Source organism: Falco rusticolus, chromosome 6 (assembly GCF_015220075.1).
Source record: "Falco rusticolus isolate bFalRus1 chromosome 6, bFalRus1.pri, whole genome shotgun sequence".
Taxonomy (NCBI): domain Eukaryota; kingdom Metazoa; phylum Chordata; class Aves; order Falconiformes; family Falconidae; genus Falco; species Falco rusticolus.
Window position 1 is genome coordinate 38,889,829 of NC_051192.1, and position 71,905 is coordinate 38,961,733.

Here is a 71,905-nt window from a genome sequence, read left to right on the forward strand (position 1 = left end):
CTGCAGAGCTTAACATAAAAAGCCACACTATGATGGAAGTAGAGTGATTTTTCCTCAGAATCTCAGGTAAAGAACCAAAGAGCATCTTCCAGAAAACAATGCAGAGATGACACAGACAAAAGGGGTACTTTTGCATATTTTGACAGGACACTTTGCAAGAACACCAGGAGAAAAGCCCACACATTTAAAAAGAAATCAGACAGGATTGCTTTGCAGCTGTCTCCCTCCTTGCTTACACTTGCCTTAGGGCCAGCCCTGCTGCGTTTCAAAGACATCCTGCGTCTCCACAAGCTTTGTGTGTTTGTTTCATCTCAGCATCTCTGCCCTCCAACTCTTCACTGGGGCCTTCAGAGATTGCTCCCTTGTTTCATGCTGGGTTTTTGCAATGACAAGGGTGGGGACCAGTTCCCCATGCCTGTTTCCACCCCCACTTAATATGCACTCCCTCAATCCTTTGCATTGCGTATCAGCTCTCTGCTGCTCCAGGCTCATCTGCCCAACCTCAGTGCCGGAGTCCTGTGACCGCCCTGTAGCTAGACTGCCTTAGCTGTTTCTTTCTGCAGGCTGAGGAGACTGAGGACATCCTTCCTGGTCTGGGCAGGGAGAGATGGTTTGGGTAGTGAAGTGCATTTATTTGCCTTCTTGGGAAGTTGGGCAGCAGAGATTTCCAAAATTGTTGGTGGGCTATAAAGAGGGATTAAAGAGGATAGGGAAGTACCTTGGCCAGGGCAGGCGAAAGCTGTGACCAAAGCAATCACCACTGTATGAAAAAAGTGGATGACAAGATTGTGGCTGGATGACCGTTGGGACAGGTGTCAATCACACCATCTGTACCCTGGTACTGTGCTGACAGCCAAAGAAGAAGGTGCAATTGGTGCTTTCCTCGGGTGTTTTCCATCAGTTGGTAGAAAGGTATTCTTTTTCTATCAGGAATAAAATGTAAAAGTATGCACAAAGTAGAAATCTTTGTGTAAGTATGTTTTGCCCTGGTTTATGATGCAGTGGGTTCAGTTTAGGTAAGCTCCTCTTGTGACATTAGATTTGAAGTCCTAAAGAGCAGCTGCGGTCAGTACCCAGACACAGCTGGAGCCAGAGGTGTTGGTCCGCGGCCTGAGGTCCAATTCTGAAATCTAATTCTTTAAATCACTTTTTTTTGGGCCTTTTTTCTGTTACAGGCCAGGTAACAGGTTCTTAGTGACAAGCTTATTGTGTGGTGAATCCTGATGGACACTATTATTCCTGACTCACCCCAGGAATAATGAAACACAAGTGTCTGTCAGTCCTTACCAAGGCTGGGAGCCTTAAGCTGTGTTTCTTAAACTTATTTCTGAGTATCTACTAGCATCTGAAAGTGCCTGTGCAGGCAAGTGACTGCCATTTGGTGCTTTCTCACTTGAATTTGGCTGTTCCTGTTGGTTTGTTCAGATTTCTTTGTCAAAGAGCATGTTACCAAAATTCCCCTCTCAGCCAGTAGCCCAAGGCATGGCTTGTTAAGTAAAGATTGTGACCCATGCAGATGAAGGGCCATTGGCCTTATTTACACTAACACTAACTAAGCTTCTTGCCTTCCATCTGGAAATCACTGAAGATTCATCTAATCAGAGCTAGCCTGACTCTTAAGAAAGTTAAAACAACTCTGCTAAAGGTGTGAACTCCATTTCTACAAGTAAAAGCATGCTTTGTGTCTTCTGAAGGGGTGGAGTGCAGCTAAGTTGCTTGCATTTCTGTGGACTGAGTTTGCAGTTTTAGTTGAGTCATCCCAGTTTTCCCACTTGTCCCTGGGAGGTGGGCCAGCAATGGCCAAACTCCCCAGTCCTCCCCATTGCATCCTGACGCTTCCCTGTGCCTGACGGCTACAAGACACCTACCACATACTACACTGCCATGAGCTGAGAGGAGGGGAAATTCCAGGAGCAATGTGGGAGAGAGCAGGATGAGGCATGCAGCTGGGTCCCAGGACAACCCTGCTGGCTTATTTCCTCCTGTGACTGAAGACTGGGGGTTGCTCTTCAAAGGGGTAGCTTGGCTCTTGCCGACCTGGCAGTCTGTAGTTATTGTATTCTCTTTCTGGCAGATCTGAAGGTGGCTTCAGCTCTGTGTCTCGTCACCTGGTCACTAGGTGACCCTGGGAAAGCAGCAGGAAGGTCAGCCAGGGATGAGGAAGAATGAGACCTCCCCTTTCAACAACATCCCGTGCAGTTAGGATGCACTTGGAGTAACGTACAATCATTTCTGGGCCTCAGCAAAATGACAGTGTCTCTTGCATCCCCAAGTCGATGAGAATTGGGGTCACGGTGCCATTTCCAGGAAATCTTCTAGATCTTGCCCTTTGACATTGAGATAAGATCACTGGCATATATGACAAAATGGGTGAGAGAGGATGCTGTTCTGGCTATGCTGTCATCTAGCCTGCAAGCTAACTCAGTCCCCCCATGACACCCAGCCCCCTGCTCATACACCCTGGAGAAGCACCAGTTCATTTTGAAGTCCTTTTAGGATAGGGGAGCTGGTTCACTCTGAAACAAACGCAGGTGCAGCAGGGAGAACAGTTCACCCCAGGATGGCCTGAGGAGGTGGTATGGGCAATCTGCACCATGTTTGCCTTCCTTTATTCCATATCATCCTTCAGCACTGTCCCACACAGGTACCCCCCAGGCACCAGCTTCCCCATGACCTCACCTCACATGGTGTGGCATGCAGCAGCTTGGAGGCGTCTTCAGTTTCATGCTATAAAAGTACCTCTAAAGTGGCCTGCAACACAATCTCATTCCTTCAGACACTTTGAACTGAGGAAATACAGAAGAAACATCCACTGTGTCCTAAAGCCCCAGCTGTACTGCATGGAGCCAGAAGAGGGCTGGGGCAAGGCCCACTGTGACCTGGATGCGGTCACTGTGCTCTAGCCCTGAGCAGTACGAGCACAGACACTGGCAGGGGCTGGCTGGGGCAGAAATAGTTCATGTGTTGGGGAAAATATGTTTGGCAGAGCATCACAGCTCATGAGGTCTCCAGTGCATGTCACTTCTTTTTAAGAGACAGAGAGAGCAAGAGTTGTCAATATTTCATGACATCACCAGCTACCGCGCTTTTGCCTTCCAAATGTAATTGCTTGTTATATGTTTATTACCTGTAGGAACATTAACTTGCAATTACTGGCATAACTTAGCTACTGATGAAAGGTCCTTTTTATTTGGTTTGCTTTCACAAGCATTTGCTTGCTGTAATTAAGTAACCACAGTTCTACCTTCATTAACAGGGAGAACTTTCTCTTTCAAGATGACTGCCTGGAAGGTAAAACAGCACTCGTGCCAAGGAAAATTGTCAGGGGGCACACCTTCCCTTTTTTCAGTGCTTACCACATGGAAAAGGGCAGAGCTAGCAATGGAAATATGGTTTAGATGCTTTCTTTTTAAGAAGATGTTCTGCCTTGCGAATAATATTTAATGGTCCTTATTTTAAAGTGCAGCACAGAACTCCTCTTTGCGTGGATAGAACTTCTTCATGAAGAACAAGAGGTATCTGCATATACACATGCAAGTCAAGAGAAGGTATTGCGAAAAAAAAGAAAAAAAAGAGGATAATAAATGCCAGCCTTATCCTGCTGATCCCTTTGCTTCTTCCTATACCCATCTCTTTTTCCATAACCTCTTCATGACTAGGAATGTTCCCATAAAGTGCCATGGCCAATGACACACCCGTGATTATAATTAGAGAGGAGCCCTTGCCGCTGGCCAAGTGAAATGCTGTTACCAGCTGGGATTTGTTTGACTGCTACAGTGCAGCAGAACCAGTGGGTGTAGGTCACTCGCAGGGCAGGGGGGATGATCTGGTCCAGCTTTTTGTTTGCAGAAGCACCCAGGGGTTTAGGAGGCACCTGTGCTGCAGCCCAGCTTGTCCGATACAGAGCTGTCAACTTCTGTTGAGGCACTGGCCAGACCCTGGCAGTGAATCACCCAGAGGACAAACCAACAGCTGCCTTACATCGGGGAGTCCTAAAGCACTGCTTCTATGTGCCCTTTTCTATACATGCACCCTATTTATCTGAGGTGAAGGCGCTATAGCTCTTATCCCGAGTATACATTTGTGTGGGGGAGAGTATGTAAATGCATGGAGCAACTAACCCAGAGGGAGGTATAAACTATAGGTAAAGCCCAGGACTCCTGAAGGCCATTGCAGATAGCTCAGAGTGAGTGGTAAAAGAAATGCTATGGATCATACAGTCAAAATATCATGACTACCAAACTAAACCACAGCCCTGACAGCTGTGTACCTGGGAGGGACATATGGATTTCCTTTCTACAAAACCACAGCAAGCTCTGCTGTAGCACAGGGAAAATTCCCACCAGAAAGAAGGAAAGATTCCTGCTGTAGGGCCAGAAAAGCATCTGAGGAATTATCTAGGATGACTCACAGAAATGCTGCTTTTAACAGACAGAAAGATCAGCTCAGCATCACCTCAGGAAGTTCTGGTCTGTTGTAATATGGCACTGCAAACGCAACTCTTGCTCTGTCATACAATCAAATTCTTCTGCCTGATTTAGGCAGCACTTCATTTCAGTTAACGGAAGACTTTTGTAATTTTTGTCAGTAAGATTACAAGATTCTTCTCCTTGATGTTCCTGATGTTAAGGCCTTTAGTCTCCAAATTAACCCATTGTCTCCCTGGAGTTAAACTGAAAAGCTGGAACATAAGCTGCACTCCATGTCACACCACAAGAATTGTGCTTGTTTAGAGTTTTTATAGGCCCTTAAAAATAAAACTTTTATTTTCCTGGGGGGTCGGGGGTGGGGGGAAGCCTCTGTTTATCCAGAATATCAATCAGAAGAGTACAGTCTAATTCTCCAAGCTCATTTGAATGTTTTCAGAGGAGATATGCTTACTCACGTTCTTAGTACTTTGTACATCCTACTGCTTCGTCACTGCTATAATTGGTAAAAAAGTGTACAGTCTGGGGAGAAAGTCTGTGTGAGCATGTGTGTGTGCCTCTGTCTTAATAAATACCTCTCACAGAAACTGAAGCAAAACTGGAAAATGCATTTGTTCACAGCAGTCTTTTTGCAGCCCTCAGTTAATTTGGAGATTTGCTGCTTACATGCAACATCAAATTCAGAGCAGTCGTGCAGAAGCAGGAGGCTTGCTGCCCTTCTGCAAATGCAGTACAACACGGCAGAGTCCCACTAGACCAGATGGATGCTGGGCAGAGGGAAGGGTGTTGTGCTATTTTTAGCCAGGAAAGAGTTAATTTTCTTCATAGTATCTGGTATGGGACTCTGTTTGGGATTTGTGCTGGAAACAGTGTTGATAGCACAGGGATATTTTCATTGCTGCTCTCAGCACTGCTCCTCACCCCACCCACCAGCGAGCAGGCTGGAGGGATGCAAGAAGCTGGGAGGAGACACATCCAGGACATCTGACCCCAATTGACCAAAGGGATATCCCATACCGTATGACGTCATGCTCAGCATATAAAGCTGGGAGAAGAAAAAGGAGGGGGGGAGGGGGGATATGTTTGGAATGACAGCATTTGACTTCCCAAGTAACCGTTACACTGATGGAGCCCTGTTTCCTGGAGATTGCCGAACACCTGCCTGCTGGTGGGAAGTGGTGAGTGAATTCCTTGTTTTGCTTTGCTTGTGTGTATGGCTTTTGCTTTACCTCTTAAACTGTCTTTATCTCAACCCATGAGTTTTCTCACTTCTACTCTTCTGATTCTCTCCCCCATCCCAGCAGGGGAGAGTGAGTGAGCGGCTGGGGTTAAACCACAACAATGAAGGTGTCATACCTGTGACAGAAAGATTAGTGAGATGAAAAGGCAATCACAAGAAAGAAGTGGGAAAGGACAGAAAGGAGTTGGAAGGAGAGAAAGGGCAGGAGTGTGCAAAGTGAGCCCAAAGGGAAGGGTGAGAAGGAAACTAAGGGACTGAGGCTTTGGGCTGTTCATCCCAAAAAAGCCCAGTCAGAACTGCCGGGTCCTTTCTGCATCCCCTGCGGTGGCCTCTGATGCTGCCTCCTCTCTGCAGGCTTCCTCCAGGGCTTCACTCAGAGGCTGTGGATCAGTGCCAATGATGGAGGCAAAGTGACTCTGGCCAGACCCATCTCATCAGACTTCCACAGCCAGTCCCCACATTCCACAAACACATCATGCACTTGCATAATATGGCATCAATGTACCCTCCTCTTAGAGACAACATGATGTAGATGCCTCCTTATGATACCTGGATCTAGTCTGCAACTTGGAGCTCCATGTGACAGTGGGTGCTCTCACAGGACCGTTTTTAAGTGACAGAGGCTCGGTGGTTTGCTGGTGCCTGGCACCCCTCTGCTGTGATCTCCCACAGCAGAGGGGTGCCCTGGTATGCGACCCAGAGCTCCCCTGGGCACAGTGACCCAGGAGGAAGCACAAGATGGGTGTCCTGCTCCTGCTCTGGCCACTCCTTTGCAGGGAGCAGGATAAATGTGACAGCACCTCTTCCCCAGCAAGAGGTATCTGACAACACGTCCCAGTACTGCTGTTATCAGGAAATATGGTGGTGACTGCAACACCCTCTGTTTCATAATCAGAGGAAGAAACATCTCTGACCCCATCTCTGACTAAAGGACAGCATATTTCCCACTCGTGAGTGTAGGGTTAAACTGACAGTGACATTTTTAAGCCCTTTTTCTTCTGATTTGCTAAGGTGTCCACATGAGAGCGGGCAGCCTGCTGTCTGTCCCCCATGTGCTCACCTCTGACCAAGCTCCCCTGAGAATGCCACCTGAAAAACAGGAAGGAAACACAATCAAAGAGAAAGCCTGTCATGCACTCCCAACCTGAATTTTTGGCACTGGCAATGCGTGGTGCTGCAGAAGTGCAGAGGCTTATTCTCGAGCAGAGTTGAAGCAAACAGAAGTTGTTTCAGGTTACATGTGCTGCTCAGGGGATGCTAGCCTTCCTACAGCCAGTCCTGCTGGCAGCCACTCTTACCAGAGACCTGGCAAGCCACGATCTTCAAAAGTGGACACTGATCCAAGGGAGAGCTCTGGCAATGCTGACACTGCAGCAGTCACCAGGTCTTGTCTTAAAAGGACAATATGAAATGGTAAAAAGCCATGCTGTCACCAGAGAGCAAAGGGACTGGGTGGTGAAGATGCTGGCATGCCTGCTATGTGACACAAGGCATATTAGGCAACTGGTTCACTAATTTCCTACTAACTTCTGTCTCTTTTCTACATTTACGCCACAATCTTGCAAGCTGGGAACTTCCAGGCAAACAAGAAAGGACAGGAGAGGCAGCCCCATAGGTTAGAGTGAGACTGGTCTGACAGTAACATCTCCAATAACGACTCCAAGTTTTAGCTACTGTACAAGAATGAAAAAGATGGGTAAAATCCTAAATATCATCAACCCACTGGGGTTGGGCTTTACCTGGAAGGTCTAAAAATAAAGTTTCCCAGTGTAAGTGATTTCAGTTTCACTATTCTTTCTCTTTTTATTCTCTATTTTAAGAATCAATTCCAGTTACACAGTGTCTGGTTACAGGAGTTTAGAATGGAGAATTTCTTACTCAGAAAGGGGAATTAATTTTTAAATGTACCCAGTTCTCATCATGGAGAAGTAGGTACCCTCCCAAAGAGAACTCAGGTTAGCATCCAGTCACTCCGATTTTCCTGCAAAAGCAGGAAAAAAGGAAATTTAAAGGAAGGAAACAGAAAGCGGAAGAAGTTGAAGGCAAGACAAAAGACTAAAAACTGCTTTTGCTGTGATAGTCTGCCAAGAAACGTTGAGGTAGCAGAGAATGAAAATGTCAGTTTGCTGCTTTTCACAACGAGGCTGTTTCCTCCATTGCAAATGTTGTCCTTGAAAACATTTATGAATCCCTAGTCCTGACTCTGCTGGTTTAAGCAACCAGTCCCCTGAGGTTTTCATGCTGCCCTAACTAGGACATTTTAATATAAATCCTCTCACCTATAATCCTCAGTCAGATATTCTAATATTCACAAAGCTTGGGTGTTTCTCATGCTGATGTGGACCCATTTCTACTTTCTGTAAAGTCTCTAAGAAATGCTGTAAATAAACAGAAAAATTAATAACATTTTTTCCTATGAAAATATGTGCTACTACTACACCTCAGCAGGTAAGCTGCCTTAAAATCAATTATAAATTTGAAACCTACCTGAGAGGGCAGGTCAGTACGTGGTCTAGCAGATAGCAAGGGACTGTGTTTTTTCGTGTAGTAACAACATGTGTGAGCCTATATATATTCTTCAAGCATTTAAAACTCCATTTTCAGTTGGTAATGGTAGCATCCATTTTTCCTCTTCTTTCTGCCAGTGAGAATGTGAAAAGGATTCACACGCAGGATTCCTTCAACAAGCCTTTTTTTTTTTTTTTTCTTTTTCCATCTTCTGACTTTTCATATTGTCTCCAGTTGGGGAAAATGTGTGGTGGTGAACTATTTAATCCTGCTAAATTTCAGCTTTTCACTTTTCCCTAAGGCTAGTGTTAAACTGATTTTTTTTGGTCTGGTCTGTTTTTTTACCTGCTCTGTAGCTTTGCTGAAGTTAAGAGGGATTTGAAAGCTGCAATAGGAAAAGGATAATGAAACATGACCTGATGGTGACCCCACAGAATGCAGTCAGAAAAGTCTGGGCAAACCGTTGAAGACCAATGAGCACAAATAAATGTGTGTGGAAGTTTTGCTTGGATCACTGTCGCAGCATATTGTTCTTCACAACCCCTTAAACTACCCTCATCTAGAATATGAGCATCTCTGTTTCCATTTCTAAGTCCTGAGTACACATTCTTCCTTGATTCATCATAGCTTTGAAGAAATATTTTCATAAACAGAAAGAAAAAGAAATTCACATGACAGTTCAAGTTTTACTTTGACATTTCCCATGTAAAAATAGACTTTTTCCTGGAAATGACAAATCCCCAAATGCAAGGCTGATTTTGGTAAAACATCATTTCTCAGCAAGGAAATATTTAAGTGGTAATATTTTGACCTTTTTCATGGTGATCTTGGAATTTTTCCATTCTGAGGAGCACAGTTAATTGAGTGTAATAAAACTTCCCTGAATACTTTCTGAGAGATGCACAGAAGGCGAGATGATCAGAGCTAGTGTTGTAACTGTAGTCCCAACAAAAGATGGATTACCCCATCACAAGTTCCTCTGAACCATAAGGTTAACCAGTTCAATTGGCTTCAAATAGATATAAATTGTTTTCTTTATTGTCAGCGCTTGTCCAAGCTCCATAACCAAGACTGATGGTTGTAGTGACTATCGCCAGCACCTGTAGGTACAGCTTTGTTGCCTAAGCAGCCAAAACAAATGCTCATCTTCCTCTTCTGCTGCTGCGCCTTTGCCATGCACTCCCCTCCAAATCCTCTGTGCAGCTCTTGTTCCATGTACAGTGCAAATCTCTCTGCTCGCTCTGTCTCTGTTTGCATTTCTGTTTCCCCTTCCCTGCGCTCTTCTCCTCCCAGATCCTTTCTGAGGTCTCAGACCTCACTGCTGCTGCTCTGGTCATGAACCACGTGCCATCCGTCAGACTCCCTTTCCTCTCACCCAGCCATCACCACCCCAGTCTCCCTGTCCCCCACCACACATCGGCAGGGATGCTCTGTTCATGCTCCAACAATTCCCAGTTTGAATTACCTTCCCTACTCCTGGAAGCGGGCTGTTAGCCTTTCACCTACCGTGTGTGTCTTTGGCAGCTTGGCTGGGAATGCACAGTAACACTGGTCAGCATCCCTTTCCACATGACTAGAAGTGAGAAGTAGCACTCTGCTATGAATCAAATAATTACTTAAACACTTGGAATAGGGTCTCTGCATTACTGTGTCATGGCACTCTTTTTGGCATCTTGGGATCATCTTGAAAATCTCAACACAGACCAGATTTATTACCAGGATCTGATGTGGTCTGATGGTGAGAATGCTGAAATAAAATCTAGATTTTTCACCCATCCTTTCTGCCTTGTGAAAGAAGGGATTGAACTCTCAGAAAGTGTGACTGTATGAAATCAGGGATGGGAAAATGTTTGAAATCCACACACAGGTTGTCCTTTTTAGAAGAAAACAGACATATTTTCCAGCTCTTCTTCAGGAAAAAGAGAATAGAGAGGCCAGGGTTTTGTGGGGACTGGGGGATCTCTAGACTTTTTTCCTGCTTCCTTTTTAGGTTAGTACTGTAATAAACTCTAGCCACATCTATGGAGGGAAGTTGTTCTGATTTAACTAAAGTCCATTTTGCATTTCCTTTTAAGCCTGACAAGCTCTGGAAAATCCAGTCAGGACAGATGAATATGCTACTGACCCTTCTGATCTATGAAGAACCAAAGCCAGAGGTTTCCATTCCTGTGAGGGAGCGGGCAGAATGACATTTGCCCACGCACCAAAATCTTAGCACAAAACTACTGTCTTCTACACTTCGGGTACCTTAATATGACAGACAGTGGCTCTCTGGGTACCCCAGAATATCAAACTGTGAACCAGGATGCCTAAGACACAACCAGGATGCAGATCCACCAGCTCTGCTGAGTGAGAGCAGGGTCTGTTGGAAAAGCAGTGCGGATAGCTGCTGGTGCTGGCTGTTGCCATGCTGATTGCTAAGACAAGCATCATCAAGGCTCAGCTCTGAGACTTCCCCTTAAGTGGACTCAAACTCCTTTCTTGGTTTCCTCTTACTGGGTTTAAACGTGACTTGTACCAGTTTGGCTTGTAATTATTTTACTGCATATGAAGCCCATGCAATTAATAGTGACAGCAATGTCAAATATCATGTAGCTGGTTTTGTCAGTAGATCTCCAGGAGCTTTGCCATGCAAATATCATTATCTCCATTCTTAACAGTGGGTAGTAAATTGGTCACAGAAAATCAAGTGTCTGCAAACAGCCCTACTCGAGACTGTTTTTTAAGTTCTGTTCTGTTTTTAAGTTTTATGGTTCTTTGTATATGACAGACCTTTGCATGAACTACATTTTGAATGCTCTCATATACTGCTAATGAAACTAGCCAAAGCAATGCCACTTGTGGTACAGGTCTCCAGAATGAGACGGAAATAAATTAAAGGGATTAAAAGATTTTCTTTATTGAACATCAAGGCAACAACACAGCTTTCCTAAAGGAGCAGCAACCAGAAACCTTGCTAGGTTTCCCTTCAGCATGAAACATTGCCAGGCGTTATCACACTGACATGCAGCCGGGAATCACCATCTCAGTTACAGTCTTGCTGGTGGTCTCAAGGAAGACAAACAGATCTGAGAAGAGGCCTTCGCTGCCCTCCTGCCTCCAGCTGGCCTCTGCTCCAGCACTAAAGCACACTACTAGCCCAGGAGGAGAGTATTTTTCTACCTTTCATACTTTTATGTTTGTTTAGATCTTTCACAAACTCTGAACATATTAACTATAAGCAGGATAATACTGATTTAAGCAAAACACTGACCTTCCCCTAAGACTTCTCCATAGCTAATGCGCCCACAATATTTTTCATATCTCTTTTCTTCTTAAAGAGAAACTGTATTTAGGTCACAGTAGCTTATCTGCTAGTACTGTACATTTCCTTAAGAGCAGCTGGAATTGCTGACTGTCTTTGCAACAAAGTAAGAAATAATATTTTAAGCTGATGGTTTACACTTGCTTCACCAGACAACTGACACAGGAGGAAATGGATCAGCAGATATAAGTGCAGTAATACAAGAGATTATTTAAGATGCCCCCTACAGTTCAGGCATCACTTGAAGGGGAACTGTGGAATCAGTGCAAGGGAGTTTCCTCTGTTCCTACCTTTGGCTTCTGTTCACTGCCTGCTTAGGGGTTTGCTTTTGATTAACACACCATCAGGCCCTTACAATCCATACGACTCAACGAAGATGAGGAACTCCAGTCCACATCCTGTATCAGAAGTGTTCTGGTTCCCCTTTAATCAGCTGCATACTTATTAAGGAGGAGTCTGAATTTTAATATTTTTTTTTAAACTTCATCTTACCTATTGATTCACCTAACAAGTATAAGTTAGTATCCTACATTTGAATTATGGAGATCTTCAGAACTTTTTTTCTTTCTTATCCTTCAGGCATCTACATCCTTTTCATTCATTGTGTCATAGGAAAACACATTACAAGGAAACTAAAAAGCTACATTTTGTAGTCTGTGTCCCAAAACCTCTGACATGCAAACCAGGAGATGATATAGCCCCAGCATTCAAAGCTTCTGCTGGGATAAACTGGCTGCTCATGGCTTGGATGGGCATACTCTTCACTGGGTGAAAAACTGGCTGGATGGCCAGGCCCAAAGCGTGGTGGTGAATGGAGTTACATCCAGCTGGTGGCCGGTCACAAATGGTGTTCCCCAGGGCTCAGCACTGGGGCCAGTCCTGTTTAATATCTTTATCAATGATCTGGACAAGGAGATTGAGTGCACCCTCAGTAAGTTTGCAGATGACACCAAGTTGGGTGGGAGTGTTGATCTGCTTGAGGCCAGGAAGGCTCTGCAGAGGGAGCTGGACAGGCTGGATTGATGGGTTGTAGCTGATTGTATGAGGTTCAACAAGAAGTGCCGGGTCCTGCACTTGGGTCACAACAACCCCACGCAATGCTACAGGCCTGGGGAAGAGCCACTGGAAAGCTGCCCAGTGGGAAAGGACCTGGGGCTGTTGGTCAACAGCTGGCTGAACATGAGCCAGCAGTGTGCCCAGGTGGCCAAGAAGGCCAACAGTGTCTGGGTTTGTATCAGAAACAGTGTGGCCAGCAGAACAAGGGAAGGGATTGTCCCCCTGCACTCGGCACTGGTGAGGTTACACCATGAAAGTTTTGGGCCCCTCACTACAAGACAGACACTGAGGTGCTGGAGTGTGTCCAGAGAAGGGCAATGAAGCTGGTGAAGGGTCTGCAGCACAAGTCCTCTGAGGAGCAACTAAGGAAACTAGAGTTGTTTCACCTGGAGAGGAGAAGGCTCAGGGGGCACTTTATTGCTCTCTACAACCACCTGAAAGGAGGTTGTAGCAAGGTGGATGTTGGTCTCTTCTCCCAAGTAACAAGTGATAGGACAAGAGGAAACATCCTCAAGTTGTGCCAGGGGACGTTTAGATTTGGTATTAGGAAAACTTCACCAGAAGAGTTGTCAAGCATTGGAACAGGCTGCCCAGGGAGGTGGTGGAGTGACCATCCCTGGAGGTATTTAAAAGATGTGTAGATGTGGCACTTAGGGACATGGATTAGTGCTGGATGTGGCAGTGCTAGGTTAACAGTTGGACTCGATGATCTCAAAGGTCTTTTCCAACCTAAATGATTCTGTTCTGTTCTATGACCCTCACCAGCCTTCTGTGGGTGCTGGTACAGTAGTACTGGTGCTCCTGGGATGGCTCTGTGCCCAAACTAATCCTCTGTGCCAAAATGCAGAGCCTATCATCCCTGGCACAGTGCCAGGCTAACAAAAGGATCCTGAGTTGTCCTGGAGATGCCCCGTGACATGGCACCATACCACACGTACCTCCATAGCCAAGCACTGCGGTGCTGTGGCTTTGTGCACTGCTGTCCCAGCGGTGCAGGTAGAGGTGCCCTAGAAGGTTTGTACCCGTCACTCTGGTAGGCTCAGGCTCTGTGTCTCCCCAGGACTTGTTTCTAGGGTCTCCTTCTGAACATTGCTGAGTTAACTGTTGCAGAACTGTCTGCTACTGAGTCCCCTCAGGCTTTGGTTTAGGCTAAAGGAATTACTGAATGTCACACCTTTTTCACGGATAAAGGGAAACTAAAAAATAAACAAAACAGAGAAAAAGAAAAAAGTTCCAGTTACTCCAAGGAAATGCAATCTAGTTGGTCCCTGCTCGATCCTTATGGGGTTCTGCTCCTACCACATACCTCACCTCCTCTCAGCCCTCACCTTTGGAAACCAGGAGCTTAGCAGAGGAGGCTGTACAGTGCCTACTGCACACTGACGTTATCTGCCTTTGGTTTTACAAAGTACTGAGCATTTGCAGAGGTCAGTTGTTTTTAGAGGGCTGCTTTTCAATTTTCTCTTGCATTCCTCACAGAAAAGACTTACTTGACAATTATGTAGCTTCAATGGTTGTCAGGTGGTACAAACCACAGAAAGAGTGCGCCTGCATTCTGAAAAATTCCCACTTTGCAGTTGGAGACCAGTCACTCTTACTGAAAAAAGGAAGGCTTCATTATTTTCATCCTTATACACTAGTGTCAGTTCCTTCTTTAACTCCAGAGTTTTAAGTCCTGCCCATATTAGGACAGCTACTTAAGTGGTGATTCAACCAGCATAGCCTGAACTGCTGGTATGTAAACCTCTCGTCATAGGCTTGTCCCTGGAGTAGTCCTTGTGGGGCTCTCAAGGTGTGTACCAACAAGGGCAGGTGTGGTGCTCCAGTGACCCTCTTTGCCTTCCCACCAGCAGTGGGAATACCTGCATGCCAGCCCCGAGAGAGCAGCCTGCACTGTTTCCCGTACAATCTGAGTCACGGTACACTAGCTGAACGGTACTTGTCCACTGGAGACAACAGAATAGGGTTTTGTGGGCTTTTGATGCAGTTCCCTTGCAAAGCCCTCCTGCTTTTGACTCTGCGGCAAAGGAGGAATACGTTCACATCTCCCCCAGGGTGTAATACTGGTGGAGAACTGCCCTTTCAAGGAAGAAAAGAGAGAAAGCCAGGCTGTCCATGCCCTTCACAAGGGGCTTTGAATCAAATCTGAATCACTGTTTGCTCCGTATTATATCATGCTGAGCCCATGCCTCAGCACTTCCGCAGAGGCTTGAAACCAGGAAGGCTTTTTTCCTGCCTTTGATGAATAACTTCGGTGTCAGTGGGAGCCAGGACTGTGGTATCGGTGCTCTCTGAACTACCATGGCTTGGCTGCAGATGGGGACAAGCCATGGCTCCTCAGCCTCAAGCACACCAGTGATCCTTCATCCCTGGTTAATGTGCCTTGGGCATCCAGGGCCTGGAAGGAACTGCCCAGGGTTCAGCACTGGGAAACTCCCCAGGGCTGGGGACGGGGTGTCAGCACACAGAAGAGGGTCAGGATCAGGCCTGGTGAGGGGAACCAATGTCAGACATGGCCCCAGGATGCCCAGGCAGGGCTGTGGTAAGGCCTGTTAGGGTAAGCCCCGGGCACATGCTGCTGGTCTGCTAACTCCAGCTCTATCTAGGCAGGGTCCTGGGGTCAGCAGCAAGCTCCTGCATGGGGTAACCCCCAGCATCCAGTCATCTCAGCTTCTTTAAAATGTGCCAAGAGTCATAGTGTATGTGTGTCTGTCCCTCCGGCCCTTTGGGCCTGCCTCCTCACCCAGGAGCACCCCGCCAGCTAGCCAACGCCAACCATGGCTCTCAGGGGCAGGAGTTCTGAAGAAAACTGAATTCTGCCAGATCTGTGAGAAGAGGCAGTTTGTGAGGGAAAGCAGCCCTGGGAGGTGGAGGGATGCTGTGGCAGGAGGCTAACCCTCCCTGGACACCGCAAGTCTGCAGAGAAGGGGCACCTTATAAACAAGCCCGTCATAGGAATATCTTAAGTCAGAGCTTGCCCATCGCAAGAGTTGAAGGCACAGCTCTGTAGGAAACGAGACTTTATGAGCTCCAAGGCTAACACACAGAACTGGATACCCTAACTTGCTCTTCAGAGTCCCCAGTGAAGGAGATGCCACCAAATTAGACCTGGGCTCTATTTACACCCCTACCCCTATATGACTGTATGCATTATCGCTTTGGGTCTCTATCACTTGCCTGCTGGAAAGCAGCAAGAGGAGCTTCACAGGGGAGTGAGTAGGTTTGATAGAGTAAACCTGACCCTAGTCCTCAGGGATCCTAAAATACACTGTACCTGTGAAAGGATTTAATATCATGTGTGTCTTAGAAAGTTTTGTTTGCCAAGCAGTCTGCAGAAAGCCTGCGATAGCTCCTCCCTTTGCTATGTAACATGCCCTCTTGCAAGAGCAAAGGTAGCTTCACTGTACCGAGCTCCTCACTGTCCTACAAGGAATACAGAGTGACCATTTTTTCTAGCTCTGGGACAGACAGACAAGACAAACAGACAGACACATCACTGCATGTCATCTTCTCCTTTTTCTGGTGCACACTGGGCTTGCTCTGTACTTTCCAGTTGTGCTGGGGCTGTTGGCCTCCTGCCTGCCTTCAGTCAGCTGCCAGTGAGTCACCCTGGCCGCCCGGCAGGACTTTCTGAGAACACGCACAAAAGCCAGCAGTGACAGCGGGTCAGAGCTCATCCCCAGAAGACATGCACCTCTCCTCCCCACCACTTGCAAACTTTCACTGAGCATGAACTCGCTGGTTCTCGGCGAAAGCCACTACCAGCCCCCACCACAGCACAGGCCAAAAAAACCCCAACACAACTGGGTTAACAATTTCCAAGAATAACAGAGGAGCACTTTTCTTTTTCATGCACCATTTTCATGAATGAATTATTCATTCAGTTGTGGTAATTCCTGCATTCATTAAAAATAACCAAAAACCAACGAACACAAACACAGCGACTTCTCTTGGCTGCCGGTGGCTGCTCAGCACTGGGATCTTGCAGAGAGAGGACAGACCCACACCAACCTTCTCAGCCACAAGGAAGGAAGGAAGAAGTATCATACAGTGGCACCGCTGAGCACAGCAACTGCCCCGCAGGCAACATGGGTGCCCTAGTCTCGGAGCTGAATTTGCACACAACTAATTTTAGGTTGGGAAGTGAAATACTCCAAATAACTGCAATTGGTTTAATGCTGTGGTATAATATTGATTTTGTATTCTGGGGAGATTAAAGCTGTCAGAATTAGTCAGTCTTGTATGTGTATCGGCAGCTCGCTTACCAGGGGTATACCACTGGGTACCTCTTGCTGGGCAGAGCTGGGTTTCTGTTCCTACCTCTGAGCCTACAAGGCATCCCATGAGGCTCAGGCACTCCTGCTTGACTGAGCCCCGCGTTAGCACTAGAGGGTCCTCGGGCAGTGGGTGCACCATTTCCTCTGACTAGCACCTGCCTCCTCTGAGCTCACCTTAAAATATCAGCTGTCAAGAAAACTCTTAAACAAGCCCACTGCCTGATCACAGTTAGAGAAATCAGAAAGAAATGCCATTGCTGCTGGACTGGAGGTAAACCAGTTGGTCAAAGGTGGAGAGAGGGGTCAAAATATATTCCTTTTACCTTTTCAACCCTTCACTCAGTTCTGAAACCTTTCACGACACTCAGAGTGTGGAATACCTAGACACAGGATCACAGGGCATCAGGCTGGAAGGAATGTCAAGAGGTGTCTACTGCAATGCCATGCTCAAAGCAGGCACAGCTGTATGCTCAGACCAGGATGCTCAGGGCTCTGTCCAGCCAGTCTTGAAAACGTCCAAGAGCAGAGACTACACAGCCTCACTGGGTGACCTGATCCAGTGCTTGATTCTCATCATGAGGAAGTGTCTCCTTGTATTCATCCTGAGCCTCTTGTTTTGACTTCAGCCCCTTGTCTTTTGTCCTGTCTTTTTGCTGACTTCTCCATACATGCTGAGAAGCTGATGTTAGGTCCTTCCAAAGATGCCTCTGCCCCAGGCTAAACCAACCCAGTCCCTCAGCCTTCATCCAATCACTCAGGACCTTCAAATGCACCCAGAAACTTCAGCATGGGCAGGACCTTTCCTTCATGTGGCTGTCCAAGACATCCAATACAGCACCACCACCAGGAACCCAAAGGGGAGGCAAAGCCTTGCAGCCTGGCAGTAGGAACAGTTGATTTTACTCTCAGTGTTTACCAGAAAGAGGAATGATCTGATTTAGCCATACTACTACCCCCTCACCAACAACCTATCCACCTCAGAGGTCTGTGTTTATTTTTATAACATGCCTACGGCCTGACAGGATTCAACCCACTTGTAACCTGAAGGTTTAATGGTGTTGAGGGGGAAACACCACCCACTACGTATCTTGCATGCTACCAGCAACTGCCTAAAACTTGCTCCCTCTCCTTCCCACACACACCTACCTCCCCCACGCTGCTGCCACCGAAAGGGCTGCAGCAGAGGAGACCTTCCCTCCCCGCAGCCACCCTGCGCTGCGATCATGACCAAATATTATTCACAGGCAGGGAAGGGCTGGTGAAACAAAGTAAGAGCCAAAGGGTGAGGTCTAAGAGGGTGCAGGTTGTGCCTAAAGCCGAGGACACTGAGCGCAGCCTCACCGAACAGGAAGCCAAAGGATGTCAGCAGAGTTGCACGCCTGTAAAAACAATATGCATGAGATCAGCCTCTGACCTCAGCCTCAGCAAGCTGAATGAGCCTGCTGGCACAGCTGGTAACCATCTAAATCACACCTATGTTTGCCAGGTCAAAAATGGGGTAATCAAGAAAAAAACCACTTTCCTCTTTAGAACTGACGTATGTCAGCAGGACTACATGCCCTTAAAGGTAAAACATTTTAAAGTGACTGTTAGAAGCAGAGCTGTGCTGAAAACAGTTGCATTTTGGAAATTGCAGAGCTTTTGTCAAAACGGTAGAAAAGCTAGAAAGTCAGTGTAGAGTAAAAATAAGCAGACCAAAACACTTGCAAAAACTGTTCATTAAAAATTAGTCATCACATGTCCAGCTGGAAACAGTAGACACTTACCACAGGGCTGATGACCTTTCTTAGTGGAAACAATCCATTTCCATCTGTCTGGTGTTGCTGGTCTTACACTAAAAAGTCACCAGGATGGTGTGGTAGAAAACTTTTTCATTTCAGCTATTACAAAGTATCAGCTTTGAACTAAGTTGGTTGTTGTTGTGAAATGAAAAATAACAGTGGCTTTCCCTGGTCATATAGCTAAAAATCACTTTCAGTAAAGTGGCAGTCAGTTCTTATGAAATTACCACATACTTGATACGAATGATTCAAGTGGTTTTCCTTTGTTTTTTTCCTCCATTATGTAATTACAAGGGTTTGGCTAATGCAAAAGTCTTGATAAATTAAGTTTGGACAGGAATTAATATATAAGTGAATATATGATATATGCATATATTTGAAGTTGATAATTGAGGACAGAATTTTGTTGGGTAAGGAGAAGGTAAGACTGCCACCTTTGAAAGAGAAAATTAATAAGGGAATTGCTATGCAAGCAGTGGCTGCTCATTATGACCCACAGCACCAAAAACTGTGGACACGTCTACACTGAACAATGCCAAACCAGCCTGGTGGCATCTTTAGCAGGATGGGACAGTATAGAAAAGTGAGGACCTATAACATGAATTTATATCCAGGCAGATAATAAATTAATTTTCAGTTTGGGATCTGTACCATACACTGGTACTAAAATAACATAGCTGTGCTATTGACTTCAATTGAGCCATTCTGATTGAGGATCCAGCTCTTTGCTTAACTATCTGGTCAATAAAAGTGAAATAAAAGATAACCCTATAGGACAGAAAGGGGTATAGAACCTGATTTGAAGTTCTCTGAAGGCTTCTAAAAGAGACGTTAACCTAATTTGTCTTTGTTTCTGTGGAAAGCCAAACCCTAAAAAGTTTTGCTGGCATCACCATGGCAGAAATGTGACTTTCCAGGTTGCCCACCACTCCCCATCTCACTGTGCTGCCTCGGCTGTGCCCCAAACCCTGTCTGGCATCAGCACCCCACCATGATCACCCAGCTGACGTGGTGGGGCACGCCGAATGCTGCGTCCAGCCCGGGTGAAACCCCTGATGTTCATTAAGAATTACTCATTTGGTGCATAATCAAAATAAGAAATATGCTAGATTTCTGCAGTGCTTATCAACCAGGGCATGGCAACAAGATGCTTGGGAACAGGAGGGTAAGGACAAGGTCTCCAAATGGGACTGTTGCCCTCCTGCCACCTGCAGAGTGATTGTCGCCTGTGTATGCTTTAAGCCACTCCATCACGATGGCCTCCAGCTTCACTGCAAATGTATGAGATGCTAAAGTGAAGCTGTGCCGGGGCCCGCAGCCCTGCTGATGGAACCGGCCCCTGCCAGGGCTGGGACCAGCAGCAGCAACATTGCATCGCAGTGATGTGAGGCTTGGTGCTGCCACCGCTTCTAACTGTGGACCAGGGGCACAGGGGCACCTGAGACATCCAGCCTGCAGTGGTGCATTGTCTAGGCTGGCTTTTCACTATAAAGACAGAAAGCAAAGTCTGGAACTAGGCATTGCACTACAAATATCCAATTTCCCCACATTTCTTTAATGGAAAAAAGAATCCTTCACTTCCTTCCTACAAAGCAGAAGTGTTTGGTGCCAGATAATGTTTATACTCATACTGTTTGGCTCCAACTGCAGCATGCACAAGTTAGGGAGCTGAAAGGTAAATGTGAGGAGACACCTGCAGTCAGTAAAGCTAAGGAGACAGTGGGCCAGACTGCCAAGAGCAAGTGTGAAACCCTTATTACTGCAGGTGTTTAAAAACAGGTAATAGGGGCATCTGATCAGCTGAGGTGTGTGGGGTCCTGCCCCACGGCAGGGTTAGGACAGATCGCCTCTGAGTGCCAGGCTTCTTACATTATCTCTCATGACCCAACAAAAACTCATCTCAATGTGCTACTGCAAGAAGTGCTGTAGCCTCTGCTGATGCTAAAAAGTGTCAAAACCTCAGTTTAAAATATCATGAGAAAGATAGTAATTATGCAGCAACACAGTTTCTCTAACATCAGGCAGAGGTGAAGGATCAGCAATGATTCAGAGAAAATAATGCTGCCTCCTGAATCATTGCTTCCACTGCTGCTACGTTATCATCTACAGCACCCAGGAATTTCCTTCACCATCTCCCACCCTCCAGCAGGGCCAAGAGCACTTTATCTGCTGATGTGTTGGCTATATGATGACTTAAGACTGTGGACAGCTAGAGACAGTCAATTTTGGCCAAGGTTATTTCTCAGTTACAAGTGCTGTCCTTATCTGTTAGGGAATAAATTTCTTGGGCGTGCCAAAAAGCACTTTCAGTTCTCTTGAGAATGGTCACTTCTCTCAGACATCAGCCACATGGATAAAAGTGGTTACTGCCTCAAGATGAGCAAAGTAGGGGTATCTAGGCAACTCAGACCATCTCTCTCCTTATCTGACAAGGATTACAGCTGCCACTACATACCCATAGCACAGTAGCACACCACAGCCTGTGGCAGGCCAGCGTTGTGTTCTGCCTTCTCACAATTCCTCTCCCTTGTGCACTGCTTCCATCCACATTGCTCAACAGACTTCACAAAGGAGAGCAGCATCCTTTTACATTCAATGGATGAGGGGATTGAGTCAGAGAGATACCTTAGCAGAAGCAAGAGTACAACCAAGTCATGTACACCAGGAACGGGCTAGTAAGCAGACAGTCACCATGATAAAACATGGTTCCTTCAGTTGGTGAAGGGGTTGAGCCAAGGAAACCGGGCCCAGAGGTCAAGGGACAGACTGCACTTCTTGCCCTGAAGCATTAGTTTATGCAGCAACACCCTCCTGGGGCTTTGTGTCTGCTTTGAGCAGGCAGATACCTCAGCTGCAGGGAACTCAAATGCAAAAGGCATCCTCTGGTGGTACAAGCTGCTGCCTGCTTTTGTGAGAGTAGGGGGGTGGGAGGTGAAGGGAGGGGACATGCCTCTGCTGTCCTAATACTCAGTTGTGGTATCCCCTCCTTAGGACCATTAGATGCTGGCCTGCATAAAAGCAGAGCCATGGGCTGGTCTCTCTGACACCCATTGTGGCAGGCACACAGTGATCTTCAGCTCTGGGATGTGTGTGCCAGGCAGTGCAGTTTTAAGGCAACCTCACACATACATCAACTAAGACACTTGTCCCTCTGCAGACTGTTCCACAAACTCCAATGGAAACCAACACAACCATTTTCTGTGCCTCTCAGCAAGGAACAGGCAAAGGTCCAGGGAAGAGACCTTGGTACTGATGCTTGTGTTTCTAGGAAGACCATTATGGCAGCTGCAGTGTCTTTTAATTCACCTGAACTGCTTCACATCTATAAGGCTCTTTTTTACCATGAGGCTGGAGAAGACAAGCTGTACACAGTGGCCCATCTCTCACTTATCACTCTTTCTGCTTTACCCTCTGATGGTGACTTGCCCCTGACTAAGGCCTCAGTCCCTGCACATGGATTTTATCTTTATGTGATGTGATTAACACCACTGAGGTCACAAAGAAAGTATGCATACAGGTCCCAAGTCCAGGGCAGAACAGTCTGGAGATAAAAATGATCTCCTTGATGTACGTGGGAAGACCAGCCAGAAAACATCCTTGATCTCTGACAGGACTCTGGGATATTTTCTAATAATGGCAAGTGTATATGCAGATGTTTCAAACAGCCACTCAAACACTAGTTTTCTGGCTACAACTGCAGTAAATGCCTTCATCTGAGAAACAGTCATGTTCCTCTAGGGGGACTGAATTACTCTGCCTTTCAATGCTCGGTTTTTGTTTCAAAGATCTTCTAATGCTCTTCTTAGAAAAGATGTTATCCTCAGCCAAAACCAGATCAGATGGAAACTGGAACAACACCCTGGGAGACCTGAAAGCCCCCTCACCTTTAGATTTCTGTCTGGTGCTGCATGCAGTTTTGTGTACTGTGCATTTATGATCGCTGAGAGACCACAATTGCCTTTTGGAAGGGACTCAGGGACTCAATTTTCAATTGAATAGGTTTTCCCTGGGACATTCTCCCAAAAGTTTAACTTGTGTGCAACTGAAATTTACATAAGAAAGTTTGAACAGTTTTAAAGGCTTTCCCTCCCCACTTGCTGAGCAGAGAGCTAGTGGCTTCCTGTCAAGGAAACATTTAGTCTGTTCTTGTCTTTGTTAGTCAAGTGTGGCATTCCCCTCTGAAAAAAAAAAAAAAAAAGAAGAAAGATATTTCTTAAAAGAAATCAGTCAAGCGATGCTAAATTAGCCTATACCTATATAAATCTCAACAGGCGTGGGTGCATCCTCCCACGCACGGTGCAGAGTGGGCTGAAATGACTGACCATACACTTACCACTTCCAGAGGCCATCCATTTCTAAGAATATAGTGGGTTTTTTTCATTCCTACAGGGTTTTTTCATTCCCACATATGTGTATCTTTAGCACACAGTTTTACTCCAGCCCAGCGCAGCAAGGATGGGCCTTCCCACTGAACACGTAGCAGAAGGCAGAAACACAACATGTTGATGACTTCAATCTGCCACACGTTAAAGCAACTATGCCAGCAAGTGAACCAGATAAATCCCTTTTGGATTGATACTGATCATGTAACTAAGGCGAGGAAAGTGGCTTGGATGTCAACAGCCATCCCAAAGCAACAACTGATCTGTGGTGGTCCCTGACAGGTATGAAAAGAGCTGATAAGGTTAAGAGAGATTTAAGGTCTGCCCAGCAGCAGATTTGTTATATGCAGAGAAAGTTATAAATGGTTTTTCATGCCAATATGCTGTGGAAACAGAGATAATGGGAAAGGATGAAAGTGGTTTGACCTTCTTTCTTAGATCAGCATCTCATACTTAACTCTTTTAACACTGTAAACATGCATCTGCTAGGAGAAAAGCACTGTTGCTTAGAGCCGTGATGACAGCAACTTTGCAACCTAGCATGTATTGCCATGATGCAGCATCACCGACCTGAGTTACTGTGCAACTTTTGAAGCCACTTCAGCAGCATGTCATAGCAGCAGACTCTCCCCCACTGATAAAATAATGGCAGGAGGATCGTGCATGGCCTTCCTCCAGCCATTGTACTGCTGGTCAGAGGCAACCCTCACAAGGTGAGACTACCCTCTGTCATGGCTGCAAGGAAGGGAAATGCCAAAGGCTTGCAGGAGCATTAAACCCTTGTGTTTGAAAACCACAGGGCTCAGTGCTTCAACGAGGCAGGAGTAATGCTTGCCAATGCACACCCAGAAGCACACTCCTGTTTTCGTCGGGAAAACCATTCAAAAGTGACTGGTCACCTCACTTGCCTTTGGTGGTGTCTTTCTGTGAGGTACTTAAACATACCAGATTTTCCTACAGTGCTGCATGGGTGCACTTCCTTGAGTTTCTTTTGGGTGCCCAGTAGACTGAAAACAAGACCCCTCAAAGTAAACAGTAGTCCTTGAATATCTGAGCAGCAATGGATGCTATTTAAAAAATAATTACTAGTTACATTATATTAAAAAAGATGCTTCTAACTAACTTTCTAAGGAGAATATTGCTATTCTTGTGTATTCAGTTAAAACATAGCTGCACAAAGACATTTATTACCCGATTTGGCCATTTTTGGTTTTTTTGAATGTGAGCACAGCTTTATGACCAATAACTGCTTTGTGGATACAGTCCCTACATGGAAGAGCTACATGTCCTCCTTTTTTGAATGGATTAATAGGAAGATGTTTCACTTTACATGCGTTCATAAGACTGTGTATGTTGATAAAGAGACTTTCTATCCAACATCTACACACAGGTCTATTCCATCTTAGCTAATCCAATTTCAGGATGTGTTTGAAATATCCACACTTCCACAGCCCACTCACTTGACAGAGTCAGCATCCAAACTTAAAAAAAAAAAAACACAAAACAAAACAGAGGAGGCATAAAGAGTCACTTTGCTCCTCAGACAAGCTCAGATTTTTTGGTAAGTAACTTTGTAAATGAAGGGTGCAACTTTTTTTACCAGAATTGTACAATTCTTTCTTCAGACACAGTCTATAAAGAAAGAGCTAACTTCCATCAATACGACTTTTGTCTTTTCCTGCAGTACAGAAGCATAGAACACCTTCACAGTGGTGGAAGCAGATGGCTGCTTGCTCTTAGCTGTACTCTACCTGCATATGAAGATGGAATGGTTCAAAAATACCTATATGATTTTGGACCTTATGCCAGATTTTCACATAATTATTTTGGACTTCAGTATACATGTTTCATTTTTTTAAAAAACAGCATAAACATGCTGATAAGAGACATTTCTGCCAGTGTAGTTGTGCTGATAACAGTTCTGATACATAACTGTAGCAAATACTATTTTTTAATTGCCAGATGTTGAATTGGAGTAAGTTACACTGGTATGAAACAATATTTTGTATATATTTATTTATAAATATTTTTGTCTATTTGTGTGTTAATACAAACATGCTGCCCAACGAATACCAATAGTATTCTACTATGAGACTATGTACTTATTTGACAGTGCCTGCATCCAGCAAGACCAGTATGGAGAGTGATTTTTGTGTGTGATTATTATAAACCAAGGCTCATCCAGACAAAGAAACCTGTCAGACTGTAATCTATTGGCTGAATTTGCCCCTTTACCATGTTCACAGAGTCCCAGTCACTGAGGTGGGAAGGCGACTCTGGAGATCATCTAGTGGAGGTCACCCAGTTCAGAGGAAGGTCAACTTGAGCAAGGTACTCAGCACTGTGTCCAGTTGGGTTTTGAGTATCTCCAAGGGTGGAGACTCCACAGCCTTTCTGAGCAACATATTTCAATGTCTGACCACTCTCACAGTAAAAAGTTTTTTTTTATGTTCATGTGGAATTTCCTGTGCTTCAGTTTGTACCCATTACTGCTCATCCTGTCACTGGGCACCACTGAGCAGAGCCTGGCTCCCTCTCCCTTACTTGTCCCCATCCAGGTATTTGTACACATTGATGAGATCCCTCTGAGCCTTCTCTTCTCCAGGCTGAGCAGTCCCAACTCTCCCAGCCTCTCCTCATATGACAGATGCTCCAGTCCCTGCTCATCTTTGTGGCTTTTCACTGGTCTCGCCCTAGCAAGTCCATGTCTTACTTGTACTGAGGAGCCCAGAGCCGGACCCACCACTCCAGGTGTCTCTCCAGTACTGAGCAGAGGGGAAGGATCACTTCCCTCTGCCTACTGGTGATAGTCCTCCTGATGCCGCCCAGGATGCTGCTGGCTGGCTTTGCCGTGAAGACGTTGCCAACCCATATTACCAATAACCCAGACTTGCAGTGCAGGTGAGACAAAGGACACTTCTGAAGTTGGAACCTGGACTTCCAAATCATTTAACAATTTCTGAGAACATCTTCCAGCCTTTTTTCCCCAAAGAAAATGGTATGTGGTTGGGTTTGTGACCCGTTTATCTAAGCAGTGGGAGGTTTATGTGTTCTTCAACAAAGTGGTCGCCTACAGCCTCAGAAAGTCATAGACTGAGAGGGGCAACCAGATTGTTTGCCGATCCCAGTGTTACACATCTCCTAGTCACCCCTGCACTGAGCAGTTAGTTGTATTCAGTGGTGTTTGGCTGATGCTTATCATCCAGAGAGCTGTTTTGATATGACATTCAAGAGATCTTGGTTCCATCTTGTATTTGTTCCAGTAATGATTAACCATAATTTAGCTGTAAGCATCTAACTTCTCATTTGAACCTGTCTGGCTTTGACTTCCAGCCACAGGGGTTTGTTTGCCTTTTTCTGCCATTAGCACCTAGTCATCTCCTTTAGGAAAACCAAGCCAATCTTTCAGCCCAAAGTTTTGTGCCCTTTAAATCTCCCAGTGAAAGATGCTTTGTCCAACCTACAAATATGCCTCTTCATTTTTGAAGACTGAAACTTCCAATTCAAACTGGAAGAAGGGCTTGTGCACCCAATTTTTTGTCTGCTTTTCCTAACTATATCAGCTGCTCAGATAAGAGATGAACTCCACCTACACTGAACCACCTCTCCATTTCTTCACTGTTCTTTAAAAAATACAGTAGAAACTTTGGGGCATAAGTTTGTGTGTTTGCATGCATCAGACCACTATGAAAAACAGATATGCTCTTCCAGATAATAATCCAGATTTTCAAATAGACTGGATTAGAGACAACACCATAAAGAATTAAAATCAGCAGTCTTGCTGCTGAATCCTTCTCCAAAAAAAATTATTGCAGGAAAAGAGGTATGCCAGAAAGATTATCTTCCAGAAGTCTAACCAGCTAAGCTAGAAGCTCCCTAACAGCATGCCTGCCATAAAACCTCATTAATAAAGTCCTTAATAGCTTAAAATGAATCTTAGAACTTAAGTCCTCCTTGAACTCTGTTATTGTTTTTGTGTTCTCTTCCAGATCTCAACATCCCTCTCAGGGGCTGCTCGTACCCATTGCCTCCACCATGCCACGAGTCCCAGTCCTGATTGACAGTGCTTGTTGTGAGCAAACCCTAGTACACCACAAATACAGCAGACAATCAGTTGTTTAAATGAGATACATGCTGTAATTGTGGTGAAGGAAAATGACAGGTCAAGACCTGAAGCATTTTGTGCTCACAGTTAATACTAAATGTTTTCCAGTCATTGATGTCAGTCCTGCAATTTCAGGTGTAGTTATTGCTGCAGCAGAGAAGGTAAGAATCAGCACAATCCCTTTGTTTAACAACTGCTTTATTGGATTTGACCTTGGAAAGCCTGGAGAAAGCCTATATTATCCTCTTACTTGTTACTTCCACAGTGTAATTAAAGAAAGCTCCATTCCTAGTCTGAAGCCACATTGTTGAATATTATAAAAAGTTTTTTAAGAAGGGACACAAGACTTTGCCCTTCCTCCTTTGAATACAGAGTATCATGTCTGAGACCGAGACAAGCCACTAGTGAAGACAGCCACCAGGAAAATTGTGTGTACTGAGTTTTAAAATGTTACTGAGAAATGTCCTACGTGGTGCCACATTCATTGCTCTGGATCTATAGACTGTAATGACATTTGGAATAAATTTCACTTTGATCATATTTTCATGGTGAGGAAGAAAACAAAGTTGTGGGTTCTTTTTGCTCAGAAAAAAATATTTCTTTACCCAAAATAGTGACTAGAGTAAGGACCTATACTTGGTTCGGGGCTTTTATTTTTTCTCCACTGACTTTTTGATAATTAGCAACCTATATTGTAGAGGGTTTCTTTTTCTCCCCCGGCTCCCAACTGGCCTCACAGATTCCTATGACTCACAGAAATTTTTAAAAAACAAACCACCAAACGCATGATCTTAGAAGTATCAGTTTCAGTTTCATTATCAGTTAGTTATTAGAGGGGATTCCACATACTCTCAGTGCAATGGAAAGGAGTACCCTTTTGCTTATTAAGGTACAGGTGAACATCAGTTCTAGGAAATTGCCTTTAATTCCAAAGCCAGACCCTTCATCCGTGTCCCTGGCTTTGAGCTGTTGATACCAGAAGTTGTTTTGATTCCCTCAAACGAGACCCATCCGGACCCCAGAAATTTTTGTAAAATCATGATTCATTGCTTCCCTTCACTGTCGGTCCTGGATTTCTCCTCTGATGTACTCAGTGTTCCCAAACCTAGACCAAAACTAGACCAGCAACTGTGGCAAGGGGGCTGAAACTAGATGATCTTTAAGGTCCTTTCCAACCCAAACCATTCCAGGATTCTATGATTCTATGAAATAATTATTCATCCCAGACCTGCCCCTAGTTATGTTAAATGGCAAGACAACCCTTGGATTCCAAGACAAACTGAAGACCTGTGTTTATTCATGCAGTGTTTCTAACCCAATGTGACCAGAACAAAAAGGCATGCCTTGTCTGATTTTCAGGGGCAAGAGCAAGATGCAGGGATCTGGGGTTTGATCTGAATTCCTCAATGCTCATTTCAAATTTTGATACGATAAGTCTGTGAAATGGCTGTGATACTTGCCCACTTTTCTAAAATCTTGCTACTATGAATGCCAACATATTAATTAAGATTACAGGAGTAACAACACTATTATTCATCAGCGCAGTATACTACACTATGACAAGACAAGCCTCACTCATCTTGCATTAGAGACAGAGGAATGTCCATTTCACCAAACAGCTTGCTAACACATTTACATTGTGCGCAGAAATGTTCATCAGACATTTATAAACCAAGCACGTATAGTAGAAAATCCCAGATTTTGTTACCTTTGCAGGTCTATTTTACGTGCTCTGTGCCTTAGGAGAGAGTCCTTCCATGATCTCACAATAACTTTTTCCACATCACTGCCATCTCTTTGCATGCACAGGCTGCAAAGCTAGTCATTTCGTGAGCAGCTCTTTGGGCTTTTCTGTCCTCCCCTTTGATCAGCACCTAGCCTCACACTTTACCTACTACTCAAAACCAGCTCTGAAAATAAAATTACTCAGAGGCTTTTGCTCTTGCCTCATCACTAAAGCATCTGAGTATCTTTGAACTAGCTAATCTTTGCAAGCCCTGCAACATGAGGGGGTGGTACAATCCACATTTTACACATAGGGAACTGAAGCACAAAGTGATTAAGGTCAAAAGTTTCCATTACTTCTGTGTACTCCCTAGGACCTGATTTCTCAGTTTATTTAATACTCTCCTTTCTGTCTCCAAAGCACAGTATGCATTACCTCAGCTACAGCTGTGAGAACTCAGCACTCCTTCATGTCAGACCCGAAATCTCCACCCACACATGTGTAATACGAGGAGCACCCAGTCAGTCACCACCTCTGACAAGGTACGTTTCAAAAATTTGCCCGGCACCACACAGAAATTTTGCGGCAAAGCAGAAGATAAAGCACAGTTTCCCAGGCCAGCGTGCAATCACCTTCATCATGTGGCTGTGCTTGCTCTCCGTGCACCCCTTTCCTTCAGCCTGCAGCTTCAGAACAAGGCAGCAAGCAAGGCAGATGTCCTGGACACATGGGGGATGACCTCTTCACTCTACCTCGCATCCCTAACTCCCCCAGGACAAACGTCTTATGGACTGTGAAGGAGACAGGTGTTCTCATGTATCACACTTGGTGACTTCAGTGTTCTTTAATGGCAGGGGGAACGATAGGAAGTCTGGGACGAAGGTAATGGATAACACGTTGTGTAGAAACGGCAAAACTCAAGGAGTTTGAACAGCAATCCGTGCTCAAGCACAGATTGTGCAGTGGGGGACACATGTCTCTGCCCACTGCCTCACATTTTCTTCTTTTCATTCCTCTCCTCCCTGTACAAGTTCCACCTGTTTCTTTCTTATCCCTCTAATTTTGTTCTCTTCATCTTTCAGCCTCCATTGCTCAAGCTTTGCCACCAAGTTCCCGTCTCCTTGCTTTACTAAGTTCCAGACCTCTTTTCTAGCCCTTCTGGCTAAGTCTTCACTCTTCCAAATTCATAATATTGGATATTTTGCTGATAGCCTTCACCTACCCTGTTCTCTGTTTTCTGACTTTTCATCATAACTCTTTCCCTGGGCTCCTCCTATCCCTGTCCAAATCAGTTCCTTCCTTTACTTACCTTTTTTTCTCAAGTTGTTTCCTTTTCTTATTGCATATTTTAGCTCCTAGTAAGAGTTGTCACTTTTTCCATCACTGATTTCTCCAGTCCCAGTTGGTTTCTATTCTAGTACCTTTGATGAGTGAATTGATTGACTGAATCACTTCCCTTACACAGCTTTTCAGCTCCCAGTTTCCCATCTCTCACAGAAACTGTTCTGTGTCCCCAGTCTATCCATTTCTGAAATTCAGTCATCTTCAACTTTAGTTACCAGCAATCACCACCAAGTCTTAGCTGCTACTCAAGTAACACCAGGCTCTTCCCAAGTCACAGATACTCTGACTTCTCTACTCTGCCCTGGTAAGGCCACATCTGGAGTGCTGTGTCCAGTTCCAGAGAGACAAGGAACTACTGGAGGGCTGCACAGATGATGAAGGGACTGGAGCATCTCCCTTTTGAGGAAAGGCTGAGAGAGCTGGGCCTGTTGAGCCTGGAGAAGACTGAGAGGGGACCTTATCAATGCACAGAAGTATCTTAAGGGCGAGTGTCAAGGGGATGGGGCCAGGCTCTGTTCAGTGGTGCCCAGTGACAGGACAAGGGGCAGCAGGCACAAACTGCAACACAAGAAGTTCCACCTGAATATGAGGAAGAACTTTCCCTTGAGGGTGACAGAGCACTGGAACAGGCTGCGCAGAGAGGCTGTGGAGTCTCCTTCTCTGGAGACATTCAAAGCCACCTGGATGCGACTCTGTGCAACCTGATCTAGGTGAACCTGCTTTGGCAAAGGGTTGGACTAGATGATCTCCAAAGGTCCCTTCCAACACTGACCATTCTGTGAGTCCTCTCTTCTCACTGCCAGGAAGACAAAGGTCACTAAAAGCATGAAGTAAGGAGAAGCTCCCTTGTTTCATTTGAATTGCCTCCAACCTTGATTTGGACTAGTGGGGGGCAAGAACTGTAGGAGACCCTACAGGTCTGAGCTGCAGCAAACTTTCTCTGGATCACCCTGCACAGTTGCACCCTGTGGGCAGCCCTGGACCTGTGAGGGTGTGGCATATGCTCCATCATGCAGAATGGCAACTTACTGCATAAAGCTGGGTTAGTTTAGCAAAGAAACTAAAAAATCAATAAAAGAAGTGGTTTGATCTGGAGGAAAATGCAGATTTTTCTGTTCCTTTTATTAACGTGAAAAATTATATTCACCTGTTTTTTTACTCATTAGAAAACCTTTCATTTCCATTTACAGCAGCTGAAACTTAAAAAACAGGGCACAAAGTGAAGAACAAGGAAGCAGTGCTATAGGTTCCTGCCTTTTAACAAGGAGCCTTTAGTTAACTTTTTGGTATTTAAGGAGACCCAGGCTCTTTTTCCACAGCTAGTGTCACCAAGATGGTACAGTCCAGGGCAAGGTGCTCCCAACTTTGCATGTTGAGACTCCCCTACACTATTCAGAAATATTTAACTATTAATTGGAATAACCTCAGTAAGATTCCTCATTGTTAGTCTGTGATGAAACCTAACTCCTCGGTGCTTTCTCTCCTACTCAGAAAATAATTATTTAAGTGCCACAGTTTGAGCAAGAGGGATTGAAAGACGACTCCTGTATACTCTGTGCTTCAACATAGCTTGGAGATTTCCTTACTTCACCAAGGAGGGTAAGGGAAATCTAGGTTTACCTCTGTCTTCACCTAACATTCTGTGGCAGAGGCAGAAGTTAAACAGTACCAAGCATTTTCTATACATGTGACCTGCTCTGGGACACTGGGAAACAGAGGGAATTGGCACTTCACTTGCGTTCACCCTGAAATATTTCCCAGGTGCAAGTGTTTCATCTGACTCCTGATGGTTTCAGGTCAACCAGAGCACATTTCTTGGATGGCAGGCAAATACGCTCTCACTGAAAGCAGCATGGGCAAGCCAAGGCATGGGGTGAGCTCCACAGGATGTGGTCCAGAGACACAGCTCCAGCCAGGACAGAGGGAGGCACAGTGGCATGGCCACTGTGAGAAGCTCAGAGGAATTTGCATGTGGTCACTCGTTACAGAACTATCTGTAGTTTGACTTTTAGAAACCTCTACCCACAAGTGCGAATAGCAGTTGACTAGCAGTAGGTTTGGCCTGATATTTCTTTGAGTTGCAGTTAGCACATCCCTGATGCATGAGTCTTTCTGTTGCCATAAGTCAGGTTTCTGCCCCAAAGAACGGGTCATCAGAGCAAGTCAAAGGAAAAGTTGGTGGGATATTTTACATGGACAAAATGATGTATTTTTTTCCCTAGCCTTGTCCCTAGAAATGAATGAGCTATTTTAAGTTAGGTTTTCTCTCTTTCTCACCCCTGCCATCAAATTCTCTGTGGAGACCAATATCAGATGATTCATCTAAAAAATACATGGTTTGACAAACATGCAAAAAGCAGGAAACAGGGTTTTATCATCAGCAATGCTGAGCACTTTACAAAACTAGTTTTGCCTGATTCTGCTTATAATTAAGACATAAGGCTGAAACACATGTTCTAATTTCATTCTTGAGAGACTTTGTTATCAACTTTCTCTTCATAATAACAGTGATGTCTTAACATCAAGCAGATACACTGAGTATTGAACTAAGGCAAAAAATGGGTAAGTGTGTGTAGGTGCTTCTAATCTGCAAATATGCTCAAGTAATGGTGGGTGTAAACTTAGGGGATTTACCTTTGATGAGCAATTCAGATGTTAAATTAGCTACGGACTACAACAGCATTGTTGGGTTTTTATGCATAGTTCAGTGGAAGTGGGTGAACTACTCCAGAGCTTTGTTAGAATCGTGCAGGACTTCATTAGGAGTCACCTTCTCTGCCCGGAATAGCTGCACTACCTGGAAGTTTCCCCAGAGTTTGCAGACTCCCACTTTGAAGTAACAGCACTGTTCTACTTTGGCCTGTTGTAAACTCTTCCCATTCCAGTGCCATCTGTCCTGTCTATAAAGGAACCAATCTCTCTACAGAACGTGAGGTCAGAGATAATCCTGGTTTCGTTAATGCCCAGTTACAGTATACATGCCAAGCAGCCAAGGGGGCAGAACAGATCTTCCTTTTACAATCTCCACAAGAATCTACCACAAGTACAAAGGGTGCAGAGATTACTTCCTCCCTGCATCTCTAGGGATTCAGCGTACCATAGAAAGAGAACAGAGACAGATCATCTGAATACCTGCTCCCACAGCCTGTAATGTACCTGTAGCCAGAAGAGTAAATAGTCACAGCAGCACAGGGACTGCTTGAATTACGTGTGCTTAGAGCAAGGTCCTGGTCTGTGCCCAGGAATAACTAATCACTGCTGTTTCAGATATAGGTTCAAGCTGAGTGTACTTGCAGGGGCTAGACGAGAGTGACCATGTCAAGAGTGTTCCTAGTGAGCCACAGACACTGAGATACTACCCCTAGGACTGATGATCTCTAAGCATCACAAGGAAAGCCTGAAACTTATCACTCCATTTCATTTTCCATCACACTGAAGTGAATCAAAGTCTCTCTCAGATTGTGAATTCTGAATCACAGTTACAACCAATCATAATGCTGTTAGATCCACTGGATATGCCAAAAAAGATACTTTCCCGCTCAGGTAGCAGGATGACCTGTAAGGGTGCTGCAAGAGCAGAGTTTTGCTCACGCTGCCCCAGTTACCCCCAGAGCCAGGAGCTCAGGGGAGTGCAATGCAGGCAGATCTGAGCAGCAGGGACAGGCACTACAGAAACATGCTGCACTGTTGTAGCCTGGCACTGTACCCATAAGAAGAGAAAGGCACAAAGATTCAGAGGACTCATGAAGAACAGAAAAGTTGCTCCTGAGAGTGTCAAAGAGAAGAAATTAATGGGGAATCTGTGAAAACCACCCAGCCTTTACTCTGTAGATACTATGCCACAGTCTTTATCCCTGTTGTTTGCATCTTGTTGCCTCTCTCAAGATTTAATCTTCTTTGTTCCACTCTCTACCATCTGTACATACATGTGTACATAAGTGTATATCCTTACTGGAGCATACAGCCCATGTATTCCTTTCATGAAAGAATAATAATTATTTTCCACATACACATCCAGCATGTACTGTTTTGTGTTTCTCGGCAGATGATGTGACACAGGGCACTCTGGTACTCATTCTCTCCCACTTTTTCTTGCAAACTGGAACCACCCCTGAAATGCAGCCATTTCTTTGGGAGAATATCATAGCTGCTCCTCAGTGCACACCTAAATGACTTTATTTAGGCCTTTAGAAATGACAGGATGCCATACGCCTACTGAAATTGCAAGACAAAACATATGTAGGCAGATATAACTGGCCTCATCCAAAACATCTCAGACCACTGCAGGCCTTTACTGTGGTAAAAAATCCCATGAAATATTTACTGTGAGCTCCTTGTGCTTCTGCCTCATGTTGTCATGAAATTTCATGACAAGTTAACTGAGAATTAGCCATAAAGTCAGTATTTCCCTTTCATCTATTTTTAAAATGAATGAGTTTGGGCAATGTACATAACCATAAAAGGGGGGAAATGGCAAAACAGCAGAACAAGGAGGCTAAGGAGATCAATATCAGCTGTGCACCGGACTTCTTAGGTTGTTTGACTACTGCTGCATAAGCCAGATGTGACACAGCTAGGATAAAGCTGTACACACTGTGCTTAAATTTGGTGTTGGACTTTCAGTCCCTACCTTGTCCACAGTAGGATATTTCCTTCAGTCCATCCTAAACTATCATGCAAAAGCATCTGGTTAGTTTTCTTTTTCAACGTCTATTCTTCTGAGTAGAGAGGACTTGTAAGGTAAACATATTTTGATGACAATGATGAGGAGCTTCACCAATTATCCCATTAAAAAAAATATTAAATGGTTTTGCAATGGAAAAAGCAGCTTTCTGTAAAACTGATCTACCAATTGAAGAAATGCCTTCTCTAAAACGTATGGAAAATTCATCAGTCCAATTAAAAAGCATGCAAAATGCTTTTGGACAACGAACTATTACAGGAGCATACCAAAAACCATAAACCTACAGCCCCTCAGAAGCTGCCTGTCCCGCTCAGTCTGGACTATGTTACTGCACTATGCAAAGGTGCTCTCACTCCACATGAAGAAGGTCAACCACAGAGAGGTGCATTTGCTTGGTGCAGGTGATCCAGGTCAGACAGTCCTCAATTTTAATGCTCTAGGACCATGAGGACGGAAAGACAGTTATTTAGGGTGCTCCATGCAGACCAGAGACCAATAGATTTCTATAGCATCTCCTAGACATGATACACTACTCCTTTCTCTACTATTCCCAAATTTATCTGGGACTACTTCTACTTCTCTCCACCTGAATAAGTGAATGATAATTTATAATAAGCAGCTTTTGGGCTGTGTTCCACAGCTGTAAAAATTACAGAAGTGGAGGCATGTGACATGAAAACACATTCCCTGCATGTACATGGCAGAAATCTTACAAAACTCTCTCAGTGAAGACAGGAATAAATGATTATGTTAGTGTTACCAATAAGTGCTGTCACTGCAAAAATGCGGAGTCCCTTCTCCCTGAAATCATTATGACTCACAAGAAAACAATATACTTTTTGAGCTAAAACACATGATCAGATTCACTCCGTGGACATTGACTAAGCCCACGTTTACAAAGCAAAATCACCATTTCCCTGATGGGAGATGATTAGTTTTTAGGAAGCAGTCTATGGACTCTTTTATTTAATTCAGCAAATGATGGTAAGTTCTCATGCGTAAACAGACATCCTTCTTTGGAGGAATTTTTCTTGGGGAAATTTTGCCACTGATGATACAGGGCAAAAAAATTTTCTCTCCACTTGGAAAGCTGGAATTTTTGGCCACTATAAAAGCTTTTCATGTTATTCCCCATGCGCAGAATTTGCCCTACACAGAGGAAATGCCTTTCCTCTGCTTTTGAAAGTCCAGGAATTAATTTACTTCCTCATTGTTATTGAAAATGGCCATGATCTTTGAACAGACATAAAATGTAATTAACCTCTTAACATACAAGATAATGAAACCTATTCAATACTTAACACTTTTGAGGTAAAATCCCAGTGAAATTGTTTGGCTGAGGATGTGCCAAATGAGATTAAATCCCACACCTATACCAGTTATTCTAAAACAGGATTTACAGTAAGCACTGGGGGTACCAGACCCCTTACACAATTCTGTTCTCTTTGATGAAATCAAAGCAGTCCCTTCCTGAAAGAGGTGTCGTGCATCTAGCAGCAGTTATGGGGCTGACACAGAAACCACAGATGAATCTCAACAGCCTGTGTTATTGAGGATGTCAGATTAGACAATTACAAACATAAAAAGCTGGTCAGAAGCATTCACCATATACTGTAGAAATTGATACTTCTTGGCTATTTCTCCACATTTTGATGAATTGGGGGAAATCACAAAAAATTAACAGGGAAAAGATTGACATGCTTCATGCTGTATGATTCATGACTAAAGATTACCTTCACATGGTCACTTTTTATTCACTTAGAACTTCCCACATAATTCCATTGCTAAGAGCTGCTGAGAAGAGGTGTTTCCATCTTGAGAGAAAATGTTACCAGAAGTTCTCCCATATTAGCAAGGAATGATAGAGTCACTCATTCACGTATTCACCAAGCACATGGAAATTAACCGCAATTTAAAAGAGCTTTACTGATTTTAAAGTGTGTATGGTTGGCTTAATAAATAGAAACATACATAAGATAATGTTACTGGAAATATCTAAAATAAATGAGAATGGGTTGCAGTGAATTTTTTACCATTCATGTTATCCAAACTGCATATTTTTGGGGAGAAAATAAAAACTTCTAGTGAGACTAGAGCTCACTGGGAAAAGAGCACAGGATGCTAAAGACCTGGAAGACTGGCAATTCTGCTGAAGTGCAGGCTGTTCTATCTAAGAAAATTTGACTGACTGTGCTGTATGTTGAAATTGTTCGAGCAATAGAGGAGAGAGGAGTAAGGGCTTTAATTACACGAGCAGGCATTCATTAGCTGCATTCCCTGACTCTTCCCACCCACTCCCAGAGGGTATAGCTCTGTGCTAAATGCTTACTTCATACCTAAAGTTAAAACTGCTTATGTAATCTCATCAGATGGGAATATAGAAAGGAAAACAATAGTAGTTCCTGCTGGACTTCAGATGAGGCATTGTCTTTAGCTGTTTGTTAACCATTTGCTGACTCACAGATGCTGAAGAGCAGGCTGAAGCAAACAGCTCCAAAATCTAGACTCCGCTTTAGGGTCCCCTGCTGTGGTGTGCGCTGTACATTTAGGCAGCACAGCCTAAATGTCCTAGCCTAAACATCAAGGTAAAGGCTCAAATGAGTGGGCTTGCCCTACCTAAACCCAGCCATTCTCTCTGCGCATTAAGGCAGGCAGTTTTGGAAAGAGAAGACCATTCCTGTGCATAACCCATCCCTCTGCAGTGTTATCTGTGCAGTGCTTTATGCTTACAACCCTCAACCTGAATCAAAGACCATTAAGAGAGTCACAGGTCACAGTTAAGTGAAGTCTGCTACGCTTGGATGGTAACCTTGAAGCACGGACCACACTGTAAATGTCCATGGTAAATAACTATGTGTCTAGGTACAGCAAACACAAAGCAAGAAAAAACTCCATCCTAAAGAGTTTGTAGTGAAAATTAAACAAACAAGATACAAAAAAGGGTGAGGCAAGAAACATCTTTACACTTACTGTCCAACTGAGAAACTGAGGTACTAGAATGCTAAGCCACAGCCCCAGATCCCACATGAAAACTGTGGCAAAGTACGGGCTGGAAAAATATCAGGAACAACAGACCCTGTTTCTACACTCCTTCTTAGGCATCTCTCAACCACTGCAAGAAACATGGCGCTGAGCTCCATGGGCCTTTGTTTTGGCTTACTGCTGCGGTTCTTATTTTCTTCAATTTAGCCACAAGCCCTGTCTGAGCCTGCTCCAAAATCCACCGAAAGCACTTTGCTCTCCTAGGCAAAAATAATGTTGGTCTTCTGGTTATTACTTGCTGGGGACTTACTGAAATTCTCTGTATAGTACATTGCAGAAGGACAGCAATGCTGGTCTGGGCTGCTATCTCAAACGTAGCTATACATAGCTATATGTCTCTGACCGTGAGGCTTAACCCAGTATGTACAGATATCAGAGGAATGTATGACAGATAAAAATCAATTCAGAAAGATACTACCATTACCACTGCAACCTTTTCACACATTTCATAGACTCTCCCAAAACAGCGCTAAAAGTCATTCCGAGATTTCAGCTTGCCTGTTACCTCCGCACCAGGAGGTAAGCATGGTTAAGGCCAATCTGGAGTATGGTTAATGCCATACTTAACCCTCTTCTAGCTAATACAACCTGTTCTTAAAAATGTTTGCCTCCATAGGTCATTTATCACAATGTTTCACCAGCCTTAGAGAATATTATTCTTAACATTTAAGTGTTCAACTCAAGAAAAGGGGCTAAGGCAAGATCTAAAGTTTCAACTTCTTTGGAACCCACTGCAATTCCAGCTCTGTACTTCTAACATGTCTACCACAGATACTAAAAAGAAGAAGAAAATGAGAAGGAAAAAAAAAAAAAAAAGAAAAAGCAGAAAAAGCAGAGGGAGCCGTGGCCCAGTGGCATAAATAAGAACCCCTACTCCCACAATACCCTGGTAAAAATCTCCCAGGGAATCCAGTGTCTCTCTTACTGTATTCAGATGAGTGTAATGGAAAATTTACAAAAACAGTTCAGTTCTTGATGTCTAAGTGGCAGAGATGAGTTTGGGTATTTTTTTTCTTACCATCACTACTTGATTCAGTAGTAAGCACCAGTTTTCCGTCTGATAGATGTTTAAGGGATTTTCCTCCCTCTTTCTCCTCTGCACCGACAAGCTCTTCTCATCACTTCTCCATCAGGAAAAGAAGCAACAAAAGGACTCCTGGAAGACAGAAGTGCTGAACTCAAGCATGACCTCAAGCACTGCTATTGCAATAGAAGGGATTTCCCTTCTATGATTCTTTTCCTCCCTTCTAGATGAATCACACCTCTTACAGAATTACCTGATATTAAAAGTCCTGCCAAATGATTGAGCTATGAAAGTCTGAATGTTACTATCCATAAATACTATCATAGCCATCATCCTATGATGGAATATTGTATGAGTACTGTCTTGACAATGGGTCTTTCCAAATGCAATCTCTGAAACACTTGGTGATGGTGTTATGAACACTCTGAGGTCTTGGTTTAATTCAGTAAGCATGAGTTCCTCCTTCCTGAACAGTAAAAAGAAGTGAAATAATTAAAATAATTTAGAGATGCAGAGCTGAATGGGACCCTGACAGATTTATTCTTCTTCCCAAGTAGAATAAAGAATTGTTATTGATTGATGTGAATGAAACTGATTACTTAAATATCCTCCAAAGATGGATATTATGTAGCTTCCCTAGACAGCCTGCTCCAGGGTTACACAAACTTTACCACTTACAAGGGTGGGTTTTTTTACCCTGGTGCCTAACCAGAATCTAGATAGCTGCAACTTAAAGTATTTCTTATCCTGTCCTCAATGGCAAGGAGAACTTCCCCCTTCCCTCAAGAGATATGGATATGTATATATACATAAAAATGTGTGTGTGTGTGTGTGTATACAGGCATGTGTGTCTACACACACACTTCAAAGAATAAAATTTTCCTTGCCCTTATATATATGTATATATGTTTATATTCTGTCAAATATAAACATTATATCATAAATGGTGGGATAAAATATGGGCTATAATTACAAGACATAGAGGTAAATCAGAAAAGACAAATGTATGTATATTCATACATTCTATAATTATTGATGTTGATGTTTTTAATGTATTCCTGTATTGCCTAGGAGATCCACTTGACAAGACAGAACTTCATTCTGTGCTGTGCAAACTCAGATCAAATGCATTCCTGCCATCTTGCTCAGACCTGTATGATAAACATCAGCCTTAGCCACGTGCAATCAACTTTCAGTTTATCAAGGTGTAAATAGTAATTATGAATATTCAAATGTGCTTACCATTTAGAAAAAAAGTAAGAATAAGCTGTTGCCTTTTTAGGTTTTCCAGGGGCTCAGCACCTCCCTCATAAGCTCACAGCTAATACCTGCAGAACTATTAGTCCCCTTACTCACACTTATTTTCCTTTCCTTCTTCTTGTAAGTGAAAACCAGAACAGGCTAGGACCACTTGTTAATCTATTTGCTGCAGTTCTGTGAGCAAAGCAGGGTGTAAGTCAGCTCATTTTTCCCTACCTCCTATCTTCGCTTCTCAATCCCACTCCACCGTGAAACTGTCCATCACTTCAGACACTCTGCATAAAACTCTCTGAGGGACACTTCACATCACAGGAGAGAAGTGCTTTGGATAAAAATAAATATAGATAGATAGATAAATAGATAGATAGATAGAATCAGATTGCTTCAGTAATCCAGTACCTCAGCTCACATGAGGGGATGAGGGGACAGGGAAAAATGTCCAGGAGCAGGGAATGACGAGATGCTGAAGGAAACATGCATTGGGCAAATCACACTGCAGACACTGCCCTAGTTATGCAAGTAATCTCTTGGGCCCAGGTCCCTCAGGCATCCAGCCTGGATCTCGGCCATCCCTCAGGCCATCAGTCCTTAAGTGCAGAGCCTTCCTACCCAGCTACTACTTCCCAAGGCAGCAGAGAGGCACCCCCAAAAAATCACCCACAGAAATCTTCAAAACAATTCTCTGGAAGGAGAGGAGCAACAAAATAACAGAGGGGATTATTCTTTTTCCAGCCACGTCCCTGACTTCTTTTGAACAAAGGCAGAGGAAGGCTGTGCAGAGCCAGACACAGGCCTGTAGACCTGGGGCAGAGCAAGCTGTCATGTAACCACAGCATGACACCAGCACACCAAATGAGCCAAGTGCTGCTACTGGATGCAAGGTGAGGGAGATTAAGGCTGAACTCTTAACAAAATCCACCTGTTTTCTGAAGGAGTCAAGATTTAAGACCTGATTTCAAGGTGTGGAGCAACTCTAGTTTCTCGTCAAGCCAGTGGGAGCAGTGGATCCTCTGGAACTGGCTGAAGTCCATCATCTGTGAGGATAAAGTCTTTTAAGACTGCAAGAAAATTTGTTGCATTGTACTTAATTTCTGGGTGTTTCACTTACATATTCAAAAATGTATTTCATTTCATGTTGCAAGGCTGGTGAGCAAGGAACTGCTCTTTTTCCAGTGTAAACTCCATCCATAAGTAATATTTACAGGCCTTAAGCACTGGGTTTTTTTCAATGAGTGTTTCCATTGCAGATTTTAGGATACTGTTTAAAGGTGTAAATTAATTAATTACAACCATTAAGTTTAATGATTCCTGTGAACTGCTAGCCATGGCCAAGAGTTTACAAACACACACTGACACTAAGATCTCCTTGACTCAGTAACTTTCAGCCAAAGCTCTGCCTCCTGGCTGCAACCACCTTACCTTGAGCGGGGCTGGATTAAAGCGCAGCAACACCTGCCCAGAATGCCGGCACACGGACGGAGTTACGGGATTACATGTATCAGCCTAACCTCTAATTAAATGAATGAAGTCACTTGTGGTTACTTCAAATACAAAGCCAAAACTGTGAGGCAGATGCATGCTAAATAAAAATATTTGCTTGGGTTAAAAAACAGCCTGGAAGAGCAATAGCTTCCAACAGGACAGGCTCCCTTGCCATCCCGTTGGGATGTTAGCTGCAGGGGCGTGGGCACCTACACCCCAAGACCTTTCTGCATGGGCGAGGAGCCCCGTAGGCCCCTTGTCCTTGTCACGCGTGGAAGAGGACGAGGTAACGGCTGCGGGGCAGCCAGCGCCTCTCGCCGCCGCCGCTGCTGCTGCTGCTGGCGGTGCCCCGGCAGCGCGGGGTGCAGCCAGGGCGCTGCCCCGAGCTCCGGGCACGGCACCACCGGCCGCGGCTGCAGCACGACTCCACGGTGCCCCAGGCACCCTCCGCACCGCCGCGGTGGTGCCAGGGCGATGCCGTGCACCGGAACACCGAGCCGTTCCGGTCCCAGCCACCCGAGCCGCGGCTGGCCGCCGATAACGGGGCTGGACCAGCAGCCGAGCGAGGCCTGCGGGACGGGATGCGCACCCCCTCCGGGGGATGCGGTGGGGGGCTCGGAATAAGGAGGGAAAACCTGCGCGCCCGGCCCCCGCAGGGCCCGCCGGCGAGCCACTGCGGAGGGGGCGGCGGGGCTGCCAGCCGGGGCCAGGACCGGGCCCGGCGGCGCCCCCTGGCGGCGCCCGGGGCGCGCGGCGGTGGTTGTCACATGTCGGAAAGTCCCCGGCGCTGCCGGTGGAAATCCCCGGTGGGGTTTTTTTTGTTGTGTATTTTCTTTTTTTTTTTTTTTTTTTTTTTTTCCTCCCGGGCGCTGAAACAGAAAGGGAAAAAAAAACAAGAGGTTTGGCTCAGCCCTTCATTCCGCGGCAGCGGCGGCGGCGGCAGCAGCTCCGGCGGGCAGAGGGCGGCGGAGGGAAGGGAGTCCCGGCCCGGTGGGGGTTGATGGCTCCCGCGCTCGGCTGCGTCCCACCGCCCCGGCCCCGCTGCTGAGCAGGAGTCACCGGCAGCACCGACCGGAGAAGGAGCCCGCCGGCGGGGAGGTGAGCGCCGGGCGGCGGGGAGGGCACGGCGGGGCGGCCGACCCCCGGAGCGGCTTCATCCCCGCCCTGCCGTTTGCAGGAGGGCGCCGGGGACAGCGGGCGGGCCCGGCGGCGGGGCTCGGTCGCGTTCCGCCTGGCACCGGAGCGGTCAGCGCTGCGGGGGGGCGTGCGCCGGCTGCGGCCGGGCGGTGGCGGCGTGCCCCCTGCTCGGTGGCGGCGTGCCCCCTGCTCGGTGGCGGCGTGCCCCCTGCTCGGTGGCGGCGTGCCCCCTGCTCGGTGGCGCGGCCCGGGCTCGGCGGCTCCGGTCCCCGCGGGCTGCTGCGCTGGCGCAGGGCGCCGCCGCGGCGGGGCAGTCGCTGCCGGCTCCCCCCGCAGAGCTGGCAGGGGCAGGAGCGGCCGCCGTCCCGCTGTGCGTGCGCTTGCTTCCAGCAGAGCAGTGAGTCGGGGGGCTGAGCCGTGTAGTCCGGTCCTGTGGTGTGTAAAACACCCTCGGTCCCCATCTTCTTCCTTGGTGAACGGTGATAATACGCTTAGTTCCGTACCGACCGCTCAACGACTCAAATACAGAAATCTGTAGGTGCTGACGGTGTGTTAAGCGTGTTTGGTTTAGCAGTCTTAGCACTTTGGAAGAGGGTTCGTTATTGCTGGTTTTCAGACAGAGGACAGAAAATTAAAACCACTGTCAGACCTCAGAACAGCGCTCAGCTTTCCAGAGCCCGGCATCCTCAGCATTCCGTGTGCAGAAAGCTCGATGCCTCGGAGAGCTATTTACTCATGGTTTACAACTGTTCTTTTCTGGGCATTTGTAGTAATTACGTGTAAAAAGGTTCTAGTAGTGTGGCGTACAGTAAAGCAAGGTACAGTGTAAAGTCATAAATTGTAGCTGAGTTTTCTGACCTTTAACTCGGGCTTAGGTGGCTATGAAGTTGTCTGTTTCATCACATTGTTTGTGAAAATAAGGGTTGCTCAGCTTTTGCCTTGATCGACATTTAATGACCGTAAATAGCATAGGCAGTGATTTCCATGTGTGAAGGGGAAAATATGCCTGTAGAATATAATATTGAATAACATAGTTTCAGTGAATGCTTCTGTAAACTCAGCAGGTTTTGTTACTTCAAGCTGGAAATAACCATCTCAAGGGTCTGTGCCGGTAGTGCTTAATCATGTCATCAGTCTTTATTCATGTAAAAAAAAATCCCATTGACTCAACAGCTCTGCTTACATAAGTAAGGAATTCAATATTTTGGTCATCTTAGAGCAAAGTATAGCAGTGGTCATTAAACAGATTAATAAGGGGTTGTTTATATTTCATTTCTTAAATCATCTATACATTTAAATTTAGGATTACACAAATATCACATGTAAAACTATATTTATGGAGGGAGTGGATGAGAATATGTGTTATTTCCATTTTAAGGCTCTATGTTGGTGTGGGAATGGTAAGAATATGCCACCTCAGTTAACTACAGGAAGGCTTTTCCACGTGTTGCGAGGTGTGACAGCTCTGAGCCCTGTCCCCAAGATGCTTACAGGAGCAGGAGAAACAGTGTCAATGATATTGCCCTGACTGAGCAGAGAGGACTTTGCAGCATCTTGTGTTTCACCTGCCTCTGTTTAGGCCTTGACAAGACATCCACTGAATCTCTCCATCAGCTGCTTCTCAGAGAGGTTATAGAGGGCAGCTTTTGGCAGCAGGAGCTGAGGTCCCCTCTTACCACGGCAGGGTCCTTTTCCAGTGCTCCGGCTGGGCGGCTGGAGGTGGATGTCGCCAATGGAGGTATCTGGCTGAGGAGGAGAGAGCAGCTGGCTCCCCATAGGAAAGGGCATGCTGAAGTCCTTATGTGCAAGAGGGGTCTTCTGCCTCCACAGATCTGGAACTATCTTCCTGGGCAGTCTGTCAGCTTGTAGTCATCCTTCCTCTCTCAGGCCTTCCACACTTCCATCTCCATGAGAAAATTTCATAACAGTTGCATAAACCAGTTTTCAGTTGCCTCTGTACCTGGCAAGGTATATATCGAGGCTTTGATATATACTTATGGCTTGATATTTGTCCCTAGATTCATAATCACAATGGTGGGCTCTCCTAATGTGACCAGCGGTATTCTAAACTTGTTAGGCGTGCATGCCTTTCTTTGTCTAAACAGAATTTTTGCTTTGTTTTTAAACACAGCAATAGTGTACGTGGACAGCATGTAGAGTCTCTTCACATAGAAATAGGTTGTTGGTGGTGTTACTGTTGTGCACGAGAGTTTTGAGGGATGTGAGCCCTATGTTTAGCTCTAGTGAGCCACAAAGTTAGTGTGCTCTGAATGAGTATTGCAGAGTGTAGACAGTTTGAGGTTATGGGGGTTTTTGTTCTTCCTGCTGTAGCCCATGGGGCCAGAGATACTGAAGAAAGGGATGCAGGGCAGCAAACATTACATGTCCCACTGTGGAAAAACATTGTGGTTTTTGAGCCAAGTGGAAATGCTTTTTCAGCTATGTTGACTTACCGCTGAGTAATAGCAGCACTGCAGTCTGCACCCCCACATGTGGCACAAGGACCTGTGTGCAGTAGCTCTAGTGCTCACAAAATATAAGGAGTCTCAGGAAGAGTAGCATAAGTCTTTCCTTGAGTGCTTGCTCTACAACAAATCCGTCATTTGCCATCTTCGGCCACCGTAAGTATGGGACACATACTAGCATGGCATGTAATTCCTGGGGCTCTTTTTGCACTGTACCAAGCATCACTTCTCAGAATGTATGGGCTGCAGAAATCTGAAATGGTCATTACCTGCTTTTTTTGGGCATATCATCAAAACGAGCTTGAAACGCGCCGAAAGTTCAGCAAGCTCATATGGGATTACACTGTGCAATTATCAATTAGCCAAGTTTCCAGGATAATTTTCCCTTCCCTTGATCTTGACTGCTTTTATCCTTACCTTGATTTAAATGTTGGTTTTGTTCTGAACAAGGATGCAGTTTCCTTAGTAATGAATAAATTCTCTTTAATATCTCAGTAAATTATTGGAAGAAGCTAGTCAGTGTCTATATCTGAGTAATGCAGAGAGGCTAATGGATATGAGCTTTAAAAAACATCATTATAAAGGCTCAGTGGATAGCATCCACTCTGCTCATTTTAGGCAAAACTGCAGCCAGAATCCTGCCCCTGAAGGTGCCTTCTCAGTCTCTGCAGAAGTGTTAATAATGGTGTGATGCACAGACTCTAACATGCCAGTAAAAGGATCCTTTTCATTTCAGATGTTTTCTAGAAACATGTCTGGCCAACACATCCTTCCTCAAGCTTTGTATCAGAGCAATATGCTGAAAGCCATGAAGATTAGAGAGAGGACACCTGAAGATCTGGTCAACCCCCCAAGTGGAATAATTCACCACTTCAGGACTATGCACAGATACACAATAGAAATGTTCAGAATGTGCCAGTTTTGTCCTCAGTTTCGGGAAACACTTCAGAAGGCTCTGACTGACCAGGCCACCCAGACTTCGCTGGAGCGCCAGAGGAAGCTCAACTGGTGCATGGAAGTTCGGAGGCTTGTCCCTTTGAAGACTAATGGTAAGTTACGAGCAAGTCTTTGCACTTGGCGTTAAAATTGGGAATATGAATGTATCACCTTTATTATAGTATCTGAGTTCACATTACTGAAACAACTGCATGGCTTTTAAAATGTGATGCCTTTCAGTCTTAGTTTTGTAAGCTAAAATTCTTTCCATGTGATGTACTGACCTGAGGCTGTAGCAGATGCCTGCCCATATCATGGTATTATGAACAGCCTGAAAATTTCACAGATATCTTCATAATATCAGTAACATGTGGCACATCAGAGTAAAACACCAGGAGAGAAACTTGACTTGCCACCCATCGCCTTTCTGTGAACCTGACTCTGCTGTGCATCGGCTGTCTTGTCGGAAGTGCTGAATGGCCCTTAATGCCAGGCTAGATGAGACTTCAGATGCTTTGAGTGACAGGGATGCATTCCCATGTACATATAGCAGAAGCTAATATCCTGGCATAAGCCCTGCTGTTGTGGCTGGCAGGCAAGGTCCTCTTCCTGATCCATCTTTAAAAGTGGTGCCAGCAGGAGTGTCCTGGGCATGGAGCCTCAGGGAACTTGACTGCACTGGCCCTGGACTCAGCACCTCGCACCCCGCCGTCTCCCTCATCCTCAGCTACCTGCTGGGGTTTGCCAGCTCTTGCCTTCCCTCTGGTCAGGGCTCACCAGTAACTCCCGTGTGCATGCCTGACAGCCGTCTTTGTGCAGCACACAATTTGCAGTGTCCTTTTTCTTTCATGAATCAGTGCTGGTTTTAGAACTTGGCTTTTGGGTTACTTTGTGTGTATTGCATCAAGTGCTGTAAATGAAAAGGTGCAGCAGTAGTGCAAAGATTTCCCGAATAGGTTACACGTGTCCACAGTCTTAAGCAGGAAACTTTTGCACATGACTGTAAGAGTTGCTGGGCGTTTCACGTTCAGTGGGGGAAAGATTTGGTAATGGCTATATGACTTATGGTCATGCAGCTGCAGACTTGAGCTCGGGATTCCCTAGAGCACAGATTACCCAAAAAAAGCGAGGTAGACTGGGACGGTGAGGACTCCAAGAACATGGAAAATACATAGCCTTTGCTCAAGGGGCAGATCATGGTGGTTATAAAGCAGTGGGTGTGGTGGACCTGCAACCTCGTTGAAGTCCTTGTATGATGTTCTGTGGATGCTTCTTTTCATTATCTGCTTATACACACACATACAAACGTCGTCCTTATCTCCCTCATCCACACACTTCCCATCCCAAATTCTGCCATTTTTGTCAGTCTGATTGTACACCGCTGTGTTGTGCAAAAGCCATAAAAATAGCACCGCTGTGTAGTTGTCACTGCCTTGACCTAGAAAAGTCTGATCCTAATGTCCATCTCTAAGTGTCATAGAGGCACTGACCTTCTGGTGGGCTTTTGTGGGCTGCCTCTGTACTGGCATAAAATTCACATGACTAATTAGGCTGTGCATGGAGATCTGGTAACCTTGAACTTCCAGAAGGACTGAAGTTGCAGCTAGGGCAGGCAGCACTTCACAGGTACTAGGAAGGTAACATCAATCCAAGTGTTGCGTCTTCAGAACTTCACCCCAAGAGATACATTCTTAATAGGTTTACTAGATGAATGGACAACATGCATGATTTTTGCCCAGGGCAAAGAGCAATGGTTTTGGAATCTCACCTCCTGTCCGTGAGAGTCCTGCAGGGATTAACACTGCCTGGACAGGCTCTTGTTGCTGACAACACTATATCCAATAACTGTGACCTCTTGTGTTGTCTCATGACTGTCAGCCAGCGTTACAAGCGGGAGCAATGTGGGCTTGGATCCCATCCACGTGCAGGCGTACCAATATACAAGATGCTGAAATACTAAGGCAGGTTGGGGTCAGGCAAAACAGGTGCTTGGTTTGCTATTCCCCTGTACCTTGCACAGCCAGTGAACTCAGCTGCAGTTCAGTGCTTTAGGGTCATGAAGTGCATGAGTAGGAGCAGCTTTGGGAACCTGTGGTTTATGCAAATAGTCACAGTGAGGGACCTTTGCAGGAGAAAGAGGGTAGATGGACTGAAGAAGGGGGTACCTGAAAGAAGGGACAGAAGCCTGGAGAAGCCCTGTATTACCCCAGAAAAAAACACATCTGGGTTTTTTTCTCACATGTGGCACGAAGAATATTTTTAAAAGCACTTAGCCCGTAGATGTGGGGTGAATATATTAGTTCTTTCAGTCAGTGGTGGGCTTTCTTCAGAAAATTCTGGGGTTTTTTCTCATGAAGGTTGTAATTATTGAAAACAGAGAAAGTATCTCCTATAGGATCTTGTGATGTATATTTTACCTAATATGTATGTGAGTTTGTGGAGTGGTGGTGTTTTTTTAATTTAAAAAAGCCCTTTTGAATCACCACACATTTCTTTGCAGACATGCGAATGGGAGGGTAGAAGGAAAGCAGTAGGAGGTATAAAAATTGAAACTGTTGTAAAAAAAAAAAAAAATAAAATTCCAGCATCTATTGGCTGTAGAGATTTCACTTGTGTAATGAATGGGCATTCATTCCAGCTCGCCCAGCCACACCCCCCCGGGAAAGTCCGAGGGAGGCTTCGCTGCTCAGCTCTGCACGCTGCAGAACAAAAAGTACAACTGTTGCTCAATTGCTAGTCAAACGGTGCGGGGGAATTCCAAGTGCTGTGTAAGGAATTTTGGCCAGCGCCTCTCAATAAAGAACTGAAAGTGAGCTCTCAGAGAGAGGAGGGGGGGGAAAATATCTTATCTTTGCTCTAGATTTTGCAAAGGGAAAATTTTAATGGGATTTGTATGTCATCTTTGTTGGTCAGAAGGAAACCCAGTCAGTTTTTGTGTCTTATATGTTGTTCCCTGATTTTTGAGCTCAAGCAAGCAGCCTGCAGACTTGAAGTAAGCTTTGCAAGACAGCATTCAGAAATGAGAAGGCAGTTGGAGGAACCTGATGTGCACCGAGTCCATAACAATTTATGAAGTGTTCAGATTTCAAACGATATCTTTTTCAGGACCTGGGGTCTGTTGTAGATTTTTCTCTGCAGTTTCTTAGGAAAAGTAGCAAAAGTGTTCACAAACGTTGTGTAATTGAGCTCATAATGCATGTGGCAGACTGGGTTTAAGCTTTTTGTGGGGGTTCTTTGTGTGGGGTTTTTTTCCACACGAGGAAAATCTAGTAGCTTTACCATGGCTGATGTCCTCGATTCCAAGGAAAATGCTGTGGTTTCTTAGTATTGGGTTAATCTCTTTACCACTGTAGTAAACACGACCAGTTTTGAATCTGAGGCTATGACAGTAATGGTTCTTGATGACTCCCTTTCAGGGGAGACATCCCCTTTTGAAAAAGATGGCTCAAGATAGAATTTGAAACCCAGCTGCAGGCATATTTTGTCACAACTTTTAATTAAGTTAGTTAACTCCTCTGATTCTCAGTTTCTTCCTCTGGAAATTGCAGAACATTGCTTTCCTTCCTACCTGTAAAGAGGGCTTTTTCAATGCAAGGAGAGCGTCTAAATGAAAATCAAATCATTATGGTTTTCATTTATTTAGTTTTAATGTTGTGTTTTATGAAACAGCCTTCTAAGTAAAATATTTAACAGCCCAGCGTACTATCAGTTTCGAGAGGAAGGCAAGAGGTGTTCCTATGATTGCTTTACATAAATCACGTACTCTTCCCTTTCTGTCTCTCTTTTATTACAATTCCTCTATCCAGCACAGCCAAGTGCCAAGCCTTTCAATGCAGTGCTCAGCAGGGGATGTGAGGCTTGGTGCTACCATAGGATTTTCTTGGCGGTTTTCATTATCTCTACCCTGTGCCATCAGGTGTATATTTGTATAAACACTGATAAGGGAGATTTACGTGTTCTTTTGTAATTTTAAGATGACTTTGTTGTGTTTAAAAGCTATTTCAACTGTTTGACATTTGCAGTTGACCCCAAAATTTAGTTCATGAGATCAGGTAAAGCTAAGTAAGATAGATAAGGGGCATTGATGAATGACAGCTTTACACTAATGGGTAAAGAGACAAAACCAGTAGAGAGAGGACTTTCTTCCTTTCTGTCTCTGAGCAGACAGCTCATAGCTGTGATCTCCTTGTTAAAACCCTTCTCTCTGAGGCTTAGAGAAGAACCTGTCATATGCATACCACAGCGTAATTCTACATCCTGCACGGTTGTGGGGTTTTATTTAAGTAGCCATTTACAAATAATGTACTCTCTCTTTTTCTGTAGGTGATGGAAATTGCCTCATGCATGCTGCATCACAGTACATGTGGGGTATTGAGGATATTGATCTCGTCTTAAGAAAAACATTGTTTAGCGCACTCAGGGAGATTGACACACGGAACTTCAAGCTCCGCTGGCAGCGGGAGGCTATTAAATCCCAGGAGTTTGTACAAACGGGACTTCATTATGACACCCGGGTAAGATGGCCTGAGGGAATGGTGCTGTTTTCTCAGTGCTTGTCAGTGTTGCCTTGCTGATTTTGTTTGCTTTTTGGCTTCATGGATTCCACTGTTAGTGGAGAGAAGAAATAGTCTTCCTTTGGAGGAAATGGGAAAATGTGATTATTCTGAGTCCTGCTGTGCAGCAGTTGGTTCCTGACCTCCATGGCTTTGAACCATTGCTGATGGATGTTTCTTTCCTCAGAACTGGGAGGAGGAGTGGGAATACCTCATTGAAATGACCTCCCCAGAAACATCTGGGGCTCGAAACAGGCTTCCATATAATGCACTGGAAGAAATCCACATCTTCATCCTTGCTAACATCCTCAGAAGGCCAGTCATTGTCCTTGCAGGTGAGTTGCCTAGCCAGTTATCTCACCATGTTTCTCTGTGCTGTGTTAGTGATGTTACTTCAATAATTGTTTTCAGGTAGATGCGTTTCAGATTGGGGTATTTTCAGCAATTGTTCTAAAACACACAGAGTATGTTTTCTCTTGCCTGTAGCACATGCTTATTGGTGTTTATCTGTGGGTTTTTTCCCTTCCTTATGCAGATAAAGTGGTGAGAAGTTTAGAGTCAGGCTCCAGTTTTTCTCCTCTGAATGTTGGTGGTATTTACTTGCCTCTCCTTTGGCCAGCTGAAGAATGCTACAGATACCCAATTGTGCTGGGCTACGACAACATGCATTTTACACCACTAGTGACTCTGAAGGACAGCGGGCCAGGTACTTTTCAAGCACCTTGTTTGATATTTATGTAGCTTCTTCAATATCATCATGCTTATAAAGCATTTAAAATATAATCTGGTTTAGATTTGCATCTTTAAAGTTAAAATAAATGTAAAAAATTCCTTTGAAATATGTTCTTAAAATTTGAGTCTGTAAATCTGAATAGAAACTAAAGGTTACCTTCAAAATGCTGGTTGAAAGTAGAGTGCAACTCGCTTGCAGGCTGGAATCAGTCAGCAGGTGGCCTCTGCTTCATTGTGTTCTGGCCTCCTTTCCACACCTCATGATAAGAGAAAAAGCTTTGAAGGACATGGTCTCACAGCAGTGTGCTGCTGCCTGGCAGGGATAATGAAATATATACATTGCCAGTTTTAAAGCATCTCTTCTGAATGGATAGCAGTTTTGTAGATTCAGCTTAGGGCATCATCCCATAGAAAGGTATAGCGAAGTAAGATCTACAGTGCTGCCTAAACTGAGAAGAAAATTGATATGGGGACATTAAAACTCCTGTGGGACTGTGGGATGGAGCTGGGCTTGTGATCGGATGAGTCTGCATCCTCCCCCGATGGCAGTGTTTAGAAACCAGTTGCTCTGGTCAGCCATTCCTGTCTCTTTCCAAAATTCAGCAGCAGCGGTGACATCTCAGTATGTTGCGTCTTGCGGTTACTCCTGCCTGGTAAAAAAAAATATATATGCTAATCTGTCTTGTTTCCCCACAGAAATCCGGGCTGTCCCTCTGGTCACCAGTGAACGAGGCAGATTTGAGGATTTGAGTGTGCACTTTCTGACAGACACAGAAGAGAGGGAGAAAGAGCAGCTGCTAAAAGACTACTTGATAGTGATAGAAATTCCAGTGCAAGGCTGGGATCATGGTACAACTCATCTAATTAATGCTGCAAAGTGAGTTTCATTCCTGTTTCTTCAAAGTTGCCTTGTGTATGGAGGTGGGAGAAGCCAGGCAGCTCAGTGTCTTTCTTTGTTCTTTCCTTTCTTCTACAGTAGCACATGCATTTGCCCCCTGAAATATGGAATATTGGCATTACTGTTGACATGCTTTGATACGGTTATGAGCTCAGACCAGAGTCAAATTTAAAGGCAAAAATGTCTTCAGACTTAGCAGACTGAAACTAGTATTTTAGAAGAGTAAACCCAATGGATTAGCTTCACTGACTTTTAGATTACACATGAGGGTTGTGGAAAAACAGTTAAGCCCAGGAACTAGTTACACCAAACTCTTGCGCTTTATGTAAGGTCACGTTGCATAAAGGGCAGTTGGTGTAATTTTGGCTGCCCTAGGGAAAAGTACTTGGTGGTATGTTCTTAGCGCTGATGCCTTGACACCCTGGGCTGTTGCAGTGCAGCAGTAGGCAGGAAGCTGTGGCTAGTGGAGAAAACAGCATCTGTGCTCGTCCCTTTGATGGTGATGGTTGAGCATCAGCAATGTGCAGGGGGCAGCTGACAGCACCCATCGGATTCTTGCATTTAGGGGATGCTGACAGCTGTGTCCACTCAGCCCATTCATGAGTGGGGAGGGAAGCAACTCCCTGTATCCTCTGTCTTTGCTTCCATTGCCCCACAGGGAGGTATTTTTATGCTGTTGGGCGGTTCTGCTTTAGGAGCCTTGAAAATAGAAGTCCCCTGACACAAAGGAGATATGCATACATAAAGAGTAGCAATCAAGCTTCCCTAGTCCCACCACACAGATGTGTTCTGGAGTGTTACCAGTAACGCTAGCTCTTCATCCTACCAGCTGTGGTGTGGTAGAGCTCCAGTGTGGGGTTTTCCCTGCGGTCAGGGGCAGAGTAGGGATGGTGTGATGGATGCTAGTGTTACACACACCACACCGAAGCCCTGTGGTTTGTCTGAAGAATTCTGCTGGTAGATACAGACCCAACAGGGCAAAACCAGGAACAGATTTCATGATAAACTGTATCATGAAATGCTACACCCACTGTAGAAAAAGCTTATTCTTAGCACGGGCTGGTGAGGTATGGGGTCTTCCACTCTTACCTCTGCTCAGCTGGGCACTGGTCTTCAGAGGAATTCAGGATTTGGGGGACTTTTCACTTCTGAGAGATTATCCACGTTCTTCACGCAAACAGCCCTCAGACAGAAAACCCTCATCTAGAAAATCCTTTTAAGAATATCTCTGTTTAGCATTGTGTCAGACCATTTCTTTAGATGTGAAAGTCTCCATTTGACATCACTGAACACCTGCTTTTAAAATTATTTCCATTTACAACAACAGTTTAACATCCTGGATCTTCTAGCTGAGTAATATGGATGTGCATTAAATCTGCATTTCCTCCCCACATTGTATTTGTATTTGCCTCCACCCCCACCATCTGCCCTTCTCAACCACTGATGCCATCTTCCCTTTTTGGCTGTCAGGTTAGATGAAGGCAACCTGCCCAAAGAAATAAACCTCGTGGAAGATTACTTTCAGCTGGTACAGCATGAGTACAAGAAATGGCAGGAAAACACTGAACCTGCTAGAAGAGAGACCTGCTCCAGGAACAGACAGGAACTGTCTTTTTCCCAGCTCTCCCTCCTACAGGTGAAATGTGAAACACCGAACTGCCCTTTCTACATGTCTGTGAACACCCAGCCCTACTGCCACGAGTGCTTTGAGCGAAGGTCCCAAGGAAGCAAAGGAAGAAAGCAGACCTCCAAAGCAGCACCTGAGAAACTGAAGGCAGCTGGGTCAGGCTCCTCCCGTGGGGAGGTCTGCGAACCTGGGGGATGGACGTCCGAAGGGCCTGTAACAGGGCCTCGCTCCGCACCTCCAACTGCTCCAAGCCTTTTCCTATACAGCGAGACTACGGCTATGAAATGCAGGACACCAGACTGCCCCTTTACACTGAACGTGCAACACAATGGGCTTTGCGAACGCTGCTACAACTCCAGACAGCTTGGTCCTTCCAACAATTTGGGTGACCAGAGATGTTTAGACTATGCCACGTGCAAGGTATGCTGTCAGCAGGCCAACAGGACCTTCAACGGCATATGCAGCACTTGCTTCAAAAGGTCTACAGAGCTCCCCTCAAATGCCAGCCGTGCTTTCCCACCCGTGTGCCACCAGAGATCAACATCTGATCCATCTCAGATCTCACAGAGCCTCCTCCAGCACTCCTGCCATCCCAACAGCTGCGGCGAGGAGCCCCTGCCACCGGCACTGCCTCCTGAGGAGAAGAGGGGAGGTAACCTCTGCAGGAAACCAGGCTGCAAGTTTTTTGGGACATCGCAAAATGAGGGCTTTTGCACGCTGTGTTTCTTTGAGTACAGGGAAAACCACGGTAAGTGGAGACGGGGTGAGCTTTGGCACGCTTTGGCTGCAGGTTGGCTTCCTCGAGCTACGAAACTCTGTGTGCGCTGGGTGTGTGTGCTGGGTGTGTGCGCTGGGTGCTAAGAGGGCAGGGGGTGATGGAAACGGTGTGGAGCAGAAGCAGCAGCATGAGCAAAAGGTGCTCTTTTTGGCCATTATCCCATAAAGGGGCACACAGTAATCATGTGGGAAGTCTGTGAAATCTCTTATAAAACTTCCCATCAGCTTTCATGGAAGCAGAACTAGCTCAAGAGGGGCTGGGTTCTGATCCCTTCCCACCACCCATTGCAGTAATGCTTTGGTATGAATTTCCTTCACAGCTAGAAAGTTGTAAGGGTCAGTGAGGGAAATGCTGTTGTATTGTTGACACTGAGGAAAATGCTATGGTATTGATGGTACTGAAAACCATTTATGTTAGCAAGGCTTTTAAAAAGCTTGGGATGAATTTGAGGATCTGTATCTGTTCTGGGTGTAACAAGGTATAACACTTGAGTAACTGCTGAAGTCACCTTGATAAGCAGAGCAAGTAGAAGTTGACTGTCAATCATGTGCTTGTACTTTGGAGTAACTTAGGAGTGTATTGTTATAATCTACCTTGAAATCTTTCTCAGTAATGTCATTTGTGGGTGTGCAATGTGTATTTTTAAAGGCGGGCCTTCAAAAAGGTAACAGTCTGTGAATAAATCACAGCATGAAATCTTCATCTTTCATGCTACTGCCCTGTTCCACAGGCAGAGAGCCCTTGGGTTTTGAGGGTGAAGGGCACGTGTAAGAGAATTATTGTTTATCTTTCAAGACTTCTTCATTGCTGACAGATGTGTCAATAGAAACATACAAAAGTAGAACGGTTTGAGTAAGGAAGGACCTTTGGAGATCATCTGATCTAAGCCCCCTGATGTGGGCAGGGACATCCAGTGCTGCACATTCCACATACTTGAAAATTAAGGAACCTCTATGCCAGCTTGCAATAGCTGATTTTCCAGCGTTGTTCACAATGAAATTTTTTTCCTTCTGATTGTGGAATATATAAAATAGCTTCATGAGACTAAAAAGCATAAGGCACTTTTTCCCATTAAGCTCTGTGCCACTGTACTTCCACTACTTCATGCGTCTGAAATCGGGGAGGACAAAAGGGAAATGTCAGGGTAGTTGACATGACATGCTGAAGGCAAAGGTGGAATTCCTCTTGACTTCAGCAGGGTCCAGTTTTCCCACTGAGGTCAAGTTTTTTTCCAGAAATCATCGGTTCCTACAACTTCTGGTATGAAAATCAAACTGTATTAGCTATGTATTATATATGTAACATGGAGGAAAGTGCATAAACTGAGGGAGTCTCAGGACTGGCAAAGCTCCATGTTTGAGGCTAGTATAATTTTTTTTGTTGTTGTTATTCTTTCTGTTTAAACTGGGGACCTCTTTATAGTTGTTTTGCGTCATCAGATCTATTGGGCACATTCAGACTCCCCCTGTCCTTACTCTGCATTACAGACAGCGTTTTGCTGCGTCACCAGAGGAGGTCTCAGAGGAAGTCCTCAGCGGCGGGTCAGCCGGGGACCTCCGCGGCTGCCTTCCGTAACACTGTGTCCTGCCAGCGGCAGGACTGTGGCACCCTGGGCAGCACAATGCTCGAGGGGTACTGCCAGAACTGCTTCATTAAAGCCCAGAACCAGCGATTTCAGGAAGCCAGGAGGACAGAAGAACAGCTGGTGAGACAGCCAGAAGTAAGTGTGAACTTCTCAAAATCTTCCACTTGTTTAGCACTGCATTTTTTTCTCTTGTGTGAACAACTCAGGATGCGTACTAGAAAATCCTCAAATGACTGCATCCTAAGTATCATGGAAAGACAAGCGTAGAGCATCTTATGGGGTTTTTTTCCTGCTGCAACTGGGCAGTATTCCTGAAATCAGTTTAGGGTTGTCATGACCATGCCCAGTTTTACCTCAGCTGGGATTTCACCAGCAATTTCAGTGGAAGCATTTGGACCTACAGTTGGTTTCTTTGCTGGCTGGAGAGAGATTTCCAGTCTCACCCTTAGAGCTATGTATCAAATAGGTTTAGTCCACTTCATGTTGCCTTTTTCATTGAGCCCATTACAGGTTTTCTTTGTTTCAGATTTTTTTTTTATTTTGTTTGTTCTGACCCTTTTAGAATTGAGAGTTACCAAAGATAAAATTATTTTTTTTTCCTAAGAAATGACAGAATTTGTGATTTTTTTATTTTTTTTTTGGTCAAGCCCAACTTGGCTCTTGGTATTGCACTTTTCAGAAGAAGCATGTGTCTGCAAGAACCCCCAGTGGTTACCTATACAAACCAGAGTTGAAAGTAAATGAAAAGCCACTTGTGCTGCCAGCATGGCAACTGACAATGTGTGTTAACATTTTTTCAAGAGAACGGGACAGCGCAGAGATTTGCAGCGAGCAGCATTGAGTAGCCAGAAGAGACAGTGTGCTGTGACTTCATGTAGAAACAACCTGGCCTGCAGAAGTGGTGACCTGTGCCAGGAGTGCCAGCGCCTCGGACAGCTTCTGCCATCGGGGAGTGCCAGGGACCCAGCGGCAGAGGACCCCCCGAAGCAACGCTGCCGAGCCCCTGCTTGTGATCACTATGGCAATGCCAAGTGCAACGGCTACTGCAATGAATGCTACCAGTTCAAACAGATCTATGGCTAGAAGAGGGGAGGAGGAGCTGGTAACGAACAAGAAAGCGATACCAGTTACTTCCTTCACTGAAATGGTGCTATGTCAAAAACACTTAACAGTCCTGGGAGTGGGAGGGCAGGGGGAAATATAAGCTGTCTGCTCATGTTCGTGTTTATTCCCAAGAATGGGAATAAATGTCTACTTCCTCTAAACACTGCATACAAAGACTGCTGAGAAGGGCAGGTTGCCTTCTGCACAGAGCTGTCGTTCATGACTAAGCTCCTACAATGCCATATTTAATTCTTGGACTTCCCAGGAGGAAGTGTGAAGCATTTGAATCCAAAGAACTTCCCAGTTCTGCCTCTTTCTCCATACCTCCTCTGCTCCCGGGTGAGGAGCTGCAGCTACTGTCGGAGGTGCAGGAGCTCTTTGTGTTTGTGTACATCAGCCAGAGGCAAATCTTTCCTGAGAGTGATCCCCCAGGACAAGCTGGTGCAACTTGCAGTTGATATCTGAAGAAATTTGCTTTGGGTTGCCCACATCCTTGCTGGTGTTGTTACGGAGCTCACCAAGGTGGGAGCTCCTGCCGGCATTCAGGGTGTTAACAGCGAGCAGTTCTGTGTTTGCAGAGCCCTCACCAAACCACAGCCAGACACAAGACCAGCAGTGGTCTGCTCCTTTAACATGCTTAGCCTGCATGTAGATCCCTGCCCAAATCCTAAGACAGCTGGAAAGACAGGTGATTACAGAAGCAACTTTTAAGAGCACACACATATGATGGGAAAATTGAATCTTGCCATTCCCGCTCATATGGAAGGAATTGCCTCCAACAGACAGAAAAATGCAAAGCCCTTTGCCTTTGGCTTCAGTTCTGAAACAAGCACAACTCTCTTCTCTTGCATTGTAACAGTCAGGAATATGCGTGCTGCTGTTCATACCCTCCCTCCCCATTTCTGTCACGCTTTTTTCTGTTATCCTTAATGTGATTCTGTTACTGTGCAAACAGCTTGGAGCTCAGTAACGGTGCTTTAGGGTTGAGATTTTACTCCTGGAGTTCATGCATCCACTTCTTAATCACTTTCTTCAGCAACCTTGCCTTTACCATGGTGCCTGGTACCTGCTTCTCTCTTCTCCTTTCACACCTTTTAAATTTTTAGCATCTGTTTTGCTGCTATGATATTGGAGGTGATACCTCTTCTAAGTTGCTTCTCAAGTTTAGAATCTTTTTCTAGTTATTAAAAAGCAAAAAAATTAAATAACTCATGACTCATTTCTGTTAAATTTTATATATTTTGTGAACCTTAATGTGAACATATGTTTTATTAAAATATTTATATTATTTGAAACAATGCAACTTGAAATTTGCACAGCTAGGGGTTTTTTTACATATATTTACTCATGTGTTGAAAGTTACAAACAAATGTAAAATTGAAAAACATTCTCTGATATAAAGAAATAAATTATTGAAGGATTGAATTTGCTATTTTATATTGATGAGAGAGAGCACAGTTGAGCATGGGACACCCCCAAAAAAAGCATTTCTGTTCAGGACCACCGTTCAGCATGTTACCAAGCGGCACCCTGGTTCAGATGATGTAGCCAAGTGCTTTGAAGAGGCCATAACTTGATGTAAGTCTCTGCATACTCTTGCCTTACATCAGCCTTCTCTCAGGAAGAGCTCTTGGTACTGTTGAGGGACCTGTGCAGTCTGTGTGCATAAGGAGTTGGCTCCTGTGGGTGCAGAGTATCTTCAGCCCCCAGAAGTACGGGCATGGGAGAGTAAGGATGGTGCAGGACCAGGCTGCAAGGGAAGCTAAGCTAGACTGATTTGACTTTGCTTTCTTCGTTTATCCATCAATTACGCCAGGGATTCCCAACCGATGTTGCTTGTATGCCGCCTTGGGAGGTGGTGATGGCAGCACATGATCCTCACCTCTGCCCAGCCATGTGTGCAGCCCTGAAGGCGCAGGTCAGCCCTCACCAGGGGCAGCAGGTAAGCCCCTCGCCTTTTGGTCTTGGCGTCAGTGTTGCTCGATAGCTCCTGAAGAGCAAGTTGCCAACTGCTGCTTGAAAAAAGTACTTGAGAGCAGTGTTTTCTTCTCAGCCTAAGCTCAGCCTAACCCAGCCCTATTGCCCGGGGATTTCTGCACTGTGACTCTCCCTTAGTATGGCATGAGAGTGCCTGTACCAGCACTCGGTGACACACAGGGCAACAATACTGTACACTACCATGACCTGTAGGTGTTGCCGGTGACCTGAAGGAAAAAACAGGAATTGCAGCTGCAGACATCCCTGTGCAGTCAGGAAAGAGGACTCTTTCCTAACAGGCTGACCTCTCCAGATCAGCTGCTCCCCATCCTGTTGAACTCCTTAATCCCTTACAACCGTTCAGGAGCACACCTCAGCACATGCTTCAGCACTGTCCCAGTTGAAACCATGTAGATGTTCAGTTCCTGAGGACTTTTGCCAGTGGTTAGCTGGTCCTTGTAATTCACTTTGCTCTCTAGCCCATGTTCCTGGATGCTTGTCCACCTTCCTGATCTGCACTGCTCTCCTTGCAATTTAGCCCAGCTCCTTCTGGACTCACATACCGCTCCTTCTAGGGCATGCAACTCAGAAGACATCCTGCTCCCTCTAGAGCAGAGCCTGTCAAATCTACCAGCCCCATCTCTACAGCATATTCCTCCCTCAAAACCTGACTCTCCATTTATCTGTACCCTCCTCCCCCTTTCTTTACAACTCATGCAACATGCATGCCCACCCAACTCATCGAACTTCTGCACCAGGCAGACACCTTGGTGCTGAAAGAGCGGGCAAAGGCTGAGAGGGATGCCTGCAGCCAGGGACCAGGAGATGGAGGCAGCTCATGGCATCCAGCCTCAGCAGCCATCAGCCCCCGCTTGCTGAAAAGGCAGAGCTTCCATCAGAGCTTCAGTGTCAGGAGGCTGATTAACTCTGGTTGCTGCTAACCGCAACTTCTGCAGAGAAGAAGGTTTTCAGATGGGATGTCCCAGATCCCAATGATTTTTTCTCTGCCACCTTCTGGGCCCATTACTCATGCTGCTGAAGTCACATGAGGCTTGTCTCATTCTGAAGCTCCCATGTAAATGAGTGCCCAGCCTGTCTCTTGTGATACATTTGTGTGGGAACATTAAAGCTAGTAGGACCTTTTTTTTTTTAAATACTCCGGTATTTCCCTAATGTCCTTAGGGGATTTTGACCCTCTGATGCTTTCTGCTCTTTGTCCAGACACTTCTTCAAGTTCATATTTTTTATTCCTTCCTGTTCTGCAAGAGAGAACTTTTTATTTGGAGTCTCCCTTTTGTGACCATTTCTGGAAGCCTCTTCACTAAGGCACAAATCTTTCATAGCCAGTGATTCTTCTGTTAGCAGAAAGGCAAAACTAATACAAAACGATTGGCTTAACAGCAACTTGCATTGCACTGGAATTCCTTGTAATATAGTGCAGGAAGGGAATGCTGTGCAGGCTGTGCTTCCATATTCATTTTGTTTGGGGAAGGGATACTTTTAGATGATTACATGATGATCTGAATATTATTTATGTTTCTGATTTCTCAGGGATCTAACCAGTGTTAATAGGTAACACGATACAGAAAAGGAAACACTACATTTTCAGTGTAGAGAGAATACAGATTTATCTTTTCATATTTCAGTGCTCTGCTTAGCAAGTCTTAGGTGTGATCTGAAGTACTAGGCCACTTAACAGGCCTGGGAACACCAGGCAGCATGTGCTGTGTTAGATCAAGGCACTTACATCAGGCTGTTGACCTAAGTGTGTGTCCCAGGAGCCCCAGGCAGGAGTCAGTGTGGCCAGCAGTTTGCAGGGAAAGCAAGAACAGAGTCCCTGCTGTTACAATCTCAGGTGCAAGCTGCGATGTTCAACATTTGCACAGAAGGGAAAGGCATCAAACTTACAGCCTGTGAGCCATCTGCCCATCCTTTCTTCCTGCACTTGTTCAGCCCTGTCCCACACAGTACCCCCTCTCACCCAGCAGGGCAGAAGAGAACGTTTACCTGGAAATAGAGGGGACCTGCAGTCTGCAGTGCTACTGCTTCACTGCAGGCAGACTTCACAGGTGAACCTCTCTGAGGTAGTTATCAAGAAGTGGGTTATTTCATAGAATCATGGAATGGTTTGGGTTGGAAGGGACCTTAAAGATCATCTAGTTCCAACCCCTGTGCCTGTGGGTGGGACACCTTCCACTAGACCAGGTTGCTCAAACCCCATGCAGCCTTCCCTTTAACACTTCCAGGGATGGGGCATCCACTTTCAAGAAAGGATGTCTTCTTTGATGAGCCATTCATGAGTTGCTTGCCATGCAACTTGGTGTAGAGATTCCAGCTGACCCATGAACAGCCTGCAGCAAGTAGGAATGCAATAAATGGAAATGAAATACATTTGTCTGAAAGTAAATATAGAAAGTGGCTCCATATCTACTTTTTATGTGCTTGATTGAATCATGTGATAGCTATTTTACCTGCTGTCCTTCATCCTGAGGTCACCGCATATGCTACAGACTGTCCTAAACTATACCATCCCATTCCTCAGGAGTGTCTAAAGTCAGTTCAATCATCCATATCTAGCAGCTATGGCCTTTACACTGGCAGTGATGGGCGTAGGAGAAAAGGTGGTTCAGTGATTAGGATACACACACACGAGGATACCCGCATCATAAGACCAAAGCTCTTGGGATATGCTAAGGTGTCTTTGCCACCTGGGAATGGGTGCTTGACTCCAAACTCCTCTTCTGAGCAGGCACAGCAGGGACTTTTAAGCTGCTGTGTCAAGGAGGTAGTCTACCTACTGAAAAAAACACCTAATCTTAACCTGCTCATCCCTAGCTGTGTTTAGGAGGCAATGAGTGGGCAGGGATATCTGGTAGGGTCGGACCTGGTAGTCCCGATGCCCAGGATGATGCTTTGTTTGAGAGTCCTGCTGAGACTTTGACACCAGAAAGGCCCCTGAGCACCTCTGCAGCGTGGGAATGGGGGGGGACACACACTCACCAGAGACATCCTCAGTATGTGGGGATTTTACTGATGGAGGGGTTGAAGGACTTCAGACAGTATTTGGCAGGGGGTGGGAGTGTGGGGTAGGGCTGTGAAGATTTCAGTAGTGTCTAGATGTTAGATAATAAATCTCCAAAAATTCATGAGCAGAATTTTATACACTTGGGGCCATGAGGCCACAGTGCGTGACATTAGCCTGTGCATTCAATCTGTGCAAAATAAGTGGTTCAGCATGGTGACGTGATGGCGGTTTTGTTCAGATGAGAGCGACGGGGGAGCAGCGGCTACATAATTTTATCCTGCATACTTGAGCAGGACACACTAATGTAATTTGTACAGCACTGAAATAGAAAACCGCAACACTGAGCAGTTACAATTTCAGTTTATATTAAACTGCCAAGGGCCCTTAAAATCCAGAGTTAGAAGCACAGATGCCTTTCCATCCAAGCTCTCTGTTTCTCCGGTGCCCACGTTTAACATGCAGTGCAGCAAACTTGTCACTGATGGCAGCAGATTCAGTGGGCTAGCATAAACTTGTTCAGTCATTTCTGTGCTGATGCTTTCTCTTACATCAGTGATAAATACCGACAACATCTACCCTTGCCTGGTTCAGAAGGGTTGTCCTAGCTGCACAGAACGAAAGACAAAATATTTGGAAAAGTGGTTTAATTGAGCTGCTGCTTTTTTAACTCTCCTTTTCTTGACCATCTGTGGCTATTTTGGGGAAGACTGCCACTAGCTTATACATGGGCTATTCCTCTAGCTGTTCAACATAGGAGGACATATTTGGATGTACCTCACAGCTCAGCGCTGCTCCTGTAAGAGCATCAGCACTTCCCAGCCTGCGGCCAAGCCGCCTCAGTCAGTCCCCCCAAGCTCCCTGGCCGGAGTCACAGCTGTCCTCCCGCTGCCTCCTGGCCAGCCCAGCACACGGCAAAGGGGTCCTGCAGCCCTCTTACATCAAACAGCTGCTGTAGGAAACCTCGTCAGCCCAGTGTGGTCGTGTCTCCATTTGTCGAGATAAGTCTATTGGAAAAAAGCCTGTATGTGTATATATACATGCAGGCTTTTTCCCAACAGACTTTTATCTTGATATATATATACACACACACACATATATACACTAAAAAAACCCACTTATTTAATGTCTGTCAAACAGAAACCTAAAACAAGAGCAGGTAATTTTGCTTGGGAGTTTTATAATGACTTCTTTTTGTACTAATGTTAATTTTCAAAAAACTCCCTGTGTCTAATACTGAAAGACAGCCTGCGGCATGCTATCCAGACTGCCCCCTCCTCCAGGCTCACTAAAGTGAATAATATTACGTATGTAACCTCTCCCCACTCCCACCACCCCTGATCTCTGACAGCAATGATTCTTTTTGTTATTGATTTGGTGCCTGCCCCCCCTTTTTTTGGCTAAGCTCTAGTACACATCCGTGGTGGTGGGCAGGAAGTCAGATTTCCCCTGGTGAATTACTGGGAGGGTAACTCAGGTTTTGTTCTCTGGTTATGGCTCCATGTCAAGGGATTCATACAAATGCACATTCTGAGTTAGTCTGTTTCCCAGCCAGCGCTGTTTTTTTAAAAAGCCACTGTTCAGTGGCTCATCACAAGAAAGGGTCAAAACCTCCTTCTTACTTACAGTGTAAAGCAAAGCCAGTGGGCTGGGGATCTGCGACAAGGAATGCAACTCTGTGCAGTGCTCTGCACTTTGAAACCAGTGCTTTTCTTACTAACCGCTCTCAGATATGCCTCTGAGTACTGTGGGGCAGAATTTGGTCACGGCATGAAGTAGGGTGTAGTGTGAGATCACCCGGTCAGAATTCCCACTTACTAACATCACTTGTTGCAGGACTCGCTGTGTTTCCCGTTGCCTGACACTGGTGACAGAAGAGTACGCGCTGCAGTGATGCCTGGTAAACATCTTACTGCAAACTCCAGTAACATTTATACTTGTGTAAACCTTTAATAATTCGATTGGCTTCTCAAACTTTACTCCAGGTATTCTGTAGGATAACTAGGATGGGGATTTGGCCACCTATCATATAAAAAGAGCCTCTTACTTCCTTTTGTATGTTCTGGAGGGAGAAGATGCACCTTAAATAGCTGCTGTTGCAATCCTCATGCCACAAAGGCATGCCTATCTAAGCATTTAAATAGATGCATGTCTTTGTTGCTGGTTACAGTTTAACGGGAATTAGCTGTCTTAGCCTTTGCTGTGGTCCTTAATGCACAACCACTTCAAAGGCAAGAACAGTAGCCAAACTGATATTTCAGCATGATAGGTTACACCTTATTTATCCTGTAACTTATTACCTGCAAAGATGATTAAATTTATTTTTACTGGAGGGAAAAGATTTCATGTATGTGTTATTAATGCACAGTCCAACAAAAAAGGATGATGTTGCATGGCTTTTTCACAGTCATGTGCATGTCTAGACCAGGCAACATTTGCCTAAAAGAAAAAAGTCATAATTTCCAGAGACTTCTTTTAAAAAAGGGAAGTTCGGGTGGTGGTGATAGAACAATGAATAATGACCCCTGGCAGAGCTTCTTTGAAGGCTGGCACCAGGTCAGGTGCTTGGAGGCAGGAGAGCCTCCAGTGCTTGCCAGCGCTCCTGTGCATTTGAGTCATATCAGTAGCACGCACCATTAAAGTTCAAAATGCATTCATTACTCAGACCAGACATGTAGCTCAGGTCCTATCAGGCCCAGCCAAACCTGAGTCTACATGAATGTCAAATTTAACATATTCATCACAAGAATTTTCTTCCTCTTGCTTTTCTCTTGGGCACTCAGCAGAGAAGGCCTATTAAGGCAGAATTTCGTATCGCTGGGGTTTCATTCTTTAATTAACCAACTTTCCGTTCAGACAGTTTGCTGTTACATCAGACCTTTAAGCTTTGCTTATTTCCCCTGCACAGGGCTACATCAGATTTCCACTCTGGGCTCTGTCCTCCTCCTCAGTACTCAGTCCTCCTCCTCAGGTAAGACGTTTTCTAAGGATTTGGGTTTTTCATGTGTCTGCACATTGTTAGCTGGCTGCAGCCACGTCACCTACAGTGTTGAGTTCCCTCACTGTCACACATCCATTCTCTGATCCAGACTCACTCTCCTCTCCCAGAAGAGAAACCTGCCAACACCAGGGACCAGGAACAATCTGATCTTTAACGTGCAGACCTTCAATATACTTTCCACATCTGCATGCGCTGTAGATGGCACAGCATTCCCAGCTTTAACCAATTCCCCAAAGCACCTGTGGTTTCATTTTGCACCACAAGGAGACTTCTGCCTCACTGTTTCCCCACCGTCATGCCGGGTCTGCTCTGGTTTGCTCCCACCGGTGAGCCAGCTCCCAGGCAGGCATGTTCCTCTGCTCCGCAAGGCTTTGGAGAACACGATGGTCACAAGCACAGCTTGCTGAAAATTTCCATCCCCTAACGTTCCTCCTTAGGCTTGCCTCCTTCATCTTGCAGATGCTTCATCTGTAGAAATGCAGTCCAGCCACGCAGTGCAAAGGGCTGACCTTCAAAATTTCACATTATTTACTCTCTTTAGTTAGTAACACTTCCTATTTGGAAATAACTTTGAATTAAGCACTCCTCAAAGTCCTGTAGCAAACACAGCAGTTACAGGTAGGTTTTATATCTCTTTTTTTTCTCTCTAGTGGAGATTCAGCCTTTAATAATAACATCTGTAGTATAGCTGCCAGAGCTGGGTTTGTGCCTGGCCTCTTTCTAGTAACATGTTCTCTGTTGTGTTTCAGGGTGTAACTAAGTATTTTAGGGAAAGTCTACCTAGATTGTATTGTTTGTGGCTTATTTTCACCCAGCCAAAAAGCAATAAGCTATTTAAAAATACTTGCTAATGTATAAAATATTGATTAAATCCCTATTTTAATACTGCAATGCTTGAAAATACCATCAGTAGACAAAATTAATCCAGCAAATGGAAAATAACCTGGGGACATCACCAAGGTCAGCAAACCCAGGAGATAACTTCATAGGCAAGTGGAGCCAGTAAGCGTTTAATCTATAAACTGTCTTGTTTTGAGCTGGGTGAAGCAGAGACAAGTAGACACAAGAAAAAGTACAAACAAGTTCTTTATTCTGAACCTGCATTAGAGCACTCTAAAGATAGCATCAAGGACTGTGTGGAAATCCCCTGGATATGTTTTGTAATGTTTTCCAGTGAATCTCAGGATAGCGAATACGAGAGATGAGGGCAAGTGGATGACCACAGCTGGTGCAGGCTGCATTTTTGGTATCCCACTGCCGCGGCACAGACAACCAAGCTGGAATTCATCTCCATTGGCTTTCCCTCCCTTGATTACAAGGAGCATCCAGATGTAGATGTTTACACTGTAAAGGTGACATGTTTGATGAAATGAATCTTACAACCCCTTTCTAAGGTGATGTTTCATCTTGGAGAAAGTTACAGTATCAGGGCAATACGCAGATTGCCTTTTACTTCATAGCTTCCTGACTAATCCCTTTGATGCTGGCAAACCACAGAGACACTTTAAACTCATGGAGACTAATGCCCCCTGAATTCAAGGGGTGTTAAGCCTTTAAATGCCTTGCTCATCTGGGCTAATCAACCTCTCACTTCTTCCATTTATATATTCATCCTGCATGAAATTGGAGAAATAAGACTCACTTAACTCTCCTCAGTAGCTGAGATTAAATTCATTGATGATTACCATATGCACTGGCCTCCTGAAGTGAAAGGTCCAAAATGTAAATAAGAATACTAGATACTTCTATCTGCATTGAGGATGTACTCACTCCCCTAATGTTAACATTATGTAACTCCCCTATGGCTAACACCATAACTTTGGAATCAACTGAGTCTCACCTTTTGAGCCTCTTCTTTCATTTCTCTGACATCTCTTTGTCTTGTTTTCTTTCAGATACTCCATGGGATATAAAGGAGTCAAAATGAAACTTGCCCAAAGGGTGCATGTGGAACCAGATGCATGTCTCTGCACTAAACAACAGCTAAATGCTAAGCCCACCTCATTACCATTTCCTTGGTTATTTTACCAGTGTTCTAGAAATGTATTTGAATTTTCAAATAATTCCCAGTTCAAGTCCAATGTGTTCCCAGTGCAGAAAATCAGAAAAAAATGCCATTATATCAGGGCAGGGCTGTTTCGAATCAGTGTCAATGGCAAGATACTTGGCATGGTTGCTAAAGTCAATATATCCTCCACTTGCATTAATAATGCGTTCAAGAAAACAGGGTTTTACGTTGTAGTCAATGGAATTGTATCAAAGAACTATGTGGCTCCATCATCAGTTTCTAACAAAGCGAAAGATCTGATGGTGTCAAACAACAAGGAAAAGTACTGTATCACAATTCTCTGTACACCACTTGCAGCTGGCTGCAGATCAGTATGTTTAGCTTCTTTGAATTATAACACAGTTGAGATGCACCAGGGAATTTGTATCCAGTTTATACAATGATTAATTTTATAAATTAGGGGAAATAGGTGACCCACTTGTTTACTCTGAGGTTTTCAAGGTTATCAAGGGAGAGGAGAATAAACCACTGTGGCATGAACAAGGAAGTTAAAGAAGCTGTTAATCTAACTGGCTTTTATCTCTCTCTGCAGTGACTTATTGCCATAATCAAGGGATAAACACCCTCTTTGCAGTGGAAGAATATTCATAATAAAGATAAAATTGTGATCTCAGTGAGACCTGGGAAGTACTAGTAAAAAGACTTAGGATTACTAGCATGGAAAAAAATCTCAGCAATAGGAAATACAGGGGCAAGAATCATCCCTTCTCCCAGCTTGCTTATACATCCATGAACTGCATCATTCTTTTTTACCCCTGTAATGAACTGAGAACTCATATTAAGCTATTTGCCCCCTGTGCTCCCTACCCTCTTTGTTGTTCTCAGGATATAATACCCCACCTTGTATTTGCCTGCATTAGAGTGCATTTGTTTCAATGGGTCTAGTTTGCTAATCCATCTGTTTTACACTGTCTGCCTGCTCTGCCTCCTCTGGTTTTACTGTTTTCCCAGCCTTCCTGTCACCTTTGGTTTTTATCAGTAGTGACTTAATATTTTCTTCCTGGCCACAGATGAAAATGTAGAATGAGATCAAATCTGGCACTGATCTCTGCAGAAAATAACTAGAGAAGTCATGCACTGAATATTTCTTATTGCCAACCTATTAGTAATTCTGCCGGGGCATCAGTTCTCAGTTTAATGGGCATGGGGTTTTTGCCAGAACAAGTTGCTAGGTTTTTCTGTCCAAACATTGTACGATACCAAAACAAATACCTCACAAAATTCTACATAATTGCTTTTATCAACTAGGCAAGTAATTGACATCAGCAAAGCATGGAATCAGGTTTGTTTTGTGGTAATTAACACAGAATGACACTAGTTGTTTTCCGTCTTATTCAAGCAACTGTTGTAAGATTTGTGGGTGTAAGTTGTATTTGGGGAGAAGTGATGTTATTTACTTGTATCACGTAAGAACAATACTTTCCATTACATTATTATTTAAAGCAAATGTTAGATACAGAACCAGGATGGTTACTGAACACTTTTCCCCTCTATGTTTAGAATTTTATTATCTCCGGAGGAGATATTTACTACTGCTGAGATTGATTTGGTGATAAAAAATATTTTATTGCCTTTAGATCTGCCAAGCTCTGATTTTCCCTCAATGTGAGTGCAGCTCAGACTTGGGAAGATGTCCAAAATGTTCCTAAATTCATCCTTCTGCAAATGTTCAGGTTCTGTTTTGATAAAGTGGAATTCCTTTGAAAAGATCTAATCATTTTACACATCCTGTCGACTGTCAGTTCTGAACTGCAAGAAAATTTTTACTTGAGACAAAAATTGACCTAGGAAGATAACCTATAGTATAAAGGTTCTCCAGTGTCATTAACCTTTAGTAGCCCCTGTGTACCCATCTAATCTACATGAAAAATAAGCAAAGTCAAACCCTTGAAAAGGTTTCATACCAGGTAAATTTTTTTACCTACCCTCTGCTCAAAATGTGTAAAGCGCCCTATCTTCTGGCATCTGGTGCTAGGCTTTGGGGAGTTTCGATCCTTGTATGTGGGAGAGAAGTGTTCATGCTGTAAACAAGTCAGATGTCAAAAGAACAAATGGATGACACACAGGGTGCTGGGTTAGAGTTCAACCGTCAAGTTTTGGCATTATGTGGCAATGCAAAAAGTTCCCTACTCCTACGTGTCTGCTCCATCCACCCAGCTCCACTGCCATACCCTGCCTACTGAGCTGCTCCAGCACAGCTGAGGAAAGGACCCTTTAGTCCCTCAGCCTGGAAAACGTGATGTCCTTGCGTTTTAATTCTAATCAATTGCAGTGTTGTACAAGGGCTAAAAAAACTGCAAACAACATTTTTTTTTTTTCCTATACTAAATAAGAGAAAACAATGTGCTATTGATTTCCTCTATCAGGTCACCTAAAATTTTCAAGAAGAAAGTGCTAATTTAAGAAACTGTAATTCACATATATGTACCAAGATTTACATAGTAAAGTGACACAAGTAAAAGAACTTACAGATATATTTCCAATCGGAATAAGAAGTGCCATGTAAGCAAGAATTAAATAGCTCCCAATTTATATTCAGGGGAGGAAAAAAAATACTTAAGAAGAATTGAAAAATTTTTATTTTTCTAGCTAAAAGAAATGAAAAATGACAAATTTATAGTAGACCAACTATCATCCGCCTCTATGGTACGGGTGCTTTGTGGTGACTAGGGGTCAGCATAAGCACACCTAATTGCCTACACGCACTGACTCCTGGGTCCCCGTGTCCAGCTCTGAGCCTCTTTGCAAGCCAGTTCAGCCCAGATTCAGGCTGTGTTCAAATGTCATGTGTCCCACCAGCAGCCCTTCCCAGAGGGACCCCAGGCATGGTGTTGCCACAGGGCAGGCAAGATACATGGCACCTCGCTCAGAGAGAGCACAAACCAGCCCATCCTCAAAGAAGAAATTACAAGTCCTTGTAGTACCAGGAATATTTCTTTCTCTGGGGGTCCTGGCCCCACTCAGTGATGGGCTGGTGTTGGAGCTGCCTTTGGAGGTAACCCAAAGGAAGCCTGGTAAGGCCTTTTCTCAAGAGAAATATCCTTTATCTCAGATTTCCCTGTCCCCCTCAGCTCCAAGGACTCCAGCTTGCAACCTGCAGGACCGAGGACACCTCAGGACCATTTTTCTCCAACAGATTCAGGCCTGATAGGTCTGAAGAGGAATTTTTCTCTCTGGAGGCTCCATCTGGGGAGAGTTTAAACGGATCTTTTACAAGATCATTTGCAAAGAGGGCGTTTCCCATTTGTGACTACAGGGGATTATCATGTTGCCTCTTTAAAAAGAGTTAATTACCATGAAGAATGGCACCTGCTGACTCTCAGGTGCAGGCTGGTAGGTGCAGGCTGGGTGAACCAGCCAGGGGTTCACACCAGTGTTCTGGTGCTTCAGCAGTTTGGTTGTGCTGGGAGACCGCTGTGAAGTGGGCACATGGCCACCTCACCTTTGGCAGAATTTCCATACCTTTTCTCCTCTCCATGTATTTTGTACGCCAGCAAACACCAGTGCTGCTGCTTTACCCTGAGGTCTGCATGTTTGTAAACTAAGGCAGTTCCCAGCAGGGCACTTATGGAGGTCAGGGCATCCATCCCTGACCAGCAATACCCCAGGTGGTTCCTGGGTGCAGAAGCCAGAGAAGCACGCCCCTTGGGCTCTCCAGCACAACCAAGGCAATGTGGAAAGCTTGGGAAATTGGCTCATTAGAGCTTGTTTTCACCCCAAGCTGAATGCAGTGTCCATCAGTTCCCACCCACGCCACACAAAATGCAGCCCAGGGTCCTTCAGATGTGTGGCAAAACTCCTTCAAATCTGTCCGCTGCTTCCAATAAACAGACTAGCAGAATCTTGGGTTTTTTTCAGGTTTTGCCACATTTTCTGTGAATTCTGAAAGCAAACGTCTCAAAAAGTCCCCAGACAAGTGTTTCCAGCATGGGAGGAAGGAACCCCCCCATGGTGTGTCTCCTGCCCAGCCTGGCCACTCGCCCCTACCCAAACTGTGCAGTGAAGCAAGAGCTGGGTGTGAGTTTCTAACCACTCACACCACCCCAGTCACCCACAAGGCGGGTAGGGTTTTTGCCATTAAATTCTTGTTCATCCATCTCAGCTTTTCTCAGAACAATTCTCTAGAGAGCTGGAGGTGCAAGTCTGGATGGACAAGTTTACACCGCACCAGTCTCTAGGAGCAGGCTGGTGTGCAGAACTGTGCTTAGCCTTGCTCACAGCAAATGAACCAGGGTATCTGTGCTCTAAATATTTCCAGACTTTGGAGTTTCAAGGGAACTGTAACTACAAATTTAAGAGGAAAAATTTTGTGTAACAAATTTTTCCTGAAAAAATGTGATCAGGGTGAAGAAAGAGAAAGCAGTTTTGTTACTTTTTTCT

General features: G+C 44.9%; 1 protein-coding gene and 1 long non-coding RNA gene across 2 annotated transcripts; both read left to right on the forward strand.

Moving 5' to 3' along the window:
- Positions 1–5,507: 5,507 nt before the first annotated feature.
- LOC119150537 lies at positions 5,508–41,684 on the forward strand. Its single transcript, XR_005105108.1, has 3 exons — positions 5,508–5,605; positions 29,227–29,348; positions 40,893–41,684. It is a non-coding gene; the product is annotated as an uncharacterized LOC119150537 (long non-coding RNA).
- A 732-nt stretch (positions 41,685–42,416) lies between these two features.
- TNFAIP3 (TNF alpha induced protein 3) lies at positions 42,417–59,272 on the forward strand. Its single transcript, XM_037392752.1, has 9 exons — positions 42,417–42,740; positions 45,981–46,293; positions 50,504–50,694; positions 50,921–51,068; positions 51,269–51,439; positions 52,162–52,342; positions 53,834–54,738; positions 56,256–56,488; positions 57,155–59,272. The coding sequence occupies exons 2-9, from the start codon at positions 45,981–45,983 to the stop codon at positions 57,434–57,436; spliced, it is 2,424 nt and encodes an 807-aa protein (XP_037248649.1). The 5' UTR covers positions 42,417–42,740; the 3' UTR covers positions 57,437–59,272.
- Positions 59,273–71,905: the final 12,633 nt, after the last annotated feature.

Bases quoted from the DNA above. Each gene is read 5' to 3' on its own strand.
- TNFAIP3 (XM_037392752.1), top strand. From the start codon at position 45,981: ATGTTTTCTAGAAACATGTCTGGCCAACACATCCTTCCTCAAGCTTTG. The intron at 50,695-50,920 runs GTAAGATGGCCT...TTCTTTCCTCAG, and splicing joins GACTTCATTATGACACCCGG to AACTGGGAGGAGGAGTGGGA. The intron at 51,069-51,268 runs GTGAGTTGCCTA...TTCCTTATGCAG, and splicing joins GCCAGTCATTGTCCTTGCAG to ATAAAGTGGTGAGAAGTTTA.